The 72,089-nt window shown below is 35.4% G+C and overlaps 4 protein-coding genes and 2 pseudogenes across 8 annotated transcripts in view; 3 read left to right on the top strand and 3 right to left on the bottom strand.

The window, feature by feature from the left end:
* Positions 1-192, top strand: part of LOC113322382 (protein kinase and PP2C-like domain-containing protein) — a 5,848-nt gene extending 5,656 nt beyond the window's left edge. For both annotated transcript variants that reach the window (XM_026570455.1, XM_026570456.1), the window contains exon 11: positions 1-192. This exon is cut by the window's left edge and continues 234 nt beyond it. The gene's annotated coding sequence lies outside the window, so the exon portion shown is untranslated.
* Positions 193-2,608: 2,416 nt separating this feature from the next.
* Positions 2,609-3,737, top strand: LOC113324415. The gene has a single exon (XM_026572734.1). It carries the CDS (start codon positions 2,609-2,611, stop codon positions 3,689-3,691), a length of 1,083 nt encoding a protein of 360 aa, XP_026428519.1. The 3' UTR covers positions 3,692-3,737.
* A 27,624-nt stretch (positions 3,738-31,361) lies between these two features.
* LOC113320542 (mediator of RNA polymerase II transcription subunit 15a-like) lies at positions 31,362-35,413 on the top strand. Of its 2 annotated transcripts, none has more exons than XM_026568445.1 (4): positions 31,362-31,502; positions 31,651-31,715; positions 32,700-32,811; positions 34,986-35,413. In XM_026568445.1, exons 2-4 carry the CDS (start codon positions 31,651-31,653, stop codon positions 35,208-35,210), a joined length of 402 nt encoding a protein of 133 aa, XP_026424230.1. In that variant the 5' UTR covers positions 31,362-31,502; the 3' UTR covers positions 35,211-35,413. The 2 variants fall into 2 exon arrangements, with proteins under 2 accessions (XP_026424230.1, XP_026424231.1); XM_026568446.1 differs by having other exon boundaries at positions 31,362-31,715; positions 34,986-35,073; positions 35,174-35,413.
* Positions 35,414-35,630: 217 nt separating this feature from the next.
* Positions 35,631-43,043, bottom strand: LOC113322578 (annotated as a pseudogene).
* LOC113322579 (pentatricopeptide repeat-containing protein At4g36680, mitochondrial-like) lies at positions 41,630-44,336 on the bottom strand. Of its 3 annotated transcripts, none has more exons than XM_026570701.1 (3): positions 43,034-44,336; positions 42,407-42,896; positions 41,630-42,140 (listed from the first exon to the last, which is right to left on the bottom strand). In XM_026570701.1, the coding sequence occupies exon 1, from the start codon at positions 44,280-44,282 to the stop codon at positions 43,098-43,100; it is 1,185 nt and encodes a 394-aa protein (XP_026426486.1). In that variant the 5' UTR covers positions 44,283-44,336; the 3' UTR covers positions 41,630-42,140; positions 42,407-42,896; positions 43,034-43,097. The 3 variants fall into 3 exon arrangements, with proteins under 3 accessions (XP_026426486.1, XP_026426487.1, XP_026426488.1); XM_026570702.1 differs by having other exon boundaries at positions 42,407-42,513; XM_026570703.1 differs by lacking the exon at positions 42,407-42,896.
* Positions 44,337-63,996: 19,660 nt separating this feature from the next.
* On the bottom strand, positions 63,997-66,711 carry LOC113325391 (annotated as a pseudogene).
* Between the last annotated feature and the right edge of the window lie 5,378 nt (positions 66,712-72,089).

Below are 72,089 nucleotides of genomic sequence, written 5' to 3'. Positions count from 1 at the left end.
TATACTATACAGGAAGTATTTAGAACCAGTTATTCCTTCCAATTTGAAGTGTAAATTACATACATTAGATATTTATCCCATTTTACAAGTGTAAATTACGTACATCAGATATTTATCTCAGATATTTATCTCATTTTACAAGTGTAAATTCCATCTTTAAATATATTTATCCCAGTTTGTGGTTGGAGCCCAGTACCCCAGAGTTGTTTTCATTGTAACTTTGGATCATTTAGAGCCTATTTGGTACAGTTTTCAAAAACAGGTGAAAAAACTCGTTTGGTAGGGACATTTTCAGAAAATATTTTCTATTTATTTTCTGTTTTTGAAAACAAAAAAATGCAAACAATAAATTATTGTTTTCTGTGTTTTTTTTTTCTTGTTTCTTCTTCTTCTTTTCAGAAAAAAGTAAGAAATCGGGAGAATGATTGCAAGTGAGTCATGGCCAGTATCACTATCTCATAGACGAGTCTTTACATTTGATTTGATTTAGTTGATTTTCCTTGGTTTTCAAAAACAGTTTTTATCCTGCCAAACAATTTTTAGAAAATGAAAACAAGGAAACAATGGAATGTTTTAAACCTGGCGAGATTGGGGTATACGCATTTTATTCCTATCCAAACTAGTGTGCTAAGGGGTGTCTAAAAGGTGTTAAAAGACCAAGTTGCCCATACTAAAAAACCATGCCGACTGAAACTTTTCAAAACCAATTCACCGGATGTGGTTCATCTGTGATGAAATCGAAAATCAAAACAAAACTAAAAGAAAAAAGTCAAAAATCCAATTCAAAACAAAACCAAAAAAAAAAAAAAAAATGTGGCTACGGGATTTGAGATTGGGTATGATTTTGTACCCAATCTCAAACCGGGTACAAATTCATACGCGGTTTGAGATTTGGTACAAAATCATTCCCAATCTTAAATCCCTTATGAATTCAACATTTTTGCTAAAAGTCGGCAGGGTAATTTTTGTCGACCTTGCCGACTAATACTAGTCGGCAGCTTCCTAGATTGAATATCATGCCGATTTTTCATCACTGAAATTAGCATTTACAGGGTCGGCAAGGTATTCATCCTTATACCTTGCCGACTATAGTTTAGCCGGCAGGTTATGAATTTAGTACCTTGCCGACTAATCATGCATTTGTAACACCTTTCTATGTATTGCAAAAATCCTATAGTTGGCAAGGTATTTTTTTGTCAACCTTAGCAGGCAAGGTAAGAAATCAATAAGATACCGACTAGTGAAGCATTTACAATAGTCTCCTGTTTGTCAAAAATAAAATAAAATAATTCGGCATCTTCTTCATTCGACGACCTTGCCGGATGAAGCATAGTCGGCATCTTCTTCTTTTGACGACCTTGTCGACCAAAGTACAGTCGGCATCTTCTTCATTCGTCGACCTTTCCGACTTTTGATGGTTTCAGAACTGAAAGTGTTGATTTCTTCTATAATTTTGAGTATGATTTCATATATCAGCTTTGCAATCCCCTTTGGGGAAGTGTTTGGGTAGTATGCTTTCATTTCAGTTGCAAAAACTTTTTTCAAAACAATTTTTTTCATCAAAAATCTTCCCACATGAGTTCAATCAAAAACAAAATTTCATAACTTAAATTCATAAGTTTTAACCTAAATTCAATGAATTAACCTAATCAGAACTTTTAGTGTTAATTAAATAAGGGTATATTAGTCATTCAGAAAATATAAGATTAAGGGGTGGCTTCTTTTATTCTAAAATGACCTAGCTTTTGTCTCATTAGGCATACTCCAATTAATTTGGGTATTACCCCAGTAAAGCCAGGTTTTTAAAACAGTGGAAAATTAATTTTGAAAACTGTTTTTAAAAATTGTACCAAACAAGCTCTTAATATTTGTGAACTTATACTTGTTATATTACAAATGAAACAAAACGAAAACGTTAAAGGAGAAAGAGCACAAATATATAACTAAATATAGAATGTTCCACATAACTTCATTTTATTAAGTAATAAAACTAGTTGGGTTTAAGTAAATCTTTAACAATAATGGCATCTTTAATGAGATTTGATGTCTTGTAATCAATGAATGAATTTCCCCTTCCATTCAAAAAGTATGACATTTAAAATCGAAGCATGAGTTAAGACTTAATAGACTCAAAAAAGGAAAAAATATAAACTCTATTTAAAGAAAAAGTTTTAACACAATCCCTATACTTATGGAGTTTATTTGCCTCGCATTAACCCTAATTTAACCCATGGCATACATAATTTCTAGTATTTAAAAACCGCAATTCCAAGACATTAATTTGCTGATTCACGTACTGGTAAGAAAACCCATATATTAGTATGAGTTATTCTCAGTGTGATCTTCTTACCAAATGTTTTTATGTGTTTCTTTTTTTGAACCTAGAGTCCTAGACTCTTTGCTTAATACCCTGAGATATCTATGTCTTTGTAATAACTATGTACCAATGATATCTTTCTATACATGGAAGATTACAGCATTCATATTCTCATTCATTGAATATCGTATTTTCTCTTCTCTTATTTATACAACAAAAAAACTAAAGAGTTTCAAAGTCGCACCATAAAACCCACCATCAATCTTTCTCGATCACTCATCTCTCGCTTCCATGGAGGATTTGCGTATGGAAGCTTGTAATTCAACATCTTCAACCATCTCCGCCTCCGACGAAACTCCATCATGCAACGAAGATATCAATAATACTCAAGAGAAGAATATGATGATGCTGAGACAAGAAGAATCCAAAACGGATCAAAATAGTATTACTCTTGATTTAAAGCTTTCTACAAATAATAAACATGTAGAGTTCGGATCGAAAAACCAACCCATTGAGGTTAAGGATTCGGGTTTATTGAGACCATCGTCTTCATCCACCGGGATCAATAAGAAGAAGGAGACTCCTAGTAGAGTCTTCTTCTGCAATTTTTGTAGGAGAAAATTCTATAGCTCTCAAGCTTTGGGCGGACATCAAAACGCCCATAAACGCGAACGTAACTTGGCAAAAAGAGGGCAACCACTGGATAGTATTGGAGGTTACGGGTACCCACAAAGTATCTTGAGCGCGTACTCGTCATACTCGACTCTCTATAATCATGGATCTTTTAATAGATCTCTTGGTGTTCGAACGCCAACTCAGAAACCTTATTACCCATCGCCATCTCTAGCCGGTTTTCAGTACCATAACAGTAGTGCGTGGTCTCAACCGGGTTCGTGGTTGAATCGTCTGGCCGGCCATCCTGCAACCGCAATGCCAAGTGCAGCTAGCAGGTTCGATGGTATTGCTAGTCTGTCTCCTAATACATCATTCCAATCACCACCTTTTGGTGCTATCCCTAGTACTAACATGCCTTCCACTGCCACCACCACCAACACCATCTCTTGCAACAGACCTAATGCCGTAGTTGGTGGTGTTCGTCTTTGGGACGGGAGTCGTGATCATAATTCTGAAACTCATCAGCATAAGGTACCCGAGGTTGGTGGTGTTATTCATCTTTGGGATGGCAGTCGTCCAGAAAGTAATAAGAAAGAGCCAGAAATTAGTGGTTTGCGTAATTGGGATGGTGGTCGTCTTGAAACTAATCACAAGGCACTTGAGGGTGGAGGTTTTCGCCTTTGGAGTGATGGCCGTTCCGAAACTCATAAGAAGGATCCCGAGGAACCAGGAGATTTTGATTTAATTCTCAAGCTGTAGAGTTTAATTTTTGTCCATTTTTCTTATATGTGCTGTAATTCATTGTTCTTTGAGTGTCATATCTTATTGTTGCTACTTGTGTTAAATTAGTGATTTAGGTTCTCTTATCATTCATATTTCGAATCTCAAGTCCTCACTTTATATTATGTTCTTTTTTCCATCATATTTACTGTTTGTTTTCAACGGAAAGATTAATTGTATTGAACCAAGTTAGTGAGGTTACAACCATACTTAAACAATTGATCACATTTTAATGAGTGTCTGACTGTAACTTGTAATGATGTTGAACATAAAAATTGTACGGGAATTATTCGAGCTGCTCTAGCTAGTATATCTTGGGGCGTCAATTGTCCACCCTGGGTGTGTTAGAACAGTATGCTTGAAGACACGCTTCTAGCAAGTTCCTACATTATTATGTGGTGGTTTGTTATGTGGCTGGATATTGTGTCCACGGGTTGTCTGCAACCGGTGTGGATGTTGACCATTGTCCTGGTGAAGGGCTTGCACCTCTGCATGAAGTGCAAACACAAAAATATCCATGTTTGTGGAAGATCTCCAAAAGTGTTACTACTACTTTTTCATTTTGACCTATGTTTTACAATTGATTCCAAATATTTTTTCCATGTTTGTGGAAGATCTTTTTCTCCACTTCTCAGTTTTTATAGCATGTTTGGATACCAAGAGCAAAATGTTTTTACTTCATGAAAAGTTAACCTTTTGACTTCTAGAAGTCACTCGAAAATTATATACCCAAATTAGCTTCTGACTTTTCTGCTTCCAAGAATCAAAAGGCAACTTCTGAAATGACATCCAAACATGCTCTTAGAAGGACTCATTTGGTTTTCTTATCTACTTCTTTGTTACGGTATTGATAGTATATTGCTTTTTTTTCCTTCTCATTCCTGTCGGTTTGGACTTGTATTCCTTATCAGCTAAATATATGGATAATTAACTATGGATGGATGAGTTGTCAAATGAAAAAATACGATGGAAAATCAAGTATTAAATGATAGAACCCGTGATGCAAAACATGTTTTTGAACGAAAAACACGGTGTTATTAATAATTTGCCCTTCGAATGGTAATTCTTGCAAAATACAATGAATGTAAATTGATATTAGTAAAGAAGCGAACGATCTATAAGCTGAGCATTTATTAAATTTGACTATGATTTATTGACACACTAAACACTAAGCACATAGTAGTTGATCATAATTTAAAAAAGATCATATCACGGATTAGATTCTTGCTAATTAGTCTAGTGATGTTTCGACTTCCAAGCACATATTTTTGGAGATCGAAACTAAGCTTGAGAAAAAAGCACAAACATTATTAAAAGGTTCATGACTTTCAAATTCGCTCTTAAGCTTATAAGATTTTTTTTACTACTAATGATTTTTATTCACTTGAGTTCACAAACCTAAAAATCGAGTTTGTGAACCTAAACGTATAGAACTCAAAATCAAAGGAAAATAAGGTCCTTGAGTTCGTGAACCTATTACGGTAAATTCACGAATAGAGAGATTTTCTCTGAGAACTTTTGTCTTTTGAGTTCGCGAACCTATTACGGGTGCATTCGCGAATCTGTAGAAGAAAAACTTCTTCTGAGCTATATTTTCATTTAAGTTCGTGAATCCATATAGGTGATTTTGCGAACCTAGTACAAGAGAAATTTCCTGAAGCCTTTTTGTGTTTGAGTTCGCGAACCTATATATGTGAATTCGTGAACTTAGTACAAGAGACATTCTTCTGAAGCTTTTTTCATCTGAGTTCGTGAACTACCTACTTGAGTTCGTGAACCTACTGAGGCTTGAATTCTCCCGTAAAGTGTTTTGTATTTTAGTTTGTGAGCCTAACTATTTGAATTCACAAACCTACAAATGTAAATTTCTATATTTTCTCTTCTTTTGCTCCAAACACTCAACTGTGAGTTCATGGACCCAAAAGCTTAATGAGCCAAACCCAAAACGTTTATATCTCTGGGCTCATTCATTCTTCTTCTTCGGATTCGAAGACTAACTTTCTACGCTCTTATGAATTGTTATTCATAGTTAATTCCTTTGGTTAGAAAGTCTATTTCTTTTCATAAAGTTTGAAGTTAACTTTGGTAGTAATTCTTTTTATTAAGAATTTTTTTGGGCTTTTTATAAACTTCAAACCATGAAAATAATATCATAGCAAGCCAATTCCTTTCCAATATAAAAATCATAGGAATCGACATGGATTAGGAAATCGAGAATTAACTTGGGGTTGCAAGAAATTCATTGCTTAGATCATAAGAAATTGATCACTGTAAATGGAGAAACTAGTAAAAGAAAAAACTTAATCCATACACTCGTGTGTATCTTAGTGTAAAGTTTTCCTCGAAGACCAAAAGGATCTTCGTGATCTAAGGTTCGGCTTTGAAAGACTTCACTTGGGGTTCGTGAAGCGTAGGTTCATCTATCTTGAAAGAAGGATAATTTCGAAACGTGTATCCGTATATGTGTTGCTTATAATTCTATTGTCTATTTTAAGTTTCTTCTCTTCTGATATAAGGTCATTCAAGAATTGTATATCAAAATCCATATTTGATAAAAAAAACGACAAAAAAGATTGAGTATAACACCTATCTATTTATATCTTGTTTGTGAATTTTGTATAAGAATTCATGTTGGATTAAGTTCTAGATGATTCTTGCGTAGATAGAATATTAGGTATCTCCATAAATCTTGAAGATAATAAACCCTAATCTTGGATTTAGATTCTTCTGAATTCATAAACTAATTTTTATCCTTGATGCAGTATCGAAATGAAAATTTTAAGCGACATGTTTGAGTCATGGTAGTGCTAGTCATCACGATCATGGAGAAACTCCTATGACTGTAAAGGACATCATATATGTGAATCAAGTGTAAAGGTTCTTATGATAACCAAGAGACATAGGGGCACAACTGTAAAAGAATAGCTTGGAGGGTTATTTTGTCTCCACTGCATTCTAGATCGATTTCTTATAATAGACTAGTATTTGTATCGTCTTAATACAATGTGTGTTCAAATTGGACAAGGCCACGGGATTTTACTGCTAGCTTGTAAGTTTCCCCGTAAACAAAATTTCTGATATCTTGCTTTACCTTTATTTCTCGCATTATATTGAGTTTATCTTCTAATTAAAAGTAAAAACCAGTTGTACATTAACCAATCGTTGTGATTCAAGAATTTCTTTTAAGATATTATCCAACGATATTTTCTTGTCTTCTTTAATCTCGTATTGAAGTTCACACAAGAAAATAGTTTATAGGTTTTGTAACGAAACATGTGGTGGTGTACTTGATACCATCTCCTTTTTAATAGCTTTAAAAGATACTTTTAATAATTACTATGATTTGTTATGGGATTTTAAGTTCAAACTTCAAAATTCAAATATTACTGATATAATTTTATTATTATTATTTTGATTAAATATGACTTTAATTATTTTATATTTTTCCTTTTTATTTGTGAGAAAGCTATTATGTGAAAGGATAACATATCTCAAGGATGTTTCCCATTTTACTTATGCAATACGTTGATACTCTTGCCATTAATCTTGAATAATAAAATCATTGTCATGTAATTTTTATATAGTGGATTCACACCATACTTACACTCCTTTTAATCACCATTCTTCCGTCTCCTTTTCACCTCTTTACTTACCCATTACTTTGCAACCACTACCATTGATAGTAATGGTCTTTAAACTCCATTGTAAATGCTCTAGTTTATATCCCTATAAATAGAGAGCATTTCCTTTATAATTAATACAACTAATAAAACTTCTTCTTCTCCTCCTCCTCTATATTTTCTATGTCTCCTTTTAGTTTATAACATGCTATCAACATGCTCTGATCACTGAGTAGGTTTTTATGATCGGTTCATTTTTTTTAGTTTTCTCCAAAACATTGTTTTCCCTTGTTTTTGTGGAAACAAAAATCCTAAATTTTTTAATTAGAGTTCATTTTATTTATTTATTTTACATTTAATTTATATGAGCTAACTCTTTAGTTTGTCTCATAGATTACATGATGTATATGCAAATACTTTTGATTCTCAGTCATATATTTATTTACCGAGTATCATACATGATTAAGTAGTATTGATGAAATTGATTTAAATTACTTAAACAACGAATTTTTTTTTGTGAAAAACAATGTTATGTTTAAGATAAACTAGGAAATACCATCTAGTCCTAGTAATAATATATTAAAGAGAGTCTAGTCCGGTTGACTCAGTCAACTGTCTGTTTGGTCCTTTTTGAAAAAATATATTATACTTTGGTCCTAAAAATTATGGTTTGGTCATAGGGTGACGTCATGGATGATGTAATTGTCATCTTGTGGTGGCAAAAATACCCTTTTGGGACCATTGCATCATCCATGACGTCATCCTAGGGCATATATACTCAATTATCAAGAGAGAGGAAATCATTCTCAGATTTACTTTCTCTCACCTCCATATTTTCAGATCTAGTTTCTTTCTCTCTCTTTTTTCTTCTGATGCTGCATAAACTATGAAGTTTTGTATGAGTTTTAGGGTTTTGATTTTGCAGAGATGATTATTACGACTTGCAGAGATGATAAAGATGATGGACAAGACGACGACTTGCGACAAGATTATTTGTTTTTCTTCTCCGTTTGATGATGTTACGGTTGAAGATGATGATGAACACGATGAAGATGATGAAGACGACGATAGATTTATGTGTTTCTTCGTCACAAGATTTGATTTTAACTTTTTATGCTGCTGTCAAAGAAGATGAAGATTGAAACGAAGATGATGAAGACGATTTGATGTTTGTTGCTGCCGTTTGATGACGATCGATGTTGCTGCTGCTGTTGAAATGAAGTTCATTTCTGGAATGAACTCTGGTTTATATGTTTTCTGAAAAAATAAGTAGAAATTAACCGGAGTTCATTTTGACGAATGAACTGGTACAAGAAAATAAGTAAAAATTAACACGGAAGGGTAATTTTGTCTGTTTTATATTTTTAAATTATTATGGACTAAACAGTAAAGGCGTTTTCCCAAAGGACTAAACAGACATGGGACCACATAAAAAAGGACCAAACGATATTTTTCCCCGTCAATTGCCCAAATATTTGTAAAACATGGTTCTAATGGACGAGTAAAATTTAGTATGGGTGAAATGGACACCAAAAAAATAGCAAGAATGAATCTGGATTCATCCTGGCTTAAACTTAAAAAATAGTGAGGGTGAAACTGGATGCATCCTGATGTAAATTAAAAATAAGAAAAAGTATTTGAAAATGGGTAGGATGAAACTGTTTACATCCTATCTATTTTTACATTCTCGTCCATTTAAACATCATCAAATTTCACATGTCTTTTTCACCCAGGAATTGTCGTTATTGGGTTAATTGACCAATTTTGTGTATTTTTAATCATCGACGGATTAGTAGATATTACGATCAAATATAAATTCTGAAGTAGATACATCTTGGTCGTATGTATATTATTTTTTTGGGGTAAGTTCGTCTCTGTTTAAGGTAAGTATATTGTAGATTTTTTTCTATATCATACTTATTAAATTGATACTATTTTTCTATTCATTTTGTAATTGCGAAACAAATTTTATTTGGTATAATTGATATTAAGGTCAATTATTATTGGTTTTCTCTTCGTTACATTTATGACAGATGTAAAACTAAAAATTGCCATTCTTAATAAACCTTAACCATTAAATATGGTTTAATCTTTTAGCTGATTCAAAAAAAAAATGGCAGGATCATAGGTTTACAATAAACCTTAACCATTAAATATGGTTTTATCCATTAGTTTCCATTTCTTACGAGAAACCATTAATCAACTACAAAGTGGATTTTATTCAGAAACGATACTGATTTTTTAATTTTTCTTAAAAAGAAACATTTTGAACAAATTGAAATTGGCTTTCTTTATCGATCCTAGAATGAGAGATATCATTATAATGGTATTCACGATTGCAAACACCAATAAGACAAATAATTGCTACATTCCTGAAGCATATTGAGTAATCTTTTATCTTTTCCACGATACTAATCTCAAATTTTGAGACCGTTCCACCTGTAATTGGAATACGGTAGGACATGAAAGGTCAATGGGTGCGCACCCATCTTGTTAGCCTTTACTATTAGTCCTTGAAGTAACTTAATTGATCTCCACACAAACTTCTTTTAATAAAGAGAGTGTCCATAATTTCATTCTAAGGTGAAAGATTATTCTTTTAAGCCTATAGGTCACAAAATTATTGGAGATTAATTTGTTTGCAAATTTTGTATAGGTTTTATCCAATAAAATTCTACATTCCAAAAGTAATCCATGGTTGATACAAAAAATTTAATGGCACTTGAAACGTCTGTATCTGCGGTACATTAAATCCCACAAATTATTACGAGTATATGTCCTTGAATTAATCAGATAATATTTTATGAAACTTATTTGATATGGAAATATTTCCGTCATAATCAAGGGGAGACTATACACTACCAGAATTTTGTATTAATTAACTTGAAAGTTACATCATTTTATCTACTATCATGATTAAATCGACAAAAAAAGTTATCATTAAATAGGCGTGAAAATATCTCATTTAGATTTTCCACAAGCTTATGCCATTTAAAAGGCAAATCCAATCACATCTACCAAGAATGTAAAGTTGTAGTATATCATACAGATAGTGCTCTGATAGAGTCAATCATAATCCAATTCACACTCTCAAAATTAATATCTCCTCGTTTGAAGATAGTGAAATTATAACGCCCAAAGACACTAGTACAGGTAAATTTGGAATTTTTTAAACTAGAGAATTGTGTGGGATTGTCGAATATTTATTTACAATAGCTACTGAAATAATAAATGATGGTGGTTGTGAACCCCCACTATAGAGAAATATCGACAAATGTGATTGGTAAGCACAAAATGCAAATTATGTTGGATTAAAATTCTGCTGAATATGGCAATATTTGGATTCAAGGCCTAAAACTTAAACGTGCAAGCCTGAATTCTGAAAATTACAGGTAGGGTGATGAATTTGCCGTGGTAGTCATTTAAGGACTCGTATTCCATTCACACAAATAGTGTGGTCAAGGAACATATTCCTTTATATTGAGGATTCAAATTATATTGAGGATTCAAATTATATTGAGGAAGCCACCTGAATGAATTATGTCAGGTTTAACAATCCTTTATGTGTTTTTAGAAATTTGGTACAAAACTAAGAATCCAATTATTTAGTTGATGATATTGATTTATAAGTCTCTTAAAAAGTCTTTAAAAACATAAAAATCCATGTTGTGGCAGGATAATTTTTTTTCTTATCTGCAGTTTAATATTATACTTGTATAAAACTTGTCTATGGTATAGACTAGAGTTATGAATTTGATGCTTGTTTTCAGTAATACTCGTATAGTTGAGTTAGCATCCATAAATCGTCAAAAGTGGTAATCTTTTTCCTTCTTTTCAGATTTTATACCATGTGTTTTTTCCTAGCATGGTTTTAACGAGGTAACATCTTGTTGACGTTAAATTTTTATTTAAAATGTTGATATTATGCTCTTTTTCCTTCGTCCATATATTTTTTCCTGCTGGGTTTTTAGTGAAGCAATTTATCCAACATGGTGGTCATTCAAGAGGAGTTGTACCAATTTTGATTATTTGATGGTTTCCTACCATTAACGAGGTCATTTTGTAAGACCAAATCAACATAACAAAGCTCTTAGGAATTTGGATGTTATTCTGATCGAAATAAGGTATGACCACTGTTTATGGGTAAAAATGGTTTACTGATTTCTGGTAAAAAGTGGTGGAATAGGCAAGTGCTTGATGAAGCAAATCGTCTGAATCTTCAAACAATAAAAAAAAGCATCAAATTAAAAAAAATCGTCTGAACCTTTAGGCAAATGTACTGCACGAGAGTACTTTGAGTTCGAGAGTTTAATCTGTACTCTGCCTTAAACTAAGACAATGGCCGTTCGGGATTCAATTCGGTCATAGGGAAGGAGAAGGGTCGGTCTATAAAGAGGAAAGATGAGAATGTATGAAGATCAATGGAGATTGATCAATTGATGATATGATGTGTTGAACTGCTTTGGAGATGATTTCTCTATGTAGACGAGAGAAATCCTTTGTAAGTGATTGATAATTCACTGTTGTGTGTTGAGTCTTACTCCGTTTAGGTGTCTTATCAGTCTTGATTGTCAAATCATAGGTTGAGGGACCTATTTATTACAACACATCAATCTTGAAAACGTGGGAGGTATAACAATCACACCCAATATTTCGTTCGACAATATGTATGGACTAAACTCCAATATAATTCCGAGAGCACCAACTTAAAAGTGAGACTCAATCAAGAAATATATCAAAGAGCTTTATCTCTTCCTTAGTACAACCATTAAATCAACTAGATACAAATCTGTGAGAATGATTGATATGAGAATAACTCGGATGGTACCAAAGACCAATGTCCGAGTGTCAATCAAGTCTTATCCAATAAACAAGGTCATATTTGTGAACTATGGTTGAACCACACACAACCTGTGATATTTCAATTATATAAACAAATATAATGCAGAAAAGAAATACACAGACACTAAAAATTCTGTTAACGAGGAAATCGCAAATACAGAAAAACCACGGGACCTAGTCCAGATTTGAACACCACACTGTATTAAGCCACTATAGACTCTAGCCTACTACAAGTTAACTTCGGACTGGAATGTAGTTGATCCCTAACCAAGTGTCACACTGATTAAGGTACAGTCGCGTTCCTTATGCCTCTTGAATCCCAGCAAGACTCTGCTCACTTGATTCCCTTAGCTGATCTCACCAACAACTAAGAGTTACTACGACCCAAAGTCGAAGACTTATTAACAAATTTGTCTCCCACAGATAAGTCTATTCTGGTTGTTGTTTCCGTCTTTAGATAAATCAAGGTGAACGGGAAACTCAAATAATAATCCGGCCTTATACTCCCGGAGAGCATCCTAGAAATAGCATTCACCTCACGATAACCCAAGTGATTAACATGAAAAATTATTGTGGAATCACAAGAGTCTGAGACGAAGAACTGTTGTGATTAGTTTTTATATCTTACCTATCGGAGATAAATCTTGAGTAAACATTAGAGAAGATAAAACTTAACACGATAGAAAAAGTAAGAACAAAATACGTAACTACAGAGAAAATTGTTGGATCTGGCTTCACGACTCCCATATGAAGTTTTCAAGTCATTAACCTAATAATGGTTTTGGAAAACCTAGGTTAAAGGAGAATCGACTATAGTTTGAACTAGGACACACAGAAGTGTCGATATTATGTTTCCCAGATGCTAGAGTTCTCCCTTATATAGCCTTTCAAATCAGGGTATGCAATCAAATCTAAGATAGCTTAGTAACAAAGCAATTGATATTCACCATTAAATGAACTACTGATTTAAGATTCAAGCTAAGTCTGCTTAAAAACTAAGCAATCTCCACCGTTAGATGGTATTAGCTTGATACATACAAATGAAATATACCTATATTTAAAAATATTAAAGTAATATTATTCTAATATTTTTTATGGTAGAAAATCATATGCAGGACCAGTGGCTTTGCAAACCATATGGTCCATGGAGCAATATTTGGCAGAATATGGAAATCAGAAGTTTTTGATCAAAAGATGAAATCCATGAAAGATGAAACCCTGAAAATAGTAAAGTAAAATGAAGTAGGAGCGGGACCGGTCAAAACCAACGTCATGGTCGGACGGCCGTGTGGGCCCACTTTACGATTTCCATTATTTTAGTATTTTGTCTTTCTCTTCCTTTTCCCTAGTTTGATTAAACTTCCATATTTTTGGATGCTTCTTTGAGAATTATCACTAAATACGCCTGTGACTTTTACTCAGTGGTGCCCCTTATGCCTGAAAGGTGAATATCCATTATTAATCCATGGAATTCAGCTGTGAAAAGTCGTGAATTGAAGTAAGTAAATGTTATGGTTTAATTAGTGTAATTTTATTTCTAGGAATTCAACCGATGAGTATAGCACTAGATTCAATTAATTAGTTGCTCTAGACTAGCAGGTAACTTATCTATGAGCATTTAATTGATTCAGATATGAGTCAACAGTCATCATATTAGTTTTGAATATTATTCTGGGAAAGTTTGCAACACCAGAGATGAATTCCGAATTCAGAATCGGATGTTGAGTCTTTCAGCTTAACATATGGAATATTGAAATAACTACTTCAGAAACCCTAATATTGCCGTCATATATTATTCTATTCGAAGACGTTACAGAACTGCAATTCACTTCTATTGCGGAACGTGGAGAGATGAATTTCTTATGCTTCTGATTTTGATCAGAGATACATGATTTCCGATGTGATTATACCAATCTAACCTTCGTTAAAAATCCACCATAAACAACCACAAATAGAGTTTTTTTCACTTGCAGTAATGTATCTACTTCTTGGACCTTTTTAATCATCATAACAAGGCTCCACAAAAAACAGACTCGGGCGATTCACGCTCTGCAACTCGGGCGATAGACTCGGAGAATTTTTTTCTTCGAAACTGGTGCAATACTTTATTGATTTCAGGTGAAAATTGATACTTGTTTTTGCATTAATTCTTTCAGTAGTTCAAATGATTTTGTTTGGTGCTTGAATCTGGCTTAAATATGTCGAATAATTCAAATTTTCAGTCGGATTCTGAGATTTTACGTAATCTCATATCTGAAAATTCGTCTAGTCATATTAATGATAGTACTTCAGTTTTTATTCCTGATGCTGTAATTGATGAAAGTTTAGATGAATGGAGATACAGTCTAATTGGTAGACTAGATTTGGTGAAGATTACAAAAATCTGAGAAAACAATGGGTTTTAAAGGGTAACTGTCAATTCATTCCGATTAGAAAAGGTTTTTTCATCATCAAGCTTGAAAATGGTGAGATATGAAAATGATGTATGAAGGGTATTGGGAAATTGATTCACATGTGTTAAGAATTCGTTTTTGGGAAAGAGATTTCAAACCAGAGTTACAAAAAACATCTACTGCATTTGTTTGGGAAATCTTTCTTGGTCTATGTATTGAGTATTGGAAGGAAAATATTTTAATGGCAATGGGAAGCAGACTAGGAAGACCTATTCGTGTTGATGAAACCACATTAAATATGGAGGTGGGATTTTATGCTAGTATACTGGTTGAGGTTGATCTGGAAAAGGTAATCCCAAACAAAATTTGGGCTGAAACTAAGTATGGGAAATTTGAGCAAGCAGTTCAGTTTAATAGAATTCCTAAATTCTGTAATCATTGTAATAAAATTGGTCATTTTTTAGCTGAATGTCGTGTTAAGAGAATGGAACAAGGTAGGAAGGAGAACCCTTAAACTAAGCATCAGCAACAATGGAGATACACACCTAAAAAAACTCAGAATCAAACTTCAGTGGGGTTTGATATATGTCATACTACTCAACAAATTGAATCAACTTCAAATGTGGATGAAGATATAAACAGCTCCTCACCAAATAATGGCTCTAATCAGGAAAATAATGGATTTGCTGGATTTTTGAAGTCTACTCAGGAATTCCCAACTTTATCAGTGGGTAAATTACTTGATGTGAGTACTAGTATTTCTCCACTAAGATATACTATTTGAAGTGATCCCAGCCTTATCAGTTGAATGGATGAAGTTGTTACAGCACAAGTTTTAATAAATATACAGAATAAAGTTGGAAAACATGAAGAGTGGAAAAAAATTTCTGGTAAAGCATCCAAAGCAAGAAAGTTAAATTCTCAAGGTGATGGTGGTAAGATTTTAGTTTCTCCTAGTAAGTTTAATACCCTTATTGAAGTAGTGGAAAAACAAGAATCCTTTTCTAGAATAGTTGCAAAACCTACCAAAGGAAAAACATTAAAAGGGATACCAAATGTAATTACAAGGAAGCAAGTATCTAATTCTGTGAAGATCAATTCAGTGGTGGGGAGTTCTAGTAATTCCCAAATATCTCAATCTCAATGAGAGTTATGTATTGGAATATCAGAGGTTTGAGAAGAACTCAAGCCAAAGATAAGCTAAGAAGTTTAGTAAATAATTTCAGTCCTTCATTACTCTGGGTTGCTGAACCAAAAATAAAAGTTACTGATAGTATTTTGAGACAAATAAAGTTATAAGGTATGAATCAAATGGTAATACACAACTCTAGAAATACACACAAAGGTAATATCTGGATTTTTTGGCATTCTTCATTATCTATTCCGTCAGTTATTTCCAACACAAGGCAAGCAATAACAGTTCAAGTTGGAGATGTATTAGTTACAGGAATTCATGCAGCATGTCTCACTGTTGATAGAAGAATTTTATGGGAAGAATTAATAACAGTGAGTGAATTGAATTTGCCATGGTTGGTGATAGGAGATTTTAATGTGGTTCTCAGTTATGAAGAGAAAAAAGGTGGTAGAACTCCTTTAAGAATTTCAATGTAGGAATTTAGAAATTGTATGGAATCTTGCAATTTAGTACAAGCACCCAAGTTTGGTATCCAATTTTCTTGGTGCAATAACAGAGTGAGAAAGAAAAGAATCTTATGTGATTTAGATAAAGCTTTTTTCAATATTCAGTGGCTAGAAAAGTTTGAAGGGTGGTGTTACAAAGTGAATGTTAGAGGAACATCTGATCATGGAGCTCTTTTAGGTGGATTTGTTAATCTTACAAAACCAAAAAACACCCCATCTAAATATCAACCTGTGTGGACAACTCATCCAAACTTTTTAAAAGTTATTCAAGTATCCTGGGAAGAGGAATGTAATGGAAATACAACTTTCAGTTCTACTTGCAAACTTAAAAGGTTTAAGAACATTTTGAAGAAGTGGAATTGGGAAGTGTTTGGGGATCTCAGAATCAAGGTAAAAACTACAGAAGAGAAAGTTCTAGCTGCTTCTTTGGAGTATGATGTTGACCCTGAAAACATTGAGTTATTAAATAAACTAGTGACTGCAAGAGGGGAACATGATCTAGCCTCTCAACAATATAATGAGCTTATGAGGGTGAAATCAAGAGTTCAATGGGTTAAGGAAGGAGGAGCCAACACTGCATTTTTTCACTCAACTATGAGAATAAGTAACACTTTCAATAATATCTCAGAACTTGAAGACACTGAAGGTTATTTAATAACAAATCAAGATCAGATAGCTGGTATCTTAGTGTCTCATTACAAGAAGAAATTTGAGAGAAAGAATGTAGAGTATGATGAAGATCTTTTTGAAGCAATTCCTAAAATTTTACCTGAGGAGGATAATAGTTTTCTTGATGTCGTTCCTTCTCATGTTGAAATAAAAAAATCAGTTTTTGGAATGAATGCAAATAGTGCATCTGGACCAGATGGATTCCCTGGAAGTTTTTATAAATTTGCATGGGAGGTGATTGGTAAGATTTGATAGAATATATACAATACTACTGGAGCAAAAGATTTATACCCAAAGGTTTCAGTTCAAATTTTTTGTTTCTACTTCCTAAAATAAAGGGGCAAAGAAAGCAGAGAACTTTAGACCAATTGGTCTAGCTAATTTTAATTTTAATATTATTACTAGGATCACTACAGATAGAATTGGTACATTGATCGAGAAGATGATTTCAGAGAAATAAGAAGCTTTTATAAAAGGCAGAAATATACAAGACAAGATTGTATTAGATTCTGAATTAGTAAGTGAACTTGAAGTTAAAAGGAGGAGTGAAAATGTTGGCCTCAAAATTGATATAACACGGGCTTATGACTCCTTAAGCTGGGACTCTTTGTTTGAAGTAATGATAAAATTTGGCTTCTCAGAAATTGGTATAAGTTGGTTAAATAAGATATTTGACTCAGCTATGATATATGTGCTTGTCAATGGGGGTCCTTGTGGTTTTTTTGAAGTGGGGAGAGGTTTGAGGCAAGGTGATCATCTATCACCAATTCTTTTTGTGTTAGCTGAGGAAGTATTGAGCAAAAATATTACAAAAATGGTGCAACAAGGTAAAATGCATACAATGGTGTGCATAGGAGGTTGTCAACCAACTCATCTGATGTTTGATGATGACATCTTCATTTTCTGCAATGGTAACAAAAAGACTCAGAAAAATTTGATATCTTTATTAATGTAGTACCAAAAAAATTCAGGGCAAGTGATTAACAAAGCCAAAAGCAAATGCTTTGTGGGGGGGAGTTTCATTAGCAAGAAAGCAGGGGATTGTTGACTTCTTACAAATGGATCTTTCATCATTCCCAGATAAGTATTTAGGTGTTATTCTTAACCCTGGCAGAGTAAAAAATACAGCAAGTCTGGGGGATGGTTGAGATGATACAAAAAATGCTAGCTGGTTAGATGGGCAAGTTATTAGCCTTCTCTGCAAGACTAACCCTTGTGAAACATATGTTATGTAGTATGCCAATTTACACAATGGCTGTGTATAAATGGCCAAAGAAAGTTATTCAAACTTGTGAAAGAATTATCAGAAATTTTTTGTGGTTAGGTGATCCAAATGTGAAGAAATTGATTACTATTAAATGGGATGAAGTAAATGCACCAGTGGAAGAGAGAGGTTTGGGTCTAAGAAGATTAGAAATCATGAACAAAGCTTTGCTGATGAAACTGTTATGGAAAATAGAAAATGTAGATGAAGAATGGACTATGTTCATGAGGGCTAAATACAAAGATAAAAATGGAGAATGGATTCACTATTATAAGCAATCTTCTATATGGCCAGGATTGAAATGGGTTTTAACAGAAATGGATGAAGGCAATTGATGGATGGCATGTGATGGTAAAAATATATCTGTGTGGAGAGATAAATGGATAAAGGAGTATGCCTTAATTGAGAGACATGCTGAGGATGACTATGTAAAACAACATGCAAAACATAAAGTAATAGATCTCATTAAAGATGGTGAATGGAAAATCCCTGCTCCTATGCTAGATTACTTTAATGAAAGTGAATTTCCAACTCTGATAAATGGAACAGACAAGAAAGTGTGGTCTCAGGATATAACTGGTAAATTTTCAGTGGTTGGTACATCTCAAATGATAAGGATGAAATATGTTATTGTGCCATGGGCAAAGCAAATATGGAGCCCTTGTGTGCATCCATATACATCAAGCAACTTATGGAAAATCTGTATGCTATTGTGCTTGTGCAACAGAGAAATCTGTCAGGAAAAAAGGTTTTTCAATAGTTTCGAAGTGTTACTTATGTGGCAATGATCATGACAGAATGGACCATATATTTTGGAATTGTACCTTTAGTACACAAATATGGCATTGGCTAAGTGGAATTTTTCATTGTATAATTCCAAAAAGCTTTGAGGATGTAATGATGGTATCCAGAGGTAAAAGCTCGGCAATAAGAGAAGTATGGTACAATTGTACTTTCAACACTATGGTGGAAATCTGGTTTACAAGAAATTCTGCAACGCATGAAGGCATGAGACCTGATGTGGAAAAATTCAAGCATAGAATAATGAAACTTATTGGTGAATGTAGTACAAGAATGAAAGGGAAAATGTGTGGGACATTGTATGATTTACAGATTCTTTTATTCTTTGGCATTCAAGGATTCAAACAAAAACTATAAGAGTGATATAATGCTTCTTTCAACCGCCAATGGTTAATCAAGTCCTAATATGCTGTGATGGAGCATCCAGGGGCAATCCAGGTGTTGCAGGTTTGGGATTTGTTGCAAGATCCAGTTCAGGTGTATGTGTTGGAGCTGCTTCAGGTGGTTTGGGAATAACAAAAAATTACTTAGCAGAAGCAATGACCCTTATTGTTGCAGGAGAATGGGCTGTGAGTAAGCTATTTCAGGAGGTATGTTTCCAGTTAGATTCAAATGCAATTCTTGTTGCATTCTCAACAGAAAAGGTACCTTGGATTGTAAAAAACAGATGGGAAAGAATAAAGAGACAGAAACCAAGCATTGGCCTGAAACATTCATACAGGGAAGTAAACTTCTCTGCAGACAAAATGGTAAAGAAGGGCGCTTTATTAAACAGAAGTGCATTGCTATATTATGATGAAAAGCCAAAGTTCCTTGGAATAATGGAGAATGAAGAAGACATTTACTTTAGATTTTCCTAGAAAGTTGATGAATGTAATATTTCTGTATTAAAAATGTTTAGCCTAATTTTCAATAATTAGCCTTAAACTTGGATGATTTTTTGTAACCTTTGGTTAAAGTTTTGAGTAATAAAATTAATGATTTATAAAAAAAACAAAAGAAAGACACAAGTTCTCAATGTTTTAAAGAAGCATGAAGACCCGAAAACATTGTTGATCGAAGACAATACTACTTGTATAACACAAAAGAAGACTTTATTAACTAGCAATTTCCTTCACGAAAGCACAACTATCTTCTGCATTTAAGAAATTATTTATCAAAATTGGGAAGTCGCGACTCAAAGATTCAATTGAAGTACTTATCAGAGGGAGCGTCATCATCAAAGATGCATTTACTAGATTTATCACGTTGTACTCGTTTTCCTTCGTCAAGGTTTTCTCCCACTGGGTTTTCCTTGTCAAGGTTTTAACGAGACAATATTTGCACGTCTATCACTGTTGTACACATTTTGTACTCTTTTTCCTTCGCCTAGATATTTCCCTTCGGGTTTTCCTAGAAAGGTTATAGTGAGGCAATTTTAAGTGATGTCATCCAAGGGGGTGTTATGAAATAATTATGTAGTGGATTTACACCACACTTACACTTCTCTTAACCACCATCCTTTCGTCTCCTTTTCATCTCTTCACTTCCCCAATACTTTGTAACCACTACCATTAGAGAGAATTTCCTTTGTAATTAAAACAACAAATAAGAGTTCTTCTTCTTTATATTTTCTAAGTATCGTTTTCGTTTATAACAATCATATTTATCTTTTTGTACATCATGTAAAAAAAAGGTAATAATGAAAACCAAATTTAGGAAAGTTAAGAGCAGTCACATAATATAATTGAAATCTAATATTCTTCGGGCAACTTGTCATGTAAAGAATATGTTCTGTAAAGAATATGGAAACACGCTTAAAAGTATGTTACCCAATAATATCATAGCCAAGCCAATTGATTTTACAAGAAAAAAAATGTGTATATATTAAAAAGAAAAACATATATGTATATATATATATATGCGAAGTTTGGACAAAACAGAAGGTTTTTCACATATGTTCCATGCACTTATCATTGGTTCCCAGAAAAAATCAGTCTTTGTTATTACCTAAATCATTTTTCTTGATAAGTGCATAATTTGTATGATTTTAGTGTCCATTCCATACTTGTTTTAGCTATTATTCTTGCATGTATTCTTGTTATTACTCTTGTTTTCTCTTATTTTTCTCTATTACGTGAATCATCCAAAAAGGAGCTACAAAGTACTAAAAATATCTAAGAAGAGAAGTATTCCAAGTATCCAACTGCCCAAGTTTAAGAGAAGTCGAAGAAGTGCGACGAAAAGGAGCAAAAGTGCTAAAAATCAAGAGACAGGCCACAGACCAAGATTAAATAATTCAAATTCATGATTTATTATCAATATGTTGAATTTAATTCAATTAAAGAGAGAATTAAAAAATAACGAGGTCATTCCGAGTTCGGGCAAGAAAGTTACGGGCAAAACAAGCTTATCGAATATCGATGTCTACATGAGGGTATGCGTACTGGGTACGTGTAGCATCGGAAACATGAATTTCGTGAACTGGATGCGTACTCATACCTGGTACAGATACTAAAATTTCCTGGACAGTTTTTTAAAGGAGGGTACACTATCTTTTAGGTCTTTCTTTCATAGCTTAGGGTCGGGTTCCTTAACCGACTTAGATATTTGAAGGTCAAGCAATGTAAACCTATATAAATAGATATTAGGCCATGTAGAGAGAAAATACGAAATTGTAAGTCTCGGAGAGGAGAAACAACATACGAAGCGAAAAGTAGGGTTTCAGAGCAGTTCATCTTTCGTAACATTATCTCTTTACTTTTTGTATATGTATACCATGGATGTTTTTAAATCTATGAGTATCTAAACACCTATTGATCGAGGATGAATTCTAAGTTTAAAATAAGATTTGAGTTATTATATTAATATACTTTGAAAATCTTCATATGATTATCATTTGTTTATACTATAACGAATGTTTATGATTGATTGATTGATAGATTGTTTAGGTGGCCAACTAAATTGATTTATTGACTTAATATAACGCTAGTATTGGGTTAGGAGATAAGTAATAGTCGAATAACTTGTACACAAGTAAAGGGCATGAGACCTTGCAGAGGGATTCTGTGGAGCGATTGTGTGTATAAACAACACTAAGGAGTAGACCTTGATATAAGAGTCTAACTAGTAGGATCAACCTATAAATTCACAAAATATAAAGTCTTCGACCAAATTACACCTTGAGTGATCTACTATTAGGTGGTTTAGACGAATAGAATCTGGTAGTCGAGAACTTCCATATCCAGTGATATAAGAAATTTAGGGGATAATACTGATCTAGGTATTATCCCATGGTTGGTGATAATTTATGATTAACAACGAGTAGACAAGTATAGTAACTCATTGACGGTTTAGTAACGAAGAAGAATTCCTTGATCATATTTCTCTCTATCGTTTATAACTTAATCTTTTTAATCGTTTTATTTACTTTATTTAAAATCTAAAACAAAACCCCACTTTGTGACATATTTGACAACTAAAACTCACTGCTCTTCGTGGGAACGAACTTGACTTCCATCATATTACTTATAATTGAGTGCAAATAAGATTATTAATTTGATTACACCTACGACATGCATCAAATTTTTGCGTCGTTGTCGGGGTGCAGTCGGTGGCTTTAGTTGTTATTTTGTTTTTATATTTTCTTTTTAGCTTTTAAATTTTGTTTTCTTGATTTTTGGTTTCAGCTACTTAATCTCTGGCACCGAAATATTGGGATTACCTAAGGTGCGACATTCAAAATTCGCATGGGAATAGTATTAACATCAACAACCACAACAAGAACCGTCTACATTAGAGATGATGAACGGTGCAACACTTCCACCACCTCCACCTACGGAAAGGAAGACGTTGAGAGATCTAACATCCCCATGTTTGGATTCTCAACCAGTGTGTATTACTCTGAATGATAGAGTGGAACTTAAGTCAAATGTCTTTCATTATCTTTCGAAGTTCAAGGAACTATGGAGTGAAGACCCTAATCGACATTTGCAGCAGTTTTATAATAAGGTAAGAAGTTTGAGAAAGAGTGATGAGGATTCTGATATATCTTTTCTACAAGCTTTTCCATTTTCACTGGCAGATACATTATCTCCCTTCTGGAAGTATTCCCATATGGACCGGAATGAAAAAGACGTTTTTAGAGAAATATTTTCCCGCTTTTAAAGCTGCATATATTCGTAAGGAAATTAGTGGCATTTTGCAGATTACTGGAGAATATTTATATCAATATTGGGAGAGGTACAAGATATTGTTGGCGAGCTGTCCGTATCATTAAATACCACCACAATTCATTATGATGCACTTTTATGAGGGTTTATTACCACACATAAGGCACTTGATTGATGCTGCTAGTAGTGGTGCATTTGATAATAAAATTATCGAGGAAGCTCCTAGTTTGATTGAAAGCATAGCCGCAAACACACAATAATTTTACACTAGAGATTCATCGAAGGTAAGAAAAGTTAGTGAGATGAGAGATTCTTCACACATGGAGCAACGAATGAGTAATATGGAAAAGATGTTCCAACGTATAGCATATGTAGTTGTTCCCTAATATGAAGAGGATTCCAAGGTAAATGCTATGTTTCCTAAACAAAGGTCAAGATACGATCCAACTCAAATACTTATATCCGTGGATGGAAAGATCATCATGATTTCAGTTATGTCAACAAGCAAGCAGCAACTCCCAATCCATATATGATACAAAATGGATTTCAACAATAACAATTCCAGTAGCATAAACAACCTCATAATCAAGGATCCAATCTTAAGGATTTGCTTAAAACTTACATACAGAAGCAGGATATGGCGATTAATAACATTGAGACACAAATGAGTCAATTAGCCGCTTCCATAGGAAAGTTAGAAGCACGAGCAGCTGGGAAACTACCATCTTAACTGTATGTGAACCCAAGGACACAGTTCCCACCTTTACTATACCACCTCCTAGTCGTTTTGCCAAATCAAATAAAGAATCTCAAGACAAGGAAATCAAGATCTTCAACAAGATACACATCAATATTCCATGTATGCCAAGGTTTTGAAGGATTTGTGTACAAGGAAGGATAAGTTGATTGCTTATGATATTACTCAGGTGGGCGAAAATGTTACAGCTGTATGTTACTTAAGAAGATGCCTACAAAGTGTAAAGATCCTGGTGGTTTCACAGTTCCAGTTACCATTGGTAACCAACAATTTGAGCGTGCTTTGCTTGATTTGGGAGCATCCATAAGTGTTATGTCAGCCGATATTTATGATTCTTTGAATCTTGGACCTTTAAAATATACAAGGATTATTATTCAATTAGCAAACAAGTCAAATATATATCCTAAGGGAGTCGTGGATAATGTATTATTTCAAGTGAATGAGCTAATATTTCCGGTTGATTTCTATATTGTGGATATGCAGAATGCAGAAAATAGTTCATCTACTTCGTTACTTCTTGGGAGACCGTTTATGAAAACTGCAAAGATGAAGATTGATGTTGATAGTGTAAACTCACTATGGAATTTGATAAGGTGATTATACGGTTCAATATCGTTGAAACTATGCGTTACCCTAGTGATATTGACTCAGCTTTCTCTATCAATGTTATTGGTTCGTTAGCGCAACAAATGTTTGATTTGAGCAGTGCAAATGAACTTGGAGTTGTGTTACGGAATAGCATTGATTTGAATGTTCACGGGCAGCCGAACCTGGATGTTGACTCAGTAAAAAAACTGATGGAGATATGTGGCGCTTTAATGGTACTACAAGAAGCCAAAACAAGTAATATTTCTTATATTTCTTTACCCGTGACTAATGAGGTTTCGTAACCTTCTATTGTGCAGGCACCAAAACTTGAATTGAAGCCGCTTCCGAACCAATTAAAGTATGCCTACTTGGGTGATAAAGAAGAGCTTTCGGTGATTATTGCAAAGAACCTCACCTCAATACAAGAAGAACGTCTATTTATAGTTCTAAAAGAGCACAAAACGGCTATTGGTTGGACAATTTCCGATATAAAGACATTAGTCCATCAATGTGTATGCACAGAATCCTAATGTAAGATGATATTAAGCCAGTATGTGATACTCAGCGTAGGTTTAACCCCCCAATGATGGAGGTGAAGAAAGAAATCCTCAAATTGCTAATTGTGGCGGTGATTTACCCAATTTCTGACAGCAAATGGGTTAGCCATGTACAAGTGGTACCTAAGAAATCAGTGTCCCTGTTTTAGAAATCAAGATGATGAACTTTTTCCTACAAGAGTTCAAACTGGATGGAGAATGTGCATAGACTACAGAAAGCTTAATACCGCAACCCGAAAGGATCACTTGATCAGATGTTAGAAAGGTTAGTGGGACATTCACATTATTGCTTTTTGGACGGCTATTGAGGATAATCAGATTTTTATTGCAACGAAAGATCAAGAGAATACTACTTTTACTTGTCCTTTTAGTACAGTTTCATACAAAAGGTTGTCATTTGGTCTTTGCAACGCGCCTGCCACTTTTCAAATGTGTATGGTAAGTATATTTTTTGACTACGTGGAACTCATAATTTAGGTATTTATGGATGATTTTAGTGTTTGTGGCAATTCATTTGATATTTGTTTACAAAATCTTGAACTTGTACTTAAAAGATGCATAGACACTAATCTTGTTCTTAATTGGGAGAAATGCCACTTTATGGTAAACCATGGTGTAGTGCTAGGTCACATTGTGTCCTCTCGATGGATCGAAGTTGACAGAGCAAAGATAGACTTAATAAGAAACTTACAATATCCCATTTCGGTGAGGGAGATTCGCTCGTTTCTTGGTCATGCAGGTTTTTACAGGCGGTTTATCAAATATTTCTCCAAAATCTCATTGTCGATGTGCAAATTGTTACCAAAAGAAGTTATTTTTAAATTTCAACAAGGAGTACAAGGATGCCTTTGATAGATTGAAAGAATTGTTTACAAGCGCACCAATTATCGAGTCACTGGATTGGAGCTTACCATTTGAATTAATGGGTGATGCAAGTGACTACACAGTTGGAGCCGTTTTGGGTCAAAAAACAGACAAGTTGTATCACGTGATTTGCTATGTATCCATGACCCTAAACCATGCACAAATCAACTATTCCACCCCGAAAAAGAATTTTTGGTTATAATATTTGCACTAGAAAAATTCAGATTATACTTGGCCAGTAGAAAAGTGATTGTATATTCCTTTAACAAAATTTGTGGATAAGCATAACTATGAATTTGTGTCTCCTTTGAAAAGGATACAGTTGCGGCCTGATCACTGCATGCCAGAAGTCGTAAAGAATCTAAATAACATATTCAATAGAGAAAATATTTGAATAACAAAAGTTCATGCGATCTTCGTTGGTTGGACTATATAATTTGACAAAATAAATTGTTATAATTATTTACGGACAATCAGGCGTTATGAGTTGGAAGTTGGAGGTGCATAATCAGTTCTTAATTTTTTTTTAAAGTAAGCAAAGGAAAAGTTTCCAGTTTTTCTGCTCACTTTAAATTGATAGAGATGTGAGAGCAGTTAATTTGTTTTGGGTGAATGCTAGGTCCTGTATAGCTTATGAGCATTTCGGCGATGTGGTTACCTTTGACACCACGTATAGCACAAATAGATATCAAATGCATTTTTCACAATTTACTGGGTTTAATCATCATTACAGGTCCATATAATTTGGCAATGCACTTCTTCAAGATGAAGTCGAATCTAATTTCATTTGGTTGTTTAAAAATGGCTTAAGGCGATGTGTGGAGATCGTCCAACATCTATTATTACCGATCAAGACTGTGTCATGTGTGCATATGTAAGGAAAGTGTTCCCTAATACGCGCCACTGCTTGTGCCTTTGGCATATAATTTATTTTATTTTATGGTGATACCTTTCTCACGTGTACTATTCAAATTCTATATTCAAGCGTGCTAGGAAAATATGTATCCACCGGACATATAATATACATGACTTCGAAGAGATTTGGAAGTCGTTCCTTCAAAATATAATCTAAAAAATAATGTGTGGCTTGCAACTTTATATGAAATCCGTGGGGAATGGATACCATCGTGGTATATTTTTCGTTGGGATGGACATCACCAGCCGTAGCAAATGACGAATTTATTATCTCACCCAAAACCAACTTTAAGGGAATTTGTTGTTTGATATGATCAGGCGTCGATAAAGATTTTTGAAAATGAAATTGCAAAAGGTTATATGTCCGAGCACAAGGATCGCCTTATAAATGAGAACAACCTCATTCTGAAGCATGCAACAACCATTTATACATGTGTCATTTTTGATAAGTCTCACGAACAGTATAGTTGGTTCACTTTGTTTTACATTAGAAGAGAAACAATGATGGAGTTTTCATAATATATCAGTCAAAGCTAAAGAAGGCCATGCACATTTTACAGTGTAACCAAAGCCAAAAACAAATGAAGCGTATTGTACATTCCAATTTTGAGTTCGTGGGAGTACCTTGCAAACATGTGTTGCAAATTCTCAATATACTTAAAACGAAATCCTTACATATTTGATCTTAATTCGTTGGTTGAAAGGTGTGGAGGTCGCAGTGAATTCAATTTTGTGCACACTCTTTTGAAGAGTCTCAATCTGACAAATCTGACATAGTCATTTGATTTTTTTTTAGTAGCTAACAACTAGTCCCGTGACCATATGTCTCTCCTTACATAACTCTCAAAAGTAACTCAACGAATGAGGTTAAAATGTCACTTGAATACATATATTACAGAGCTTCAAAATCAAACTCATGTGACACTTATGCTCAGAAGGATATGAGAGAGGTATTTGAGGGAGAGAATAGTAAATTAACTAAGAAAAAAATGATGAGTTTTTTTTAATAAGAATTGAGATTTTATTTCGAAAAAACTTAACTAGTACATATTCTCATTATCAAATGTAGGAGAACTCAACCATTCAGACAGGTCGTATTGATCCCACCATACAATATTTTTACTTGTCCTAGCTTTTTAATCTAACATATCAGAAAACTCATTGCTTTGTTTCAATGTTCTGAAAACCGTCCCGGACGTCGAACCAGCAAAGTCACTGGGTTAGGGATCACACGGTCCAACCAGTAGGTCAACTGGGTTCGTGGGTCAGATACACTTGCCTGCAGTATAAATTCAGTTGACCACACTTTTGCAAAAAGAAAGAAGAAGTTGAGTGAATCTTTGTAACGCCTCTATAGTTTGTTTTATTTATATTTTTGACTCTCATATTTTTGTTTTTTACACCATCCACACCTTCCCACCGACCACACGACCTTTACCTACTCCTATCGTTAACTCTCTCAAACTCTTAGCCTCCGTCCCACACACAGCGACCTCCATCTTCATTTGAAGGATCAAAAATCGGCAGTTCTATCTGGATTCGAAGATTAAAGTATATTATTATTCTATGCCGAAAATCAATAATTATACATCAAAAATCTATTCCGCATCTTCTAATGTTTATGGCAAAAAACAGAGAAATCAAAGATCTATAAGTCTCCTTTAAGAAATCAAAATCTATTGTTATTTCATGATTTCATCATGGGTTTTTATGTTTCATTCCCCTTGTTGAGTGATTTTTGGATTGAGTGTTTCAATTTCATTAAGATAAGTTAATCAAATATTCAAAGATCTGTTTTCATAAGAAAATAAAAAAGAAAGATAAAGAGTTTTTTTTTTTGGTTTTTAATTTTCACGGGTCAGACCAGTATTATACCATACTGGTTCGCATGGGTCAACGGTCGAACCGTCCGGGTCATCCGGTTTTTAAGATTTAACACGGTTTTCTTTAAAGTTATTGGGTCATTGTTGGACCAGACCGGTAATGTTACTGGGTCACGGGTTTTCTGGGCCGACCGGCCGGTCCGTTCCAGTTTTCAGAACACTGCTTTGTCTAGGAACCTGAGTACACATCCAAGACTCGAAAATAGACAAATGTTTTTGACAATCAATTATTACATTATTTAAGGTCCATTTAACTACCCCTATTTATAATTTATGGCATTTATTACATTTATACTATCCCCTTCTAAATGAAGATTACGAATCTGTTTCTTCTTTGCACGAAGTATTGTTGCTAGTGCTGCTTTGGCTTCAACTACTTCTGCATCTTTGGCCTCCTCGCATGTGCTTGCTGCTCCTTTGCATTTTCTTGAGATATGAATATTATTAGTCTTAGACCTTCAATTGATTATTTTTCTTTGAAAGAGGCATCAAAATCGATTTCTGTGAACAACATTCATATACCCATTCTCCCCCTCAATCTCGAAATTGCTCCAGAGAAGAAGAAAAAAAATACTCAACTATTCTCTTGTTTTTCTTCTTCAATCTTTGTAAAATAGATCCCAATCTTTGTGGTTTGATCTGAATATTCAGATCCTCCACACAGATTTGGGTAGTATTTATAATTTTGAATAAAACTATCACTATTTATTGTGATCTCCTGTAATCAATTTCTAAGTTTTCTTATTTTTATTGTTTTGTTCTTATAGTCTGAAGGGTGTTTATTTCGATTGCGATAATCGTTTCAAATAGATCACTGATAACTGAAAACGATTTATTTCAACATGACGTGGGTCTACATTTCCATGAAGATCAACAACTACCGGTTTCGATCATGCTGAAGCACAATGCAAATTACTCCCCTTTCATGAGAGATTTCAATCTTATTGAAGAAGAAGACAAGTTCAAATGGCTGAATCAGAATTCAAAAGCCATCCCCCTAATATCATCTCATGTAGTATGTATACTACTCCCTCCGTTCTTTTTTAATAGGCCAGTTTCTATAAATAAAAGTTTCAAAAAAATAGGCCAGTTTCTTAATTGAGAAAATCAAATGTTACTTTAATTTTTTGGGACCACTTTTCTCTTAACTTCTTTTGGTGACAAGTGTCATGTGGACCACTTCACTTTACTTATTTTGCTAACAAGTGTCACATGGACCATTTCACTTCACTTCTTTTATTGACAAGTGTCATGAGGACCACTTTCAATGATTAGTTCTCTTAATTTCCTTAAATTTCGCTAAAAACAAAACCGGCCTATTAAAAAAGAATGGAGGGAGTATATATTATATTGTATCACAGAGGATTCCACTCTGCCACAAAATTTCTATGACATGCTTCGTGCCTTGCAGCTTCCATTCTAAAAGAAACCTATTATAGAGGCTTCACAATCCAATAGTGGAGCTTAACTAATAAGACAAAAACGGGTCATCCGTTAGTAATTTCAAAACCCCTTATCTAAAATATTTTCATATTGGCTAAACATCCCTCATGTAGTGAGTGCTAATAATTTAATTAGCTAATAATTAGATTAATAAGGTTTTCTATTTAATTAGTGATAAAAAATAAGATTAAGTGTAGTATTTTCGTGGGAAGAAAAAGTTAAGAAAAAAATGGATATTCTTTTCTAACTAAAACCCTAGATTTCAAATCACCTGACCAATGTCCTTTTTATTTCTCAAACTTAATGAAAGTATGTAAAAAAGATGAATTTTTTAGTTTTTTAGAGCGGTTTACGGTTGGGTTTTTCCATCGTACCCAACCATAAGACAAATTTACGCTTAGGTGATGATGAACCTAACCGTCACTAAGTAAAATTTGGGAAACCCAATTGTAAACCAGTTACGGTTGTGTTTTTTGGTTTTATGGTTAGGTATCGTCCTAAACGAACCCAACTGTAAATCAGTTACGGCTGGGTTTTTTCGGTCGAACCCAACTGTATATCAGTTACAGCTAGGGTTTTTTTTAGCCGAACCCAACTGTAAAACAGTTACGGTTGATTTTTCTTTGTTCGAACCCAACTGTAAATCAGTTATGGCTGGTTTTTTATGGTCGAACCCAACTGTAAAACAGTTACAGTTTTGTTTTTTTTTTTGGAAAATCCAACCGTAACTGGTTCTGAAACCTAATTTTTCTATCGTTTCCATGAATTTAACCATTTCAAACATAATTTGTTTGTTGATTACCATCACTTTTATCAATATGCTTCTTCTGCATCTTTAGTAGAGAATTCAATCGACGATTATAAGTTTTTCGAATCGTCGATTGATCGAGGACGGCGAAATGATTTTGATTGAAAAAAGAGGGAAAGATTTACAACTGATGAAGGAGAGGAAGTTAAGAAGAAAAATGAGCATATTTTTGATTTAGAATTAGGTTTTGATTTTAGTTGAAGGTATTCTAGATATTTGGCATTGAATCAAGAATACCCCGTAACCAATATTTTGGTCACTAGGAATCCAAATGAATCCCCTCTATTAAATTGTGAAGCCCCTGTAATGGGTTTCTAAAACCGGAATTTTAAAATAAATCGTGACTCTCTCCCTATAGTTTAGTCGAGATTGACCAGTTTTGGTTGACTTCGTCACTCAGATTTTTTTTCCTTTTTTTTTTTTTTTGATAGGCGTCACTCCTCAGATTACTCGTCTTTGCACATGCACACCTAACAAAAGTCAGGTGACGATTCAGCGAGAATGTTTCAATAAGAACAACGATAATCTCAATTTTAATAGACTCTGATATTAGGATTTCATCAGCGTCTTCTTTGTGAGAAAGTTGAAGCTAACATGGACGCTACTGATTGTGCACACCTAACAAAAGTCAGGTGACGATTCAGCGAGAATGTTTCAATAAGAACAACGATAATCTCAATTTTAATAGACTCTGATATTAGGATTTCATCAGCGTCTTCTTTGTGAGAAAGTTGAAGCTAACATGGACGCTACTGATTGGAGAACACAACTTCAAGCTGATTCTCGACAGAGAATTGTTACTAAGATGTAAGCTAATCAATTCGATTGTTTTACTGTTGTTATTTTGGAAACCTGACATGGACGCTACTGACTGGAAAACCCTACTTCCACCTGGATCTCGACATAGGATCGTCACTTAGATGTTAGCTAATCAATTTGATTCTTTGTATCTTACCGCTGTTAGGTTTTAGCTTTGAATTAGGGTTAGGAATTCGGCAAAATGATTGCGAAAATTATGTCAAAGGTAATTTGCATATCGATTTAGCATTGATTGTCTTATACTTTTAGGTTTTACTAAGAAACTACTAGCTGTGAACATCGTCTTCTATTGAACATTTGAAATTAAATTATAGCCGTCCGACTGTGGGAGTTCTGCATTGAATTGAATTTTATGCTTTAAATTAAGATATCATTGGGTACTATGTTGATATTACCTTTGTTAAGATTTAGTTTGGAATTAGGTTTTGGATTTCGGTTAATTTTTTTCCAGTTTTAGTACTTGGTTATCATGAACTTCTAGGTCTTGCAAAGAAATTACTAGCTCTGAACAGTCATCCTTAATTGACATTTGAAATTAAGTTTCAGTCAATGGAAGTTCTCTGCATTGAATTGGATTTATGGCTACAAATTACGACAAATAGAGGGGCAGAAGATTGATGATTTAACATAACGAATAAAGAAATGAACTCTTAGTTGAGGAATAAAGAAATGAACTCCTAGTTGAAGTTGATTGTTAATGATAGCATGACGTATTGCTATAAGAGAATTCTATTGCGAATGTTTCTCTTCTATATCACAGCAATGTTAATAGAGACACTCTTTTATGTACAAAATGATATTGCTAGTAGAGAATATTATAGCAGATGTATTTTTGTTATTATATTGGCGTATTCCGTTACTTGATGCCTGATATATGCATCTTCATTACCTGTTGTTATTTTCAATCACTTGCAGTTTCCTAAGGTACTTCCAGTCTTATATTAATTTCAATCTACTGTTTCATACTTATAGACTGGAAACTCTGAAGAGACACCTTCCAATTTCTGGCCCGGAGGGATTGGCAGAGCTCAATAAAATAGCTGAAAAGTTCGAGCAAAAGATATTTGGTGTTGCTACAAGCCAGGTATATCATTCAATATGGTGCCGTCAGTGTTATGGTGGTACTGCTTGACTAGTTTTTTTCTACTGATATGCTGATTAGCTTACGTTCACTCCATATAATCCACGAAGTACTCTTTACTAAGTCTCGAGATTCTGATTCATTAAAATTGAAAAGGAGACACTGTTGTGTGCTCATGATTCGTCGATACGTATTGTGAAAGTTGTGAGTGTGTGGATTCAACTGTTTCACCGCGTAAAGGCATTGAAAAGTAGTTAATATAGGAACCAGAAGCAAATCGGAATCTTTCTAAACTTGCTGCATGATGAACCCACGTAGCTTGTCCTACAGAAGTTCTTCCTGAAGTGAATCTTGAGGCAACGGTTTCCCAAATTTGGTCTGAGACGTGAGCTATACGAGAAATAAATTGCTGAACCAATTTACTAGTGAGCATGGTATTCCCGCTTTTCACCTTCAATTGATCAGATTATGCAGAAATTCTTATTTTTGTGGAAGAGATACAAATTACTTGACACTTCTGTGTTGTCTTAAACATTGTGATTAATAATGGAGTTCTGGGAGGCTTTGGGGCTGCATAACTGATAAATTGAGTTACAGATTTTGGGATTGTTCTTGGAGATGCTCAAGCCATTCTTGTCATAGTGCTCTTCTGAGGTGCATGTGTCTTCTGATTATTAATTTTAGGTTGAGAATTCTTCGGGTGTATTTGACACGAACATGAAGTGCACATGCCGCACCATTTCCAGTTAGATATTATCACCTTTTACATAGAACATTTATGAAACATGAAGTACACTGTACATATACCTCTCTTTTTTACACAAACCTCTTGCAGTACTAGTTGAGTTACTTGGATGAAGTCTTGAAAGGTACTTGAGCTCTGCTTGTTACTCGAATTCCCATTAGGGGTAGTACTTAATCTCCTACTGGACCTGACTGAGTCTCAGGAAGGAACCTCGTGTGTCAGGATAACTGCTTACGAATGAAGGCTCTGGTTCACAACGTACTTGAATTTCCAATATGGGAAGTACTGAATCACCTGAAATATCTGAGTAGGATTAGCTAACTTGTGGGAGTTTGTCTTATAAGAGAATTCGTTACATTTTGTGTGGTATGTTTTCCTTTTCTCTTTTTAGGAAAAATGATGGTCAGCTGGATGGCTTACCGATTTGGCATGTGATGATGTCAGTGTTGTTCGACACCTTCTTCACTGCTATCCTGAGTAGTAAATTGTTTTTATGTTATAGAGCTGATCCTACTTTTAACTTAAATATTCACGGTTTGTTGGTCGTGATAGATGTTTGGACTGTTTAGTTTTAGTTTAGATAAATGTTTTTTTTCCCTTATCGCCAAATCTTGTATCAATAATTGGTTGCTTGGGTCGCCAGGATGTGATGTTACTAGTTATCAGTAAGGTGTAATTTCCCAAGACCTGGTAACACTTTGACCTGTTAGATGAAGTACAAGTTTTAAAGTACGTACAAGCAGAACTGTTGTTTTCGATAGTTTTAATAGGTGGTAAAGTACAAGTTTTAGTACCTCTCTTTTTTCTAAGGTGTTTCGCGTCTGGTAAGTCATCCCAATGTGGTTCAGTAGAGGTACTGATTGAAGGATGCTTCATTTTAGTGGGAAGCTGCGTGAACCCTCTGTGAACTTACGTACTTTATTTAAGACAGGTGCTCCTGGACTCAACAAACATACTTAATGGAACTACAAGGAATGGTTCATACTAAAATAGAATTACAAAGAGTGTTTGGGATTAAAGGTCAGGGGTGGATAAACTATTTGGAAGATCATACCACAAAGACCTGAGAACATGCGCCACTCTTTCTCTGAGTTTAGGCAACTGATTTTGTCACTTTACATTTATAAATCTAAGCAGTAGCAGGTTGATGAGTTACTCTTAGAGTAATAGATGGTGTAATGAAAGAGCCGAACCACATAATATACAGCTTGGATGCCCCCTTACATGTATACTAATAATGATGTTTCGTTGACAACTGGGTAAAAATTTGGTGCTTTGTGTTTGCTTTATTTTGGTTTTGCTAAGTTAAAGGGTTTTCACTTAATCTGTTTATTTTTGCTCTATATAATCATTTGTCAGTACCATTTGTCTTTTTCTTCTTTTATCGTGTAACACTCATGAATTTCAACGGTTTTAATTTTGTAATCTGCAGTCGGATTATCTACGAAAAATCTCTCTTAAGATGCTGACGATGGAGACTAAATCCAACGCAACTTCCAGTAGCCACCCACAGTATCCAGGTAATAAGCCATGGAGCTATACGATTAATAACTGGGCTTTCTTCTGCAATGTATTCATCGAGAGTAATCTTTCCCATGTTGTTCATGTTTGCGGCCGAAGTCATAGAGTTGGACTACAGTTCCCCCCACGCTTCTGAAGCTGATCAGTAATGGCTACTATGTGATTAATTTGTTCAGTAAACATTAATGTGCTGGTTGGTTCTTAGGATTAGGACTTAGCACATGGTTACAGTTATGTTAATGGCACATTTACTGTCTTTTTATAAAGATTTCTCTTCATGTTTGTTTGTGGTGCACACATTTACTATCTTTTAATAAAGTATGTAGAATTTTCTCAGCATCTTTGTTTGCTTCTCTCAAATCCGATTACTAGATGAACAAATCCCGCAAAGTGCGACTACACTTTAATAGAAGATTCCAGGGAAGAACCTTTTTTTTCTTGTTAATTGCCCCCTTCTTGATTTGTAACCCATTTCCTCTTCTATCCTGAGCTTATTTTCCCCCAATTTCACATGGACAAATCAAGAAGGGGGCAATTATCAAAATGGAGATTATTAGTTCGAAATGGATCATATTTATGAACAGATAACCATGTTCGCCACATAATATTGTTATTCAAATTCTGAAACAGAATACGAATTCAGACTCTCTACCTTCAGGCCCTATACATTGAGACTGCAGCTATGTAAAGGAAGAAAATCCAAAATCACACTGGTTTTTCTGTCAAGTCTTTTGACAGAGTGTACCGGAACTTGGTATTGTAAGGAAGCCATTCTATGATCTGTGATGCCTTCCTCTTCACTTTATCGTTATCATCATGTGTGCACTTCCGGATCAAATCTTGGAGTTTCTTGTCGACATTCTCCGCTACCCAGCTGAGGAGATCATCGGAGCTACTCGCGCTGCTGCATATATTAGCCTCCTTGCAAATCTCTCGAGCACTTTTGGTAGAAATACTTTTGTTGACTTCTTCACCAACACATTGGCTTGAAGGAACTCGTTCTTAGCTGCATTCAACTCCTCTTTGATATTTGTGGCTGTATATACTCTCAGCTATATGTACAGAAAAAGGAAAAAAAAAAAAAGGGTTAAACCTACAGGAATCAATGAATTTCATTACCAACTGCACATAATCAAGGAGGAAAGCTGGTTTCAGTATGACTAGAAGGTAAAGATTTAACAACAATAACTCGAATCAGACCCGGGGTGGGGGTGGGGGTGGTTATACTAGAAGGTAAAGATTTAACAACAATAACTCGAATCAAGTTCTGAAGGAGTTAACTAACATGAAGCAGATTCAAGTTACTAAGGTCGTGAAGTCTAAGGTTTTCTCTAGTCATTTTAACCATGGTTGCTATAAAATTCCAGTAGTTCTGTAATTTGTATACAAAGGGTCTTGTTCAGTAGGATCCAGTTCAATGCTCGCATCAGCTCCTGACAAAACTAAATTTGAGTTGCACAGCCATTAATGGGAAACCACAGAAAGTGGGTTGGTCCCGAAAACAAATAGCTAAGATGACTCATGTTATGTCATGCCGGTATTAACTGAGACAAATCCAGACGACTAGACTCAAAACTCAATCAGGATCAGATGATGGATGAAAAGAAAAAAGGGTTTGTAGGAAATATTACCACAGGATCAGAAGAAATCCCAGAGCAGAGGGCAAAGCATACGAGTGGTTGGGAGATTTGTAGAGGATATCTTGAAGTAAGGAGTTGTTTATCTTCTCTAGTCTTTTTTCTCAATGCAGTTGAAATAATGGCCTCAAACCACTGCACCGCAAAATACACAAAATGAATGCGGGAATCATTATACAACATTATCAGTTTTCAACTAGAATGATCTTCTCTGGTGAGAAAATATCAGGAGGTAATTATAAACCATAACCACTTAGTTAACTTCACGTTCATTAAGGCGATCTTCATGCATGTGAAAGTATAAGATAAAGAATGATATACTTAAATCATACCCAACCAATACGAGGGGTACGGATGCAGAATATTGAATGCTCAATGGCACTTGCACTATTTACATGTCCTCCAATGTTGTAAGCAGCCTGCACTAAACAGACAAACAACATTGAGCAAGGGGTTTAGTGACCCATAAATACTAGATACCACCTATTTTCTATATAGAAAGAAAGTATTTGCGAAAGAGACCTCAAAGCAGAAGTGCACTACCTTGTGAAACAATGTCAACCTCCTCAGAGGCCCATGTGGGATCCCATAAGCGAGATAAGCCTACAGAGTCGCCGAGTATTATGAGATAATTCAAATAATTAAGAAAAAGAAGAAAAACAACACTTCAGATACGGAAGCCTTACATGCATGACAAGAGAATCGTGCACATTGATCCAGAATGCGGTTTGGGCATCCCTTCCCATTTGATGCATGTTCACCCTTTCAAGTTGCTCTACTAGAAGTCTGTCATTATGAAGATAGAAAGAAACATTTTCTAGTCAGTCTAGCAGTCATGCACACGTCGATAAAACAGAGGAAGCAGAGGGTAAAATAGCTCCATTAGTGGTATGGTATACAGCACACATGCAAAAGGATGGCATAGCGGTATGGTATACAGCACACACGCAAAAGGATGGCATGATACTAGGCAACAATGTGGCCCCTGATGGAAACAACATACATGAGTTTGTGCTGTGTACCAGAAATAAACTTGAATACCAATTTTTCCTGACGGAAAATTTCACCTGTAGTTGCTGATGGCCTAAGATATACGAGAAAATTGGGTTTTCTCTGTTGATATGCAAGATATTTCCACTGTAGAACTGGAAGACCACTCCCTATCCTCTCCAATACTACGTCTTGGAAGGACCACATTAGTAGATGATCTTGAAAGTAGAGGGGAACGATTCTTTTCTGGGTTTTTGGACACCGGGGACTGTAAGCAGCAATAAATTGCAGCCATACACCTGATCAACTCCTCAGATAATTTACTGGGGCACTGGTAAAGATGATCTTTAAATGTACGTGTTAAAGATGTTTTCTCCAGACCTGGTGCTTTCCTCTGAACCTGCAGACAAATGATAAAGAGCAGGCTCTTAGATAGGCCATAACCCCAAGGATGGACAACTTGATCAGCACCAGCCATAGTCCACTTCAATCTCGAAAAACCAAACAATTTAGGATCCATAACTATTATGGTCATCTTATTGGTCTTAAAAGTTGGAAAAACAGACTAAATCAAACTGCCTTTGCAATGAGCTAGTCGTTTAAATTTGCAGGTCAACACGCAATAATTTCTTGAACTCACGCAACTAAATCTAGGTAAGAAAACAATTTCCCACCTTGTGGAGTTTTTCAGGTCCAGAGAATCTAATTGTAATGTTTGTTTTTGAAATACAAGTTTATAAGCTATATGCCACTCCCTCTATTTCACTAATATCATCTTATTTTATTAGTTTTAATTTTTCAAATTATAGGATTGTTTCCATTTTAGAATAGAAATAAAAACACAAGTTTCCTTACTTACCGTGCATTACCTAGAATGTTGTGTCCTAGAATGTTGTGTTTATTATACAAACGAAAATAAAGTTTTCCAAAAGGTAAAACAAAGATAAAGATGAGAAAAATTGCTACATTAATAACACTATACAATTTCTGTGCAAAAACTGTACAAACCTATCTTAGTGAAACGGAGGGAGTATATTGTTCAGATGAAGTTAAGAAACTCTAGCATGTTGGCTGTAATATCAAATGTGAACAAAAGGATATTGTCCTACTGTCATCATATCTTCTGATATCCGAACACCATATTCCTTTATACACAATGTTTTCGAGCTTCGTTCTTTAAAGTAACATGCTCTATGTGCACAACAGTTACAAATGCAACCTTGATCACATGACAACAGGAAGAAGCTAAATTCACTTATTTAACTAAAACTTGATATAATAGATACTACCAAGTATTGTTTAGAGGCTTATAACTAACTTTCAAAAATTATACCATCTCATACCTTGTTAGGATCCGAACTGGTGTTTCCAGCAGGAAGGTTAACTCGGCCACCCACCGTAGAAGCATGGTTAGTCTTAGAATGCAATGGAACCTTCTTTTTCTTGCAGTCCTTAATAGAAGTGAGGAATTGGAAAGTGTGCAAAGGGATCTTCTTTGAGGAGGAACAAAATGCACTTGAAATTATGGATGGATGTTTTCTTATATCCTTCGAGTGAGCAGGAGAGGTCATGCCTGAGTTTGGTTGAGTAGATGCCCCACTAGGGCAGTGATCAAAGATGTTTCTATAGAGAGAAAGAACATAATGCTCTCGGTTAGCAACCTCTTCTTCCAACAACTCAATCTCAGCTATTAATTCCGTAGCCTGCACAAGTACAAGTGTATCATTTGGCATTTGCAACTAAACCCTTTACGTTGAAAATTTCAGCAAAAGCGTAACGAAAAGCGATCTCCATATGACAGGGGTAGGAGGATTATTTCTATGGTAAATGCAGATGCTTCCTGAGTTGACCCCAGTCAAATTTTCAGAGAGCTGGAATTTTTAGTCTTTTGTTTCGCCCGCAGGACATGGTTTATACATATCCTATATTTGTATTTATTAGGTTGACCTGATGCAATGGGTGCAGCCTGCATGTTCTCTGGGTTGTAAATGTGCGACTTTCTTAGAATCTTTTCTCATTGCATTCCCTACCTCCAGTTTTTGACTAACAATTATTGCATGTGTTTTTTACAATGCCTAAAAACATGCTGAGAATGGTGGAGATAAAAAAGTTTCCATAAAGACACATGTCAACAGTAATAACTAATAACATATAACGAAATGCAAGAAGTTGTTACACATAATAATAACAAAGGCCTTCCAGCATAAGAGGCTTCCTCTAGTTTTCTTCGCTTATCATAATTGATCTAATTTCTAGCTCATATGGCCTAGTTGAAAACTTAACAGCATTTACATTTCCACATCAATAATAAATAAAATAGGTCTAATAAATATACCTTGTCTGCTAAAATGACAAAACAGTTTCTAATTCTCTCATACTACCTGTTCGGTCCATAATGGATTACGAGCATTAAATTTGATTCTTAGCCTCACCAAAGTATCTTTGATTTTACCAATAACCTTCTTAGTATATAAGTCATTTCAAATTTGCAATTACTTGCTGAAATCCTTATTCAGAAATCCTGTGAAGTAGATAAATGGACCATTTGCACTGTCTTGTGAAATATATATATTTGAGAGAAAGCTGTTTGGCATTCCTTCATTCAAAGTTATAAATACCTGGGCAGCAAAATGTCTGTGTCCAGGAGATAAAGTGCTAGAAGCTCGACCCATCGCTCTCTCGAGCACCACACGCATGGACTTCTCTTGCTGTAAACGTAACTGTAGTAGCTCAATCTGGAAATCATACATCAAATATCACCATAGGTACTATCCAAGGGGAAAGGGCATACATAAAATTGTTTTCCGAGATAAAGTAGATGTTTTTTTTTTGTATGTGGTCATGTAATCATAACTGTCAATTTTAAATTTTAATGTTAACTGACATCTACGAATACTACTCTCTGTTGAAGCAGTCTCCAGAAGTATATTATAAATTTTAGTCGGAGTTACTGTGAGCCTGCATAACTTACCTATACAGTATACTATAAGGTTCCATTTGTAATTCACAGCCATTTCTATATTTTCTAGCATTAGAAGTCCCTGGAACCAACTTGAGTGCACAACTCTAGTTAAAAATCCAAAACAAAGACGATATATTGACAGCTATTCTGCTTTTTGCTATTAACTAAATCCAAACCGCGTTATGTCAAAATCTAAATCCTAACATACCCCCAAACCCTTAATCATTTGAAACAAACATAACATCTAAAAGAAAGATATAAGTATGACCAGCTACTCTGCATTTGTGATTTAATTATATATGGTTATCTACTTTTTTGTAGTGACAAAAAGCGTATATAACAAATGTCCAAAAACAAAATTTGGATTGGCCAACAAATATACTTGTTGTCTACTAGAGTCTAGGTATAGTTACATGCTTCTGTGTAAGCACTTAATGGTGCTTAAATTTGTTAGAAAGATACATGAGTTCACTAAACATAATCATCTCCCAATAAAAGAGCGTACAAAAAACGGAGATTCCCGACGAGGTCAAGGATCTTAGCAGTATTCTCATCTAAATACAAAAACTCACCAAACTTAGCATACAGTTTAAAGCAAATTACGAGGTGGGCATCTGCTACTTACATCTTTCTCCAAGGAGGCCCGGTGGTTCGAGAGAGAGTTGGTACTAGCACTAGTACCACCAGTATTTGGATGAGATGGACTCGGTGTTCTATGATTTCTCCTCTTGGGACGCACATCCTGTATATAGAATAGGGACGAGAAAGTTCAGGTTCTTAGCTTATGTAATATGCAAAGGCAAAGTCACGTGCATGTCATAGTAACATGAGCCTATTGTACTGCCAGAGAATAGAAAACATGGTGAATGCACAACATGTTACCAGTGATCTTTACCTGTGTTAGGTTCGAGGACTTCTTGATGTCATGCAAAACTCCAAATGCTGAGACATCCAAGTTTCTGTCACTAGAACTGAAACAGGAACCCCATTATTCTAAGAGTGTCAATCCCATATATATATCGGAAAATGTTACTATTGTGGAACTGAAAAAGTATTGTTTTAAAGCATTAGTCTCTTTGTTAGGGATTACAAGGATGAATATAACACATTGATCTAAACTTAAATAGTGGCATACCTAGTGAAATCTCATCCAATACTTCGAATGAGATAATTATAAAATCAATGTGCACACTGATCTTTCAGAAAAAGAAAACAACTCTACACGGAGAAGCATGGAACCGACAAGATTTATACATGACATCCATAACTTACAGAGACTAACAAGATACAGTTCATAGTTTTTTCAAGATAACACACACAAAAGAAGAACACTCATAACTTCGGTTGAGAAATTCATAAATAAGAAAAGAGTGATACGACCTTTTCGAGCGTCTGTGTCGACCATGAACAGGTGATTGAAAAGCAGCCAAAGATTCTCTAGTGGTAGAACAAGTTTTTGTGATGACCTCTTCGCCATCTACATTGAAAACATCCATTTCTCAATGTAAACCTTTTGATCAGGTGCATAAAACCAGTATCTCTTATTAAATGCTTTCTTTGCACTAATAAATAATTATGAAAATCATATCCTAGTGGAGAGTATCAAATTCTGAAGACAAATTGAAACTATTTCGTTTATTAGGGTTGTTTAAATTCAAGATTTTGACAGAGATTTGGGATAATAAGTTTGTTATTATGAAAGAAAGAGAACAGGAAGAATGAGAAGTAAATGAAAACGCTTACCCCGAAAAGACAGACCAGTGTACTGCACAAATTGAATTCCATCACTATTTGGTTCGTTGAGAGCATTAAATGGGAAGTAAATGGCAATATTTCCTTCTTTCCTTTACCTAATACGCATAACCACATTTATTGAAATTGTTCCAGAGTACTCTTCTCTTGCAAGAACTTTTTTTATGCCTCAAATAGCTGTCAGTCAGGCTATCTTCTGAATCGGTTTCATGGAGAAGAGGCGAGATTACTAAATAATACATATCCTATTTTGTGTTTGATTGTTTAAGTGCCAGAACTAATGGAATGATATCAAGATCACGTTATATTTGGTTAGCTCATAGCGAGACTAGCAATATCTGCTGCTATCGACATCCATTACTCCTCCAACACTTAAGAATGCTGAAGAGCTGCTAGAGTTGTTGTTGGGATAGAAAAATATGTTGGAAACAAGGAAGGATTTAAATTCCTTGGGAAGGAATTAAGGTCGAGCGAGAACTCACTGAGCCCGTACAAATGGAGAATACAAAAAAGGAAGTAATCAGAAAGCCATGTACCACTTCAATTCAGATTTAAGTTAAATTTTCTACTCAGAGCTATTTGAGACAAAAGTTATAAAAAGGTTTCCATTTAACTGACCTTAATATCACTTTTGTGCAGTAGTGTAACTAGTGATAACTTCGTCAATATGACCCATTCAGATTCAAAAAATTCTCACTTCTGCAGGAAGAGGCTGCTTCTCCCCGTTCAATCCAAGATCCCTCTCAATTTTCTTCCAAGCATTTAAAAAGTTCGGTCGACATTTCTTCTTAGCAATGTCGATCACTTGCTTAGCTTCCTCCAATTTCGATTTCTCAAACAAGCCTTGAACCAAATACTTCATACTTGTAAAATTAGGAAGCTTGTCTCTCTTCAGGCTATCCTTGAAAACCTCAAAACCCTTGTCAACCTCTCCATTCTTGCAAAGGTGATAGATAAAATTTGTAAACGTTACAACATTTGGAACACATTTGTTTTCCGCAAAACTTTCATAAACTTTCTTAGCTTCCTCGATCAAACCATGGTTACAATAACAAATAAGCAAATTATTATAAGTAACTGCATCTGGAATTAACCCCAAAGTTTTCATTTCATCAATCAACGACAGAACATCTTCCGTTGGCCCGAGGTGAGTTTGCATTATTCTAACATTGAAAGCAGTAACATCAAGCAAACCTTTCTCAGCCATTTCTTTCCAAATTTTATCTGCTTCTTCAATACATTCCTTCTTATAAAAAGCATCTAATAGAATTGTATAGGTAACTGCAGTAATTTCAACATTTTTTTCCTCCATTTCTTTCAGAACTGTTAAACCCGATTTAGGACAACCAGATTCACAATAGGATCTAACCAAAATGCCATATGAAACTTTATCAGGAGAAATTTTATATTTTTCTGAGATTTCATTGAATAATTTCGGTACCTGATCAGCTTTGCAAGCCATTAGAAGAGCGTTAAAGGAAAGAGCTGACCTCGGTGTACCAAGTTCCTCCATTTGATCGAATGTTCGAAGAGCATGATCAAACATTCCTGCACGACCATAAGATTTAATCAAGGTTGATAAAAATGGTTCTTCAGTAATTTTAGGGCTCTTTTTCTGAGATTCGATGAGTTTTTCAATGTCACTAAAACGACGAGATTTTAATAAGCGTTTAATAGTAAGATCTCGAGTCCGAGTAGAGTGGTCGGAGACTGATGAGTAAATAGATAAGGCTTTGTCCGGATCAAACTCTCTTTGAAGTTCCGATCTAGCTACACGATTAGAGATGGAAGAAGAGGAATTGGTGGTGGTGTTGGTAGTGGAGAAGAGACGGACATGGCGGATTGAAGATATTTTTAAGGTTTTCATTTTGGGTTTTGGGAGTGAGGGAAGTGATGCAGTTGGAACGATAACGGTGAAGGATTTTTGTAAGGGTTTTAGAGGGGGAGGGGGTGTTGGGTTATTTTCTACCTGGCGTCCCTATGAGAATTAGGGACGACTAATAAGACAAAAGAGGGTCACCTAATCCTAAAATGAAGCCATCACTTTATCTCTGATTTTTCGAATTGGCAAATATACCCTTCATAATCGGTACATAAAATCACAATCCGTAATTTACTTTAGTAATCGGTAGATGTTAGGATAATCGGAGGGTATTGTGTACATATGTAGTTTGAAAGTTTTGTTGTTTTGAAAAGAACCTACAACCGGAAGGTATTTATTTACCATGTCTCCTGATTATGAAGTTGCCCCAAAATTGATATTTGAAAAAATCTCAAGTTTTTCGAATTTGGGAACTACCATAATCGGTAGACATGGAGTTAACATGTCTCCTGATTATGAAGTTGCCCCAAAATTGATATTTGAAAAAATCTCAATTTTTCGAATTTGGGAACTGCCTTCATCGGTAGCTTATGAAATTCACCTAATCTACTGATTTTAAACCCCACGTTAATCGGTAGACAATGAGAAAATATTGTGTCTGATTATAAGGGTATTTAGGTTCAGAAGAACAATAAAAATGAAACCACTATAATCGGTAGAAATGGTTAATATTTGTACTTCCAATTGTAGACCTGTCTGACATTTTTTTGAAAAGTCACCAAAATCGGTAGTTAAGGTTGATAACATTCCTACCTATTCTTCACATATCTCACAATTTTTTGAAAATTTACCAGAATCGGTAAGTAAAGTTGATATGTATCCCCCTATTATGGTGAAAAATTCAGCAGTTTCAGACAATCAAGTAATAAATTTAACTCAAAATGCATTCATAACCCATAAACTTAAGAACATATAATCCAAAACAAGTATTTAAAACACCATAATCCGAAAGAAACTGTTAAAAAAACATAATCCATAACATCGAACAACACATTATCACCTAGTTTTCTTCTTAGTATTGTTAACTAAAGTTTTAGAACGCTTAACACGATCCATACGACCCGCATTATCACCAACATCACCTTCATCTCCATCAATATTTCCTTCAACATGAGAGCTTGAATAAGCCTGAGATCTTTTGTTCGCCTTTGATGCTTTTTTTTTGGGCGGGTTCTTCGTCACTTTCTCCCCAAACTCAGCTGCATACTCTTCATTATCAACATTATCAATCATCTCCCTGTGCTTTTTTATCTTCTCAATTGGCACAGGTTGTCCAGCCGTTATGCAATCAGCGTACCATTTGGACGAAAACTTGAACCTATTCACCTGTTTTTTTAATTGACAAAACATCAAATGGAGTTCACCTAAGAAATTGAATCGTAATATTAGAGGGAAAAGTCATAACCATATGCACCAGTTTATCATAACTCGGGGGTTTTTCTTTGATGATACATCTGTAAATGGAAGCCGTTGAGGTCATCTTTTCTTTAAGTTCACGGATTACACGAAGATGTAAATGCTCCCGGTACCACTCCATATATCCTGGAGCATTTTCATAACCTCGTTTGACAGCTCTCCCAGTGTTCACCAAGTGGTACTGCCTCTTATCCCAATGTTCAGTAACAGATAGTGTACCAGAATAAACTACCTTGATGGTGTCCTGGTTAGACTCGATATGCTCCACGTCCAACTTGAACTTGCCATTTATGTGATGCCATGGTACTGTATGGCAAGAACCATGTTGTCGCATCACCCTGGAGCCATTGTACATCACATAACCTGTGAGGTGCCACAACGGTTCAAAATAATGGGACAACTCGGAACGACCCGCTATATGTCCACTAGCTCGGTCTTCCTTGTATGGATCAAAGCATACCTCTGAGGCCTTAAGTGAGTCTAATTTCTCCCTCAAGCTAACCAAGTGATGCTCCTTTGTCCTTGAACGGTTCTTTGTGAACTTGTACTTTGTTCCTCTCGGTGTACCTCTCTCCCATGCTGTGTTCACATCTGCCAATTTCAGACTGGGGTAGTGGTCATAGATCCATGTCTACATAGATATCAAACCAAGTATTAGAAATTGATTCTTAAATTAGAAAAAAAAAAACGACCAATGGATTAATAAAGTTGAGAAAATGTAAAATCCCCTTATCCAAAAATGTGTATCGTTTAGTAGTATCCTTAGTTTTTGGGTTCTCACAATCTTTTCCACCCACAATAATGGTCGTGGACTTTTGAGAAAGAAAAAAATAAAAATAAAATCTCCAATATTGTTGTAAAGTTCTCCTAGGATGTTTAAGAGATTGGGGTTATTGTTAATCTCACAAAACAAAAGAAAATAAAATAAACAGCCGCACTAAAACCCTTTTTTCTTTGAAACCTAATCCTCTCATGTTGGTTTTCTTCTCTATGCCTTGTGTTTTTGTTTTGTTTTGGTTTATGCTCTGTGTTTTCTGAAATTATGTTTTGTTGCTAAGGTTTAACTGATTCTTTTGGTTTTTAGTTTTTCTACCATGGATATTTAGTTATCCTGGTAGTTGTCTCTTCTGATTTGCTTGGTCCTTTTGGGAGATAATTTTGAACTGGATTTTTCCTTAGTCTCTGAGATAACATTTTTTTAGATTTAAATTAGCATCCATGATACTCAACTCAGCATATTTCCACCTCTACACCAATGCTCGGGTCTACTTTCCAAAGGATTTGGGTTCCAACATCAGCTGGCAGTTCTTACTGCAACCTCACATTTTCTTTCATATTCCTATGGAAGCAAGCACAAAATCCAATTAGTATGAATGGGTCGACGAATCTGTCACCTCTGCTTAGTTTTTGTTGGCCTCATTGTATTTTCCTTTCAGCAAATTATTAAAGTAGTCGAGTATGTATTTGTTTCAGCTCCTTTCAGTTTAGTATCTTTAGTATCTCTTTAGCAGTAACAGTCTTTCGTTGTATCTCTGATTGTATCTTGGTTTCAGTTTTGTAACATTTGTATTAGTAGTACTAGCTTTCAAATCTAGATCCCAAAGGTCAGAAGTTTGGATACTACTTCAACTCAAATTCAAGACTAAATATCAGGTTGAAGATATGGATAACACGGGAGAACAAAGATGTAGACAGTCTTTCTTCTCGGATAATTTGCATCGACACCCATCACCAACATCCAACCTCCGGACTCATATGTGTCCGTCAAAAATACAGCTTTTCTTGTGGAAAACATTTATCGAAGGCCTGCAGACTTTTGACAACCTCCTCATCTATCCCCGATGCATTTCTAAACCAAAGAATGATTATCACATATTGTTTCTCTGTCATGTTATCGTAATTTATGTATTTCAATACCTTCTTGTAATAGACCCTTAATAGATCAATAAATATCATGCTTCAAAAAAAAATTTGAGGCAAAGTGTGGTGTAACTGTTTGAAGGACCGCTATTGCCGAGAAACAGGTAGGTTTTCTATCTCTTATAATGTTTGTAGTCTAATCTAATGGAGTTAAAATATTTTCTATAGTTCTAAGATTTGTTTTAACATCCAGGTCGCAAGTAAGTCTTTATTTATTCTCCTCTCTCCAAAATGTATTTACGATGATTATTGGATGTATTTAAAACTTTTTTTTTCTCTTTCTGTGTGCGAACAATAGAAACCGTGAATCTTGTTTTCATGGGTTTAATTACGATCATGTTTTTGTGAACACAAAGGTCTGGTGTCATCTGAGTATTCACAAATAATGCGCGCAGACTCATGACAATACAGTAAATAAGCTGCGCCTGAGGGGAATGGATAGGTTATGTCGAATCCTTGACTCAGAGTTCTAATACTCTTCCTCGTCTCATCAACTACAATCGTTGTTCTTGGCCCATACAATAAGATAAATAGTGGATGAAATATAAAATGTACGAACATGATGTACCATAAGTATCGAATTGAACATATAAAGTGTAAATGCATGAATATAGATGAAACGATTAACTTATACGATTCATCACTCAGAACTCTGTCTACCGGTTTGGGTTTTTCATTATATGTATGAAGGTTACAGAAATAGTCGAATGACTTTGAGACCAATATAAGCCTGCATAGCAGGAGGAACTTCACTTACACTTTCTCTATCTCTTTGTCACTCTCCTATTCTCCTCTCAGTGTTTTTCGGCCTCTCTCTTCACTTGGGAGAGAGGGGTATTTATAGGGAGGTTACGTGGGGTCCACTTCTGAAGCCCGTTATAACCTTATCCTCTTGTGTTTTGTGCCACTCACGCAGAAGTCTTCGTGTTCTCGGTTGTATCTGCGTGTTCTGTCTGGATACGCAGTATTATCTGCGCTTCCAAGACAGGCTGACTGACACGTATGCTGTTTGAGGGTATTTAATGCGGGTAGTTGAGATGTATGTCCGCGGTAGACAGCTGTCCTCTGCCCCTGTCTTGTCTGCGTCAGTCTGACTATCCCAGCCGTAAATCTTAGATCTTTCTAGGGATAGGATAAAGTGACTTTTGGCTGTCCACGCGTGATATCATACCTTGATGCCCTTAACCGCATGTCCTCCACGTGTGTCTTTGTGGGCACGTGGGAGAAGATGAAATGTGTACCTACAGTTTTCATGTTTGTTGGTATATTGACCGGTTCATTTTAGGTTTAGACAAAACTTCCATTTAAAAGTTTATCTCAAAGAATAATAATTCCTAAACCAGCCTAAGTGAGAGGGAATGGCATCACTCACGGATGTGAGTAGCATATGAACTGATCTTTGTTAATTGGGAGTGAAATTATAGTTAAGCCTTTGTGCTCAAGTGGTGTGTGGTATACATAAGAGTACATGCATATAGTAAGTTAACCGCTACATATGGGTTAGTGCTTATTAGCACCAGAGAAACTAAAAACGAAGTTGTAGATTGATATTTAGGTAGATTGATTTTCATAAAATGAAGGCTAGGGGATTTATAAACTAGTAGCGAGTGTTGTTGGTAATACAGAAATGGTACTGTTACGTTTTTCTTTTTGACTGTAGTGTTCAAGGAGTCGGGGGTTTGATTGTAGGTGTGTCTGCGTCGATGTTGAGATTTTCGTTTAGTCAATCATGTTGTGTTTTATAGGACTGCTATGGTAAATTTTAAGTGATGAGAAATAGCTACATGTAGTTGATATGTAGTTCGATGCCATGGTTGGCTCGACTCCCATGTATTATTTTGCGATTGACCGAGGAGTCGCAAAAATGTTCCATGGATTCATTGGAATGGGCTAGTCGATGCAAACACTTATTTAACGCAAGGTTAGGTAATTAGGTGGACCGGAGGAGTGGCAAATGTGAGTGAGTGAGTGATACTGCTGGATTGTGGTGCTTAGGTAGTTTATACGTACTCCTCGATAATGAAGAGAGTGGTTTAGTACGACGTAGCTTATGTTTAGTTAGAATGGGTGGCTGTTTTCTTTGCATTTCGGAGCAACTTCTATTTTTACAAACATTGAAATACTGTTTTTCTTAAACCTCTTCTACTGATCAACACAAATATTTTATCTAAGATGTTTGCTTTCTATTTACTTCGTTTTTTTTTTTCTTCTTGTGGATGTGACTTAACCCTCTTGGATTGAACTATATGATATTATAATCGTGTGAAAATCTATTTTTAGTTGGGGTCTGATCTAACTTACTACTTTTCAGGAAACCGTGACCGTAGAGCAGCCTAGCTTGTAGATTACATTTTTATTCTGAAAATCTACTTCGTTATTATTTAAGGTGCTTAGCTAAATGTTTTATTGAATTATTTTAAAGACAAGATTTTGTTTCTTTTAAATAAATTCTTCGCATTTATTTTAGATGCCGACCTGCGAGTCGAGGATTATTTTTATTTCTAAAAAGATTCATTTTAATTTATAATTTTCATTATCAACTTTATTTAAATAAACACAAAATTGGTTAAAAAAATCAAAATCAACAATTCCTGGGTGAAAAGGACATTTAGATTTTGATACTGTTTAAATGGACAAAGATGTAAAAATAGTTAGGATGCATCCAGTTTCATCCTTACTATTTTTTTAAGTTTAAGTCAGGATGAATCCAGTTTCATCCTTGCTATTTGTTTTAGTGTCCATTTCACCCATACTAATTTTTACTCGTCCATTTGAACCATGTTTTAAAAATATTTGGACAAATGACCCATTTTCCGTTAAATAAATTCATTCATTTACGAATTATTGTCAATGTGCTCCATACAATAGCTTGATCTCCATTTGTTGGTATGACGGTTTGAGTGTGTAAAATGGTCTATGAGTATACCACACTTGGGATTTTAGGGCGGCCGACCTAGAATTTGAAGTGGATGTTATAGAAAATACTTGGAATAGACTCACGTTCCCGGCAATTTGGCTAGTTCTAAGCCTCGGCACTTTTCTCAACTCTGCCATCAAGAATGCAATAGTTATCGTGCCCTAAAAGTAGTCCGCCATCTTATTGAAAGGATGCAATAGTTGTAGAAGGTTTGCGTCTACTCGGTTTCCACTGGTATTGGTGAATACGACACATCCAAATACAACCAAGAGATAAGCGGTGGCCGCGGCATCTACTTCTACATCATTTAACGGTCCTTGCTTTTCTTTCTCGGCAGTGCCTTTGAACATCTTGATCAACTGACTCATGTTAAACTGTCTAGTTTTGTAAGACAAGCACCTGTTAAACTCAATGTTTGTTATCTCTTTATCCCAACCAAAACACTTTTTACACGAATCATAAAGTTGGTCCCAACTTAACTGCTTTGTGTACTCATACTTGACAGCTACACCATGGTCATTGAGATTAATAATCTGCTTCGCATCATCTGGAGTAATGGTCTCTCCCTAAACGGCATATGAAAGGTGTCAGTCTCGGGACACAATCTCTCCAAAAAAGTCGATATCGCGACCCGGTCATGGTCCAATATTGAGTTCTCGGAAGCAATAGATAATCCCGAGTTGTCTATAGTTGTCTTGAACCTCTCACATTCACCGTATAAAGGCCAATCTTTCAATATTTTTGATGGTGCGACTGTGGGTTTGAGTAGACGAATCGCATCGAAATGATACTATTAAATATACAACACATTACAAAATTAATAGAGCATTATTACGAATAAAACGACAATATATTAGTAAAAAAGAATACGATTATTACCTCGGTTTCGTAGATTTCTCTGGCCCAGGAGTCTTTGTAACCAAATAACAATGCTCCTCCATCTCCAGGCAGTCCCGGGATTTATTCTTAAAAATCCGTCTTCTTCACCTCAATGGAGACAAGGTGTGATGCTTTCTTCGCGATTGTCTTCCTTGTAACTCCTCCTTCTCCTTGTGTACCACTTGGTTGTCCTTCTTCTTGAGTGATTACTGGAACACTTTGTCCAACTTCATCTTGAGTGACTTTTGGAGCGCTTGGTTGTACTTATTTTTGAGTTCCTTGTTGAGCGCTTGGTTTTTGACTCCTTTCTCTCCGCACACTAGCGCTTAGTTTCTTACCCCCTTTTTGACGAGTCCCTGTAACAGTTGTACCTTGGTCTTTCTTACCTCGCCTGTCCCTAAACAATAAAATTGATTCGTAAGAATTACACTATAAACTTCACAATCGGAAGTCATAATTAAAATATACGCTCCCGATTATGAACAATCAGAAGCACGGGTAAAAGCTTTTCTTCCGATTACACACAATCGACAGTCATAGTTTAGTTTTATCTCCCGATTATGCATCAATTTGGGTTCAGAAAATGATAAAGTCATGAGACATATATAATCAGAACAAAATAGTCTAACATATCCACCTATTTCACATACTCGGAAGTAAAGAAATAGCTTTTGGATTTCGATTAAAACGTCGCCCCGAAATTGGATTTTGCTAAAATCACAAAATTTTCAAAATTTGTGGGTTGAATTCGTTTAACCTATGTTTATACGTAATCGGAAGACAAATACTATATAGTATCTTCCGATTTTGGGTACCAATTGTGTGTCCCTACATGTTCTAATTCTCTGTTAAAATCGTAAGGCAACATATAACCTAGCTACCGGTTATGTCAATTTTATGGTTCAGTCGCAAACATCTATGTAGAATCGGAAGTAAGCTATAAAAATTAACTCCCGATTCTGGTCGATGTAACCGAAAACCCTAGAAAATAGACATAATCGGGAGATGAAATTAAGATCTAACTATCGATTCTGGGAAATAACCGAAAACCCTAGAACTTATTTTCATGGATTCGTAAAATTGAAGCAATATAAACACAGAAAACGATATAAACTTACCTAATTGGGGTCATTTTCTGGAAAGTTTGATTATCAGAATCACCACCTACATCAGTGCCGTCATCCTCTTCGTGTTCGTCGTGTTCTTCGTCGTTTGCAGCATTTACAATCACTTTGTTATTTAATTTTTCTCAAGCTCTCGTGGGTTCATTAGTATCAGTCATCGTTTTATAGAAGAACCGACGATGTTTTTTATTCGGCGATGAACGACGACGATGAATTGAAGTTTGAGAAGGGGGGGTTATTGTTTTTACTCTCCACAATCGGAAGGGAAGAAGAAGAGGAGAGAAAAGTTGAAAAGAAAAGAAATAAAATGAAATTCCTAGGTTTTGGGTGGTTTTAATCGTCCAAAGGTTGTGTCGGCAATTATACAATTGGTAGTCATATGATGTTCATTTGCTACCGATTATAGACGGTTGCCCCAAATTCATTTTTTTGCAAAACCGATAAAATTGAGTTTTCTACTTTAACAATCAGTAGATATGGTATGTTATTATTCTACCGATTATGGCAATAACCCATTCTTAAACAAACTAGTAATCGGTAGACATAACTCTACTCTAAACTACCGATTATAAAAGGATATTATCTGGAAATTTGGACATCCCATAATCGTGTCTATGGGTTGGGAATAAAAAGTCGCCCCTAATTCTTTCAGGGTCGCCCTTAATGACGCCAGGCTTTTCTAGACTTGAATTTTGTTAGACTTAAATTTTGTTAAATTGCTTGAAGGGGTAAATAGTAATTTCTTGACTCTTGTTGGTAAGAAAGATAATCCCAATTATGTCTTGGATTATAGACCTATTATATCTTGCTGCAATGTTTTGTATAAATGCTTGATCATGATTATTTCTTTAACAGCAAAACATGTGTTTAGTAACTTGATAAATGCTAATCAGTTTGCTTTCATTTCTGTGAGGTCTTTTCAAGATAATGTTCTGTTGGCCCATGAGATTTTGGGGAACTATCATAGACCTAATGAAACTTTATATGTGCTTTGAAAATAGATCTAAAGAAGGCTCACATTTTAATTTATTTTTTTGAAAAACCTTTCTATTATTTATAAAAGAAAAGGTTACAATACAGAAGAGACAAAATCCTCAGAAGAAAAAAAATAAAAAAATAGAACGGGGCAAAGAGGACCACATGTCCAGAGGCCCAATAAAAGAGAAAACTAGACAAAAAATAGACAACATGTCCTTAGCCTAGAACCAGTACAAGTCAATGAAACAATCATTCAAACCTATAGTATGGAATACCAAGAAATTCCAATCTCTGCATATTGGAAGGTCTTGTAAAAAAATTCATTACTTACCCTCTTAGAAAATGACATCCTTTCTTTGCAAATAAATCTGCAGAGAAGTTTATTTCCCTGTATACATGGTTGAAATGAATCTTCTTTAGAGCTTTGTAGACCAGCTTCCACCTAGCCAATACAAACCAAGCAGACTGTTGTTGGAGAAAACTGACATAGTTGCATTTGAATCGGTATTAACAATCACTTGAAGCTTGTTCCGTTGCACTGCCCATTATAAAGCACATAAGGCCCTTATAACTTCAGATACAAAGTTTGTAGTTATGCCAAGACCACCACTTTCAGCAGCAATAAATTGACCAGAGAAATCCCTAATAACAAAACCATACCCAAAAATACCAGGATTACCTCTTGAAGCTCCATCACAGCAGAGTAAGATGGAATTTCTCATCAGGTAGATGGAAACGGCATTCAATGATTTTTGGAATTTTCATCTTTCTGTACTTAATATCAAAAAATTGCAGAATATGAATGTCATAGTCTGAGTTATTTGTATAACCTTTAAGCCTTACTTCACAATCCTTGACCATTCTGGTTACTCTCTTTTTAGCATTTATCACATCAGGTGCAATACTCTCAAAGAAAACCATGTTCCTAGTGAACCATATATCCACCGTTACATTAAAGCAGCAATGAACCAAATTTCCTACACCACTGTATTTTTATATTTACCACAATACAATATGTCTTCAAAGGATTTAGGATTTTTAGTAGATGACCATAATTACATTTAAGAGGTGTGTCGTGGAGTCTTGATAATCATGGCAGATAAAGCATCTTGAAACTAGACAAAATCTTCTTTTATTCAAATTTTCATCTGTTGCACAAGCACCCCTAGTAATCTTCCATATATTGCTATTAGTGGAAGGATGAACACACTTTTTCCAAATATGCTTATACAATCTGAGTTTAGGAAAACTAGTTCTAATATAAGAGATAACACTAGCTACAGAAAATTTACCATCTTGTGGAGCAGTCCAAATCAATTCACCTTCACCAGGAACAATAATTGGCATATCAGAAATGGAAAAATTGAAGCATTTCCTCAGGAATCTCCCATTTTTGGTTAACAATCAAATTACTAACCTTCATATGGATATGTTGGGCGATATACTCATTATCAGGAAATGATTTGATGATGCTTTGCTCCAGAATCCAATTATCCATCCATACTGATATTTGGTCACCTTTGCCCACAGTCCATGCTCATTAAAATCCTGCAATATCCATTTGATTCCAGACTACACAGAAGATTGTTTATAATAACTGATCCAGTAATCATGTTTATCTTTATACTTTGCAAGAAAAATATCTAGCCCATTCCTCATTTAAGTTTAGAATTCCCCATAAAAGTTTCATCAACAAAGCTTTGTTTATGTATTTAAATTTCCTTATATCAAGTCCACCTTCTTCTACAAGAGAGCATACTTGACCCCAAGATATAGTTACGCATTTCTTGTCTTCAGCATTTCTACTCCAAAGAAAGTTTCTAGTAATTCTTTCACAAGCATATACCACTTTGTTAGGCCATTTGTAAACATACATATTGTATAGAGGAATGCTACTTAGCAGAAATATAATGATAGTTACTCTTGCTTGAAAGTCTAAGAGCCTACCAATCCATGCAGCAAATCTTTTATGTAACATCTCAGCAAATGTCCATAAGTGTTCATATTTAACTTTTCCTTGCATAATCATGACATCTAAGTATTTTTCAGGAAATGAGGATAAATTCATATTCATAAAATCAGCAATTTGATTACCTCTAGCAGTGGAAGTACCTCCTACAAAACATTTGGTTTTAGTAGCACTCACTGTTTGTCCAGAAGCTTGTTGATATTCAATTAGAAGATGTTTCAAATGTTATAAACTTGATTTACCACCATTGCAGAAAATAAAGATGTCATATGCAATAAAAAAATGAGAAGGATGAATACCTCTTCTAATAACCATTGGTTGCATTTTATTTTCCTGGATTAACTGAATAATGTTTCTACTTAGAACATCAGTTGCAATCACATAGAGAATAGGAGATAGAGGATCTCCTTGGTTGAGTCCCCTTCCTACACCAAAGTATCCCACATGACCACCATTAAGTATAATGCGTATCGTTGTAGTATTAAGAAGAACCAGAACTCAATTGCAGAAGCAAGTAGAAAAGCCATATTTCTTCAAAAAAGCAATAAGATATTTCCAACTCAAAGTATCATAATCTTGTGATATGTCTAGTTTAAAGCAAACATTTTCTCCTCTTCTTTTTATAATCATTTCATTAACAAGTTCAGATGCTAAGAGCACTTGTTCATGGATATTTCTTCCCTTAAAAGCACATTGTTGACTGGACACCAATTTGTGCAGAAGAGTACTCGTTCTTATTGTGATAATTTTTGTGAGTATTTTAAAGAAAAAATTACTTAGACCAATGGGAATTAACTCCAGGTGGTATCACTTGATATTGCCAACATTATCTAATTGCAGCCACCAAATCTTCGTTTATAATATCCCAAGAAATTCTATAAATAAATATACCAGTAAATCCATCTGGTCCAGGAGATCCGTCTTAATTTAAATCAAAAACTGCATTTCTAATTTCCTCTTTTGAAGGAATGCATTCCAATAGAGCATTGTCATCATCAGTAATAACTTGAGGAATAGCATTTGGAATAGTGTCAAAAATTTCCACAGGTTGCTCAGTAAATTTACTTGTGAAGTGGTTAATAAGAGTAGAAGCAATCTCATTTTGATTAGTCAAAATATTACCTAAATCATCATTCATCTCTGCTATGGTGTTTTTTGCTTGTCTTAACTTGATAGAAGTATGTAAAAATAAGTATTTGCTTCACCATATTGAATCCAGTTGATCCTTGCTTTTTGACTCAGCATAGTATGATAGTTATGTGCAGCTATATATCTAACACCCCTTGTTGTAATGTATTTATTTAAGTGACCTAAGTTGTGAGGATCATCATCCGAAAGAATATTAGATTCAAGCACCTTTTCCTCAGCTTCTCTTAATTTGACTTGAACATTTCCAAAAACCTCCCAATTCCATTTTTTAAGAATATTTTTCAAGTGTTTCAATTTATTCATGAAAATAAAAATAGAATTACCCACAAAAACTTCTCTCCAGGCATCAATAACTACTTGCAAGAACCCAGGATGGGAAATCCACATTCTTTGAAACTTAAATGGACAATTAGCAGGTTTCTGAATTTCTGAATTAGAACGAATAATTATACTATGATCAGATATACCTCTTACAGTTATTTGATATTTCCAACCTAGATATTTCTCTAACCATTGTGAATTGAATAAAGCCATATCCAAATTGCACAAAATTGTCTTCCTTACACATCTTCCATTTGACCCAAAAAATTGAAGTCCTGTTTTTGGAGCTTGTAAAAGATTACAGTTATCAAATCCAATCATTAAACTCTGCTACAGAATAAGTAAGAGGACATCTGCCACCCTTTTGTGCATCTAAGATAGAAACAGGGTTAAAATCACCCATAATCATCCAAGGTTTATCTAAATGACTAAAAGGAGCTAGATCATCCCATAATTTTCTTCTATTTATACTTAAAACATCAGCATGTACTCCAGTAATAAGTACACCCCCTATTTCAACAGTAATACTTTGTCTAGAAGATTGCATCACTACTAGTGAGCTTATTGAGTTATTCCAAAACAACCATAAATTGACTTTCCTACCATCACAAATATTATGAATTATTGTGTGGTTCATACCAGGAAGCTTTATTCTATTAGGAGACTTATGATGAATTTTGGGCTCTATCTTAGTTTGTCTTTTATCTACATATTGAGTTTATCTTAGCTTAGCTTATTGAGTTTTCCACAAAAACTAAAGAATGATTGAAATTTAGAGCTACATATCTTAGTTTGTCTTTGGCCTTTTGTCTCTTAAGGCCTCTGACATTCCAAAAGATCAATTTCATGTCAGCAAGAAAGATGAGGAGTTGTAGAGCTCATCTCATTTGACACTGATTTCAAAAGATCTCTTCTAGTTTTCCTAGTCACTGGAATAGCAGGCTTAGTAATTTTTTCTTGAGGTTTCTTTTTTTAAATGACGGAAGGATTTGGAAGACTTACGTTCTCAGATGATTGACTTTCTTGCAAAATAGTGAGACATCTTTCCTCAACTTCAGCAATATGATCAAATTTATTAGAAGAAATAACTGCCATTGGACTTAAGGATAAAATACCAACCTGATGAATTTCTTTGATTACCCCAATATTTTCTCCATTTTCATTTAAACAGCAGGGTACTTCAATTGGAGTTTGAGAGTTTTCTGAGGAAAGCACAACAACAGGATTTGTAGACTTACTAGCTGAAACTGCAGGAGCAACTGCTTCATTGGTTTTATCTTGTTTTGTAGGTGTTTGAAAAATATCCAAACCAACAGTAATCACCTCTTAGTTTTGGCTCTCCAAACATTTTTATGATGTACTAAAATAAAACCATTAGTCTCCTCTAAATTAGATCCCTTCTGTTTGGTTCTACACTCATTCACTAAATGATCCACCACTTTGCAGTGATTGCAGAATTTAGGAATTTTAGGAATCAAAATCTCTTGCTCAAAACTACCATACTTGGTCTTGATTAGAATATGATGTGGGATATACTGTGTTAAATCCACTTCCACTAAAACACTAGCATAATAACCGACCTCTCTCTTCAGAGTTATTTCATCAACCTTAATAACTCTGCTTATTCTTTTACCCGAATCCATGATAGTTTTTTCTTTCCAATATTCCATACCCAAACCAGGAAAGTGAACCCAAACAAAAACAGTGGTTGATTATTGATTAGCTGGGTTAAAATTTGTTTCCCATTCTCTCAGTTTAAGTAAACCTTCCAGTATTCATTCCAGAGATAATCGCTATCAATCTCATTATCTAATTTAATAACCAAAAAAACCTTTGCCAATAGGAATCGCTTCCATTGATTCCTTAAAAAGGCTGCAACAGCTTCAAATTTCAACTTAACGAAGTCCAATCTGCCAATCAAGCTAAACTTCCATTCATGTAAACTTTTGTCAATATCCTCTTCTGATATGAATAAAGCTAGAGAAGTATACCCACTGTTAGTATCTTCAAATTTTTTCTCATCAAGAACGGGTGAAAACCTAAAAAATTCCTCAACATTTTTAATTCAGAATGATTACCAGATTGATTTGTATTAAAATCAGACATCATTAATGTAAAGATTCCATAGAAAACTAACACCAATCATTGAAATTTAATGCAAGAGAAGTAGATTGATGTTCTGAAGAATGAGGCAGGTTGAGAAAAAATCTACTGAGTCAGTCGTCGATCTTAAGATCAACCCTAAAAGTGGAATTGAAGAAAAAAAATGTATTTTGGATAGATCGATCCTTCTTGAAGAGATTGAATAAACCTTTAGCTAGTTATGATGCTAAAAGAAGGCTTACAGCACTGTAAGTTGGAGGGCCATTATTACTGCTCTGGAGAAGTTGACTTATTAAATACAAGTACTTTTGGACTATGAAGTGTCCCCAAATTCCTCTTGGAGTTTGAGAAATATTCTTGGTCAGAGGGAGGAGGTTGTTAAACTTTTAAAAATTAATATTGGTAATGGGGATGCTACTTTCTTTCTAACTAGAAATTGGCACCTTAATGGAAGGTTGGTGGACCGGATTCCAGGTGATGTTATTAATATTGTGTTCCTTGGTAGAGATTATAGAGTCTCTGAATATATTTAGAATGATGAGTGGAAATTGCCACATAATAATGACTTGTTCACATCTGAAATGGTTGCTCAGCTTAGGACTATCTATGTTGATTCTGGGGAGGCCGATCGGGTTCTTTAGACTCCCAATAATCACCACCGTCAACAAGGGGATAGTCTCATAAATACATTTTGCAGAGAGGAGAATAAATAAAGACTTACTTGCGACCTGGATGTTAAAACAAATCTTAGAACTACAGAAATATTTTAACACCATTAAATTAGACTATGAACACTATAAGAGATAGAAAACCTACCTGTTTCTCGGCAATAACGATCCTCCAAACAGTTACACCACACTTTGCCTCAAATTTTTTTTTGAAGCATGATATTTATTGATCTATTAAGGGTCTATTACAAGAAGGTATTGAAATACATAAATTACGATAACATGACGGAGAAACAATATGTGATAATCATTCTTCGGTTTAGAAATGCATCGGGGATAGATGATGAGGTTGTCAAAAGTCTGCAGGCCTTCGACGAATGCTTTCCACAAGAAAAGTTGTATTTTTGACGGATACATATGAGTCTGGAGGTTGGATGTTGGTGATGGGTGTTGATGCAAATTATCCGAGAAGAAAGATTGTCTACCTCTGTGTTCTCCTGTGTTATCCATATCTTCAACCTGATATTTAGTCTTGAATTTGAGTTGAAGTAGTATCCAAACTTCTGACCTTTGGGATCTAGATTTGAAAGCTAGTACTACTAATACAAATGTTACTAAACTGAAACCATGATACAATCAGAAATACAACGAAAGACTGTTACTGCTACAGAGATACTAAAGATACTAAACTGAAAGGATCTGAAACAAATACAAACTCGACTACACTAACAATTTACTCGTCATTATAAATATATTCAGAGACTCTATAATCTCTACCAAGGAATACAATATTAATAACATTACCTGGAATCCGGTCCACCAACCTTCCATTAGGGTGCCAATTTCCAATTAGAAAGAAAGTAGCAGCCCTATTACTAATATTAATCTTTAAAAGTTTAACAACCTCCTCCCTATGACCAAAAAAATTCCTCAAACTCCAAGAGGAATTTTTGGGACACTTCATAGCGCAAAAACACTTGTCTTTAATAAGTTAACTTTCACTGGTACTTGTTAGTAAACATACTTCGTAGATGAATCCTAAATGGAGGACACTTCATAGCCCAAAATCTTATCAAAATCCGAATCGCCATCGACAAATTGACTGCGGATGATGTGATATTTGATCTGTATCGAGATGCTAGAAATCAAGGTTTAATCCAAAGGAGAGATGAAGTTGCATTATATTATGGACCCTTAATGACTGCGGATGGTGGATATTCAATGTACGATCCACATCGGGTAATGTGACAATTGGGTTACGTCCAAGAAGAACCTCATTTCGATGAAGATAAGATGTTCTTTACTGTGTTAAAGGCTAACTGCTCCACGTCCCAAAAAACTATTCACGTCTCTTACGCTCCAGCGTCAAATCAAGAACATTGGGACGATAGACGTGGCCGTATCATCGATGTGAGTCTTTTGGACGAGGTATCCAAAGGTAATGAAGCTAGTGAGAAATACATGACGTGGTACTTGGGTTGGGCTCATCCTACTGTGATTAGGAAACCGGCTGCTGAAGAACTGGCTCGTATCAATAAGATGGCATCGAAAGACCCAGCAACAAGTCTTAAGTTCTTTGTAAGTATTTTAGAGTTGCTCTTACTGTTTTAAGATTACATTATCGAATCATCCTATTAATTGTTTGTTGTTTAATTGAAAATAGAAGGAGCAGTTGAAGACCTTTGTGAAGGTGTTGTGTTGCGCGAAAGACACAGGAGAGCCTTTTTCGATTGAGGAGCAAAGCAAGCACATTGACTATGCTTGCAATATTGACAATGAGGAGGCCCATGAATTGTTCAAGCAAGCTGATGCTGAAGTAAAGAGAGAAGAAAAAGCCGGGAGGGAAGCACAAGCCAAGATGAATGCTGATAAAAAGAGGGCTCGTAGTGGTCGTGGTGGTGAAGGTAGTAGTGGTGGTGGTGTTCCTAAACGGGGTCGTGGTCCCGGTGGTGAATGAATGCAGTCTCTAATTTATTTCTTATGTTGTGTTGGACAAATGTTAAGGTTAACGGTTGGACAAATGTTTTCTTTTCAAGGTTTATGGGACATGTTTTCGTATTTTGGACAACAAGTGTTGGATTTCTAGTTGTTGAATGAATGTTTTGTTTAGCTATGTAAAATTGCAATACTTATGCCGGCATGCTTTTTTTAAGTTACAATGCCGACCAAACCAGGGCCGACAAGGTTTTAAACTGTCAGACTGCCGGCCCTGACACCAGAAGTTATTTGCATACCAGGGTCGGCAGGGTAATCAGATCAAAACCTATTCGGCTGTTAAGAAGCCAACAGGGTATTATATTATCGACCCTGTCGGCTATGAGTTGCAAAAAATACCTTCTCCTGATGCCTAAAATCATCATAAAATCGGCATGGTTAAAATTATGTTCCTCGTCGACCACATCAAATCCGGCACTCTAGTGATCAAATACCATTCCGACGGTTAAATAGAAAATTGCATGAATTCCTGATGCCTAAAAGTCATAACGTCGGCATGGTAAGAAAATTTCTACCTTGTCGACCTTATCATATCCGGCATGCTAATAACCAAATACATTGCCGGCGGATACACAGAAGTAAATGTTCTCCTGATGCCTAAAAGTCATAAGGCCGACATGGTAATAAATTTCATACCTTGTCGGCCATACCATATCCGGCACTCTAATAACCAAATACCTGTCCGGCGGTTATTCAGAAAAAAACCAACTCCTGATGCCTAAAAGTCATAAGGTCGGAATGGTAGCAAGTTTCGACCTTGCTGGCCAGTGTTAGTCGGCTTATTGTGGAAACAAAAACCTCGCCGGCCAATTCAAAATTCAAATTTTTGCAAGTACAATTGCATTGATTAACTTGTACTTGGACACTATAACGGCCAAATTTGGGCACCATCCTATAAATACACTACTTCTCTCTATAAAACAACACACAACTATTTGCATATACTCTCCAAAGCGCATATCATCATACACTCCATCTAACTCACCCAATAGCTCTCTACACACAACAATGGCTTCATTTGATTCAAATGAAGATTTGGCAATCACCAAAGCTTGGTACGCGGAAACTAGAGTAAGACATGCGTCCTTCGAAAGGGTGGATGTCGTTACCTTTTGGGCTAGGGTACACAACAAATTTAGGCAAGACTTTGGGAATCCTAATAGAAGAAGTGTCCAACAAGTCCATGATAGGCACCAAGTCATCGAAAATGCGATACTTTCTTTTTTAGCTCTCCAACCTCGGATTTTTAACGCTTCCCACTTCAACTTGTCCATTGAACAATTTGTAAGTATGTTTGTGGTTTATGTTACGTGATCCATGTTGTTTGATCTTCCTACTAAACACTACTAAAAAAGAAACTTTGTGTTTTGTTTTTGTAGCATGAAGCCGTGAAAGCGCGCTACTTAAGAAAAGGGGGAAGCATTCGCCTTCGATGCAAGCTATCACTTCATGATTGACAAAATCTCAGAATATGCACCGGACTTCATGGAGGCCGGAGATGAATGGGATTCCTCCGACGAAGCTTGATGGTTTTGTGGGTGGACAAGGAGTTAGGTTTTATGTTTCAATCAATGTAGTAACCAAAATTGCATGAATAAAGTGAATTACATCTTCCCATATTCTGTTTTCTGTTTGGTATAAGTACATGCCGGCAAGGTTAGAAATCCTTAGCATGCCAATTACAGGTCAGCCGGCAGTGTTAAAAATTATGTGCATGCCGACCATATGATAGCCGGCATTGTAGGAAATATTTACATGCCGACCGTAAAATTGCTGGCCCAAGATAGTCGGCGTAATCTTCATTCAAAGACCATTCCGGCTTAAAAAGGGTCGGCATTTTCTCCATCCACGGACCATGCCGGCTGTAATTGGTCGGTATCTTATTAAAACGTCTACCATGCCGGCGGAGCATAGCCGACACCTTATTCAAATGTCGACCTTGCCGACCTTTCACATTTTCAAAACCAATTTTTTTGATCGAAATCAAACTCATAAGACAAATAAAAGGTTTAATCTACTGAATTCATAATTTCAAAATTTTAATCTAAACTCAATTAGTTAACTTAATCAGAATTTTTAGTGTTAATTAAACAAGGGCATATTAGCCATTTAGAAAATAGAAGGTTAAGGAGTGGCTTCTTTTACTTCAAAATGACCTAGCTTTTGTCTCATTAGGTATATCCCAATTAATCTGGGTATACCCCAATCTCGCCAGGTTTAATCCCGTTTATCATGTCAAAGAAAAAAAGAAAAATTTAACACCAATAGTATAATGTATGCATGTATGAAAGAATACATGCATGTACACCTTCCCAGATCCAAATAAGAATATCAGGTTGTATTATCTGAGAAAAATGACACTGAAGATACTTCCGTAGAAAACATTATCTCAGAGACCCTGCCTTACTCAAAACTACGTTACTGCATAGTACTCGACGTCCAAGAAAAACCTGCAAGAGGTATAGCCAAAGCTGGGAATTTTCCAAATATTTTCTGAAAATGTGTATATAATGGAAAAGTGAGGACCAGCAATAAATTGAATAAGTTAATGCCAGCCGTGGTGGTGGTTGAGTGGAAGATTTAACCCAAAAAGAAAAATAATCAGCTTTTTCACTCTTGCCGCCACCGGATGTTCTGAAGAAACTTTCCCATTATAAACCCTGGTTCCTTCCATTCCGAAATCACCTACATATCACCCGAAAGAAGATGAGATTGAGCTTTATGAGATAAACCACAAACTTTTGGGCAAGTTATGTCTTTATAACACATTATCCTGTGTAGCTTATTAAGCATATTGTGCAAGATCACAAAACTAATTTTGGTGGGAAGTTTCTGACTCCAAAAGAACTTACTTGCAGTGAAAGGTTCTTTTCTATAAGCAACTTTTTTGACATGCCTCATCTCAGAACTTCTTTTATGCCTCAAATAGTTGTCAACCAGGCTATCTTCTAAACCAGTTTCATCAAGAAGAAGCGAGATCACAGAATACTAGATATCCTATTTTGTGTGATTGTACCAGAACTAATGGAACGATATCAGGGTCACTTTATACCTAGTTGGCTCGCAGGCGAGAGTAGCAATATCTGCTGCATCGACATCCAATACTCCTCCTAGACTTGGGAATTCCGAAAAGCTGCTAGAGTTGTTGTTCGTATACTGGTGGCCTTCAAAGATAAAATGTTGCTCATGGCGGTCCTATTTATCACCTCTTTACAACGGTTTTAGACGATTCGGAAAAAATTACCCATAAAAAGAATGAAAAAGATGTGCAAGGAAGATTAAGAAGTAAACTTGTGTACTTACCATCCCGAGATATAAATTCATTCCTTGTGTGTAGACAAGTAAAACGTTAACAAGCTTATGCAAAACAGTTCACAATCAAACGAGAATGTATAAAATTAATGAATCAGCATCCTAGTCGATAATGAAGAATCTAAAAACAAGGAAGAATTTAAATTCCTTGAGAAGGAATTTGGGTCGAGGCGTCGAGCCAGAACTCACTCAGTCCATACAAATGGAGAATACAATAAAAGCAAGTAATCGGAAAACCATGTACCACTTCAAATCAGATTTAAGTCCAATTTATCATGGTAGGCCAAGCTTCTGCCACCAATCTATTTCTGCTATTCTACTCAGAGCTATTTGAGACAAAAATTATAAAAAGGTTTCCGTTTAACTGACCTTAATATCTCTTTTGTGCAGTAGGGTAACTAGTGATAACTTCACGGGTATCTACCCACATAGATTCAAAATTCATCATTTTTGCAGGAAGAGACGAAGTCTCTATTGGAGCAGGCTGCTTCTCCACGTTCAGTCCAAGATCCCTCTCAATTTTCTTCCACATATTCAAAAAGTTTGGTCGACATTTCTTCTTCGCAATGTCGATCACTTGCTTAACTTCCTCCAATTTTGATTTCTCAAACAACCCTTGAACCAAATACTTCATACTTGTAAAATTAGGATGCTTGTCCCTCTTCAAGCTATCCTTGAAAACCTCAAAACCCTTGTCAACATCTCCATTCTTGCAAAGGTGATGGATAAAATTTGTAAAAGTTGCAACATTTGGAACACACTTGTTTTCCGCAAAACTTTCATAAACTTAGCTTCCTCTATTAAACCGTGGTTACAATAACAAATAAGAAAATTATTGTAAGTAACTGCATCTGGAATTAACCCCAAAGTTTTCATTTCATCAATCAATGACAGAACATCTTCCGGTGGCCCAGTTTGCATTATTCTAACATTAAAAGCAGTAACATCAAGCAAACCTTTCTCAGCCATTTCTTTCCAAATTTTATCTGCTTCTTCAATACATTCCTTCTTATAAAAAGCATCTAATAGAATTGTATAAGTAATTGCAGTAATGTCAACATTTTTTTCCTCCATTTCTTTCAGAACTGTTAACCCGATTTAGGAGAACCAGATTCACAATAGGATCTAACCAAAATGTCATATGAAACTTTATCAGGAGAAATTTTATATTTTTCTGAGATTTCACTGAATATTTTCGGTACCTGGTCAGCTTTGCAAGCCATTAGAAGAGCGTTAAAGGAAAGAACTGACCTCGGCGTACCGAGTTCCTCCATCTGATCGAATGTTCGAAGAGCATGATCAAAGATTCCTGCACGACCGTAACATTTAATCAAGGTTGATAAAAATGGTTCTTCAGTAATTTTAGGGCTTTTTTTCTGAGGTTCGATGAGAGTTTCAATCTCACTAAAACGACGAGATTTGGCTAAGCGTTTAATAGTAAGATCTCGAGTCCGAGTAGAGTGATCAGAGACTGATGAGGCTTTGTCCGGATCAGACTCTCTTTGAAGCTCCGATCTAGATACACGATTAGAGATGGAAGAAGAGGAATGGTTGGTGGTGGTGGTGGTGGTGGTGGTGGTGGTGGAGAAGAGACGGACATGGCGGATTGAAGATATTTTTAAGGTTTTCATTTTGGGTTTTGGGAGTGAGAGAAGTAATGAAAGTTGGAACGATGATGGTGAAGGATTTTTGTTAGGGTTTTAGAATCTTTTAGAGGAAGGGGGAAACAAGTGTGGGGTTCATTTTTAGGCCGGTTCGGATGGGGGTTGGCTAAACCCTCCATTTCCCATGCCAGTTGGGCTGGCTAAATGGTTGTGTCACTACGGGGAATAAGTTAAGCGATCGAGTCTCCACCGAACGGTTGAGACTAGACCGACCGGTTTTATGTAGACCGTTAGCGGTCTACATAAAACCGGTCGGTCTTATAATCGTCGCTTATTAAATAGTGAAGTAACGGTTATTCTCCTTCCCCACCCACGTCTCCCTATAAATTAACCTCGTTCAATTCAGTTTAATCACACCTTATTTTCTCATTAACTCTATCATCTTAGTCTTTTATACCTTTAATCATCTGTTTAATTTTTATTTTCAACTCAATGTATTCTTCTGACGAATAAGTGCGTATTCATATGGATCGATTTGAAGAACAACAACGAATATTCGTTCAGGCGTTGAAACAAATTGATGATGAGGCAGATGAAGATAAAGATCTAACCAACAACTTGTTGCATCTATATTCATCGGGGCAAATACCTAGAGATCCAGAGCCAAAAGAAGTGTTCACAAGAAGATATACGTACCGGGGTAGGGATGAATGGCACGAGAAGCTGATGCATGATTATTTTCTTCCCAACTGTGTGTTCTCTGATGAAAATTCCAAGGTCGAATCCGCATGCCCCGACATTTGGTGTTAAAGATTATTGGTGTGCTTTGTCAGGTAGAACCTCAATTTAATTATCAGTATGATGCACTGAATATTAGGGGTCATAGCCCTGAACAAAAGGTTACTTCGGCCTTAAGAATTCTAGGATATGACAGACCTACAGATTCTAATGATGAGTACCTTCGCATTGGCAAAACAACCGCATACAAGTATCTTTCGTTGTTTTGCGAAACAATGATTAATCATTTTGGTCCAACCTATTTACGAAAACCAACTGACGCAGATGTTAGAGAAATATTAAAGCAAAATCAGGAAAGGGGATTTCCCGGAATGCTGGGTAGTCTTGACTGCATGCATTTGGTATGGACCGGATACCCTATCTATTGGACCGGTCAGTATAAGGGTCACTAAGCAAAACCAACGGTTATCTTTGAGACTACTGCTTCTTATGATTGTTGGATATGGCACGTTTTTTTTTATTCCCCGGGTCTCGAAACGATATAAATGTTTTACACAAATCGCCTTTGTTTGAAGATTTAAATAATGGTATTTCTCCTCAGGTAAATTTCAGTATCAACGGGAATCACTACACTCATGGTTATTATCTTGCAGATGGAATTTATCCAAAATGGTCAATTTTAGTTCAATGTTACTGTCAGCTACCTGCCGGTGAAATGAGTCGTTCATACTCATATTTCAATAGTAGACAAATGGATCCGAGAAAGGATGTGGAACAGGCTTTTGGAATTCTGAAGCGGAAGTTCGCAATAATTTGTGGGCCTTATCGTGGTATAAGTGCTCGTGAAATGCATAAGACTATGCTGACTTGCGTCATTATGCATGACATGGTAATCCAGGAAACTCGTCGTAATAAGAATTGGACTAACCATCAAGATGAAGACTTAAGGCCTGAGATTATACCAGCAAGAGGATTACCTGCAAGGAACTATGCGCAAATGACCAGTCATATTGAGAACAGAACTCTGTATAACAGGTTAAGGGAAGATCTCTGAGCGAATATGTGGGTTGAGTTTGGAAGAGATTGAGGACGAATTGAGTAGTGTTGTTTCATTTGTTAGTTTTTTTTTTAATTGTTTAATTGTTTAAGTTTCATTTGTTGTTCCATAGTTTTTTTTTTAAGCTGCTTAGGTTTAAAAATTTTAACGGTCATTTAAAGTAGCAGTCATTTAAAGTAGCAGTCTAGACTCAATCGCTAGCGCTCTAGACTCAATCGCCAACATTCCTTATAAATATACCTTCGCTTCATCCATTTCAAAATCACACCTTCACTTCTCTACTTTCTGGTTAATTTATGGATGATCCTAGATTCACTGAAGATGAAGTTTTATCTCTTTGTAGAAAATATGTAATATACTACCCGCAGAGAGGTGAAGAACGACGAATGCACGGTTTACCTAGTATGAGTTATTTGGGTAAAATTCATGATGTCTTCTGCACAGAGACAGGTAATCCTCGTAACCGGGATCGTGATGTTTTGTTTTGCTGATTCATGATTATCAAAAAAGATCTTGTAGATTTTATAGCTATGAAAAGGATTGTCACTCGATATCGTCTTATAGGTGACACCAATGCTGAATTGAGAATACGAACTCGAGACGAGTGGCGAAGATGGAAAGGAAAAAAATTCGAATACGAAGCGCGGTACCAAATTCTTAAGGAGTTTCTAATAACTCGTATGGGATGTTAGGCTTACTATTAGTTTTCATGGATGTTGTCAAGTTTAAGTTTTAATGTAATGAAAAAACTAGAACAATTGCATTCACCATAACTACTAAATCTTCATGAAAATTAAAGCTGATACATTAATTAATGAAGTGGTACTACTTCATTGTGGTCTTCATCTTCCTCGTCTTCAGCAGCTTGAACTCCAAATTATTTTTCCAAATTTCTCTTGTTTCGTTTTTCTTCCAAATCCCCTACTAACCTGTCTATCTCCATCTCCCATACCATATATTCATAGTCTGAAACAAATTTTTCTTGAGTTTGTCGATGTTTTTTCATCTCCCTAGTCAAGAACTGACGGTCTACAACTCTTTGTTTTTCGGCAATCTTTTGATGCTCTATCAAAGTATCAAAAGCACCTCCTTCACTTGCTTCTCCTTCTTGGGCATCTTTTCTCGCCGCTGTTGCATGATTTCTTCCTAATAATTTTCTCTTGATCGCAGCATTGACATTCAAGTTGGAATTGTTGTTTTTTGTGGTTTCTGGTGAAGAAAATGGATTATCCGAAGGGGGGATGAGATGATTGAGATGGTTGTGAAGCTGGCGTTGAAGGTGAAGAAGTGTATGGTGAACTTGCAAGTATATTCTGCATGTTTGCTAACACTTCTGGATTATATTTAGGCAACACTTTCAAAATATGATGACAACTTTCATAAGCAAAAATTTTCCCATGTTTATGGTGCCAATCATTTCGACACTTTCGTTCGACATCAACATCGACAAGACCGCTCGCTCGAGCACGAGCAGCTTGCATTAGAGCAGCGACATACAAGGCAACTTGAGCGTTGATTATAACGAAGCGACTGGACAATCCATTTACATCACGATCGTTGATGTTCATAGTTGCTTCACGAAATTTAGCAAATATGTTATCCCACAACTTGGTAGATTGTTGATGGGCACCATCGACACTATCTTGTGTATAGAACACATAGTTTCTGCAAATGCTTTCATCTTCGGATACGGTAAATTTTGCACCCCTAATCTTCTTAGTTTTATTAGATTGAGTATTAGATTGAGACATATTAAAGAAATTATACAATACGAGTTAATGAAAGAGTTAGATGATGAAATTTTTTTTAGATTAACAAATGTGAAGAGTAGAGAAGCGAAGGTGTGAGTTAAAATGGTAGAAGAATGTGGTATTTATAGGGGGGAAATTTATGGCCATTGAATCAGATTCTACTTAGCGGTGTAAACTAGAACGACCGGTCTTATAAGAGCCGCTAGCAGTGTAGCCTTGACCGAGCGGTGGAGACTCGATCGCTCGGTAGACACTTGACCTGGCCTGGCTAAGTGGCGGTTTGCCAGTTTGCCACCTTCATAGTGGGTGCAAAAATGGAAAACTCTCAAGTTTGCCACACCCATAGGAACCGACCTTAGACTTGAATTTTTCTCTAGGTCCACGGGTATCTGGCACTATCAAGTTCTATGAATTACTGTATAGTCCTATCTAGGAGACCTGACTACTGTCTAGTCCACCCGTCAAACTAATTTACTCGCTAGTCCAAAAACATGATTTTGGGTCATTTACTCGTTGGTCCAACACATGTGCGAGTTTCAAATGTTTTTTTTTCTCTATTCAGAAATTACCCTGCAACTGCATAAGAGGAGAAAAACTTTGTTTTCTTTTCTTCGGCTCAGATTCGGATCTCTCTCTCTCTCTTCTACTGGTGTTCTCCGTCATTTTTCAAGCATAATGATACGAATGTACATATGCATCCAATCCATCTTATCTTTCCATATTTTTGATTTGTCTTCTCTTCTCTATCAGTGTTTTTAGGGTTTTTGTCTGAAAATCGTTTTGGTGCTCTATAATCAACTTCATATCCATCCAATCCAGGTATGTTCTATAATAAGTGAAAACAAGTGAAGAAGAAGATTAAGAAGTTTCACAAATAAATCCACGAAGAAGAAGAAGGATGAGGAGATATAAATTTTGTATAATCATACATTACATATCAATATCTACATTGGGATTATACACTTTTCATTAAGTACATATTACTATGTATTGTTGGATTACTATGCATTGTGGGATCATAAAAAATTTCCTTCAATACATATCAATATGTATTGCTAAATCAAATGTATCATGGAATTATACACTTTTTCCTTCAGTACATATCAATATGTATTTGTTGAATCAATATGTACCATGGGATGATACACTTTTTCCTTGAATACATATTTTCATTCAGTACATAACAATATGTATTGCTGGATCAATATGTATTGTGGGATTATACACTTTTACCAACAATACGTATTTTCCTCTAGTACATATCAATATGTACTATTTGATCAATATGTACCGTGGGATGATACACTTTTTCCTTCAGTACATATTGATATGTAGATCATACATAACAATATGTACTGCTCTTGGTGATTAGCAGAGATTTTTTTCTTCTTATTATTTCACTGGATCTGAGTGATTTTTTTTATTTCGGTATCCTAATTTGATTTTAAGCTTTTAGTTTTATGGGGTTTTTGATGATTGATTTTTTTTACAGTTTCTGATTTGATTTCCGGTGCCCAATTTCGATTTGGATTTGGGAATAGTTTTAGATTTTCTGGTTTGTGAACGACAATGACGTGGTTTTAGTGAAATTTTAGTGAAAGAGAGCATTGTGATGGGCAGGAAGATAATTTTATGTATTCAAAACTTTTTTGGACCTCCAGTTAATTGTTTTTTGTTGGTGGACTATAGGATAAGCCGGCTCGGGTTTACCAGACTAAATAGCAAATTTCTCCTATCAGTTTTAAGGTGAGAAACCGGTAAAATCGATGGATTTGGTGCCACCCATGTCAGATGCATTTAAATAGCGGATGTTAGATTTTCAATCATGTCCAGTCTTCATTTTATTTATTTTTTGGGTAAGTACACTTTATATTCAAAAGCTAAGTGGGAT

The sequence above is a fragment of the Papaver somniferum genome, chromosome 11, assembly GCF_003573695.1.
Source record: "Papaver somniferum cultivar HN1 chromosome 11, ASM357369v1, whole genome shotgun sequence".
Taxonomy (NCBI): domain Eukaryota; kingdom Viridiplantae; phylum Streptophyta; class Magnoliopsida; order Ranunculales; family Papaveraceae; genus Papaver; species Papaver somniferum.
The sequence above is the reverse complement of the archived record's forward strand: the minus strand, read 5'-3'. Positions and strand labels throughout refer to the sequence as shown.

Bases quoted from the DNA above. Each gene is read 5' to 3' on its own strand.
- LOC113320542 (XM_026568445.1), top strand. From the start codon at position 31,651: ATGGACGCTACTGATTGGAGAACACAACTTCAAGCTGATTCTCGACAG. The intron at 31,716-32,699 runs GTAAGCTAATCA...TCATACTTATAG, and splicing joins CAGAGAATTGTTACTAAGAT to ACTGGAAACTCTGAAGAGAC. The intron at 32,812-34,985 runs GTATATCATTCA...TGTAATCTGCAG, and splicing joins TTGGTGTTGCTACAAGCCAG to TCGGATTATCTACGAAAAAT.
- LOC113324415 (XM_026572734.1), top strand. From the start codon at position 2,609: ATGGAGGATTTGCGTATGGAAGCTTGTAATTCAACATCTTCAACCATC.
- LOC113322579 (XM_026570701.1), bottom strand. From the start codon at position 44,282: ATGAAAACCTTAAAAATATCTTCAATCCGCCATGTCCGTCTCTTCTCC.